The sequence below is a fragment of the Zingiber officinale genome, chromosome 11B, assembly GCF_018446385.1.
Source record: "Zingiber officinale cultivar Zhangliang chromosome 11B, Zo_v1.1, whole genome shotgun sequence".
Lineage (NCBI taxonomy): Eukaryota > Viridiplantae > Streptophyta > Magnoliopsida > Zingiberales > Zingiberaceae > Zingiber > Zingiber officinale.
The window spans coordinates 72,742,839-72,814,927 of NC_056007.1; the positions used below are offsets into that span (position 1 = coordinate 72,742,839).

The window sequence follows — 72,089 nt, forward strand, 5'->3', positions numbered from 1 at the left end:
AAAGGATGATGAGTTTCGACCACCAGCCAATCTCCAAGGGATGCTAGGAAACAATGCCTCCTTTCTCTTCTTCTTCTCCAAGAAAAATCCGGCCACCAAAGTCTCTCCAAGAAGTTGATGCGGCTGGCCACAAAGAAGAAGAATAGGGGAAGAGGAAGGGCCAGACACAAGGAATAAGAGGGGAGGAATAGAAGATTAACTCTTATTATGAGGCACCCCCACCCTCTCTTTTATATTCCTTGGTCATGGTAAAAAAAAAAGTTTTAAACATAATTAAAACTTCCTTATTTTCCTTGCTCATGTCTAAAAAGGAAAGTTTTAAAACAAAAATTAAAACTTCCTTTTAATGAAGCCTTGGCCGGCCACAATCATGTGCCCCAAACAAGGAAAGTTTTAAACATAAAATTAAAATTTCCTTATTTATTTCCAAAAATTTTTAAAATAAAAATTTCTCTATTTAAATCCCTTCGTGGTTGGTTATAAAAGGAAAATTTTAGAAATTAAAATCTCTCTTTTAAAACATGTGGATGGTTACAAAAAAGGAAAGTTTTATAAAAAATTAAAATCTTTCTTTTAACTACAAATAAGGAAAGATATCAAACCTTTCTCTTAATCCTTTGTAGAAAGCTATAAAAGAAAAGATTTAAAATTTTAAAAACTCTCTTTTAAAATCATGGCTTCCACATAAGGAAAGATTTAAAATTTAAAACTCCTTTTAATCTTAATGTGACTGGCCACCTAGCTTGGGCTCCAAGCTTAGGCCGGCCACAACTTGGCTTCCATCTTGGCTTGGTTTGGTTTAGCCGACCCTAGCTTGGGCTCCAAGCTTGGCTTGGCCGACCACCATAAGATGGGTAAGAAGTTGGGCCCTAAGTGGATATAAGACTTTATAAATAAGAGGCTACAATAGGGACCGAGAGGAGGAATTGATTTTGGTCTCCCGATGAGCTTGAGCTTCCCGTGTTCGCCCCGAACATCCAACTCAAGTTCATCAATAATAACTCATACCACTAAAGAGTTATTATTGCACTATCGCACCAATCCCATATTACAATATGGGCTTATTCTTATTATGAGCGCATTAGTTTTCCTGTGTTTAAGATATTGAATGTCCACTAATTAAATGAGTTACTAACAACTCACTTAATTAATATCTAGCTCTAAGAGTAGTACCACTCAACCTTATTATCATGTCAGACTAAGTCTACCTGCAGGGTTTACATGACAATCCTTATGAGCTCCTCAAGGGGGCATCATCAACCTAGATTACTAGGACACAGTTTCATTCTATAATCAATAATACACCATATAAATAATATCATTTCTCAACTTATCGGGTCTATTGATTTAACAAACTAAATCGCACCCTTTGACAAATTAAGAAATAAATATTAAGTATACATGCTTGTTATTATATTATGATTAAGAGTACACACTTCCATAATAACAGAGGTTTTGTTCTTTTATGTAGTCAGTATAAAAAAAACTACCTCAAATGGTCCTGCTCAATACACTCATAGTGTACTAGTGTAATTTTATAGTCAAGATGAACTAATACCAAATTACACTACAACCACTCCAATGATTTATCCTATTCCATCTTGGTTATGAGCTACTATTTATAATTTATAAGGAACTGATAACATGATCTTCTGTGCGTCTCCTCGCACCATGTTATGTACAATATAAATTAAATGAACAACTACACTTAGCATAAATGTAGACATTTGACCAATGTAATTCTTATTTCAAAATAATTATTTACAAAAGCTAGACTTTTAGTATACACTCTAACATGAAGTTCCATTGAATTTATGAAAGGGATCTATTGAACTTAATTTCTAATTATGAAACTCAAAGAACAAGAATAAAAAAATTAGTCTAAAGTTTGGAATTTTTAAGCAGGGTGTGTGTAAACTACTGGAGGATAAGTGCTTTTGAAATGTGGATCAAAGGAAGATAACATAAGGAAATTACCGAAGGAAAAAATTTGACAGACAAGGTTTCTGAAAATGATACAATGCCCACTTATAGTGTTGATATTTAAATATTTCACTTGTTTAGTGCCAAAACTTGATGTTGTTTCTAACCAGCAACAACATGTAACTAGTCTCCTATCACTACAGTATTAAATGAGACATTTTTCTGATTACAACTTTTTATGAATTAAGCTGAAATTCCCTTGAACTCCAAATCTTGAAACTGAAATATGGGAATCAGAATTTCAGAAATCAATTTCATCTTGGATTTTTCTTTTGGTATGATTTCTGAATCTAGTGTTGAATCTATGAATTGCAGAGGTTAATAGTGATGTTGGCTTCCTCCTCTCTGAGTATGGATGACAACAATATGAAGTATAGAATTTCATCTTTGTCCAAGATGTACAAAGTTTAAGTGTGGGGGAAGGAGTGTTAGCTTGACAAGTCCATGTAGAGAAATTTTTGTTCAATAGCTGATGGAAGGCAAAAGAAAAAAACAATTTGGTTCTATAGTGACAAATAATAAGTATCAAGTAGAGAATATAGTGTACCAAGATTCTTTGGTGATTATAAAATTGAATGAGAGTTGGGCTTGATCTTTTGTGTTGGTATTGACAAATGGTATTCATTTCTTTCCACCACAAATTTATCAACTCATCAAGTTTATTCTTCCAATTCTCTCATTTTATCACTCTTTTATTTTCTTATTTCCTTCATTGATTTTTTTTCTTCTCCCTTTTGTTTGCTTCACTTAGTATCTTTTTGACTTCATTGTAATTCATAATAAATCCTTTTGATTCATGTATACTATGCTTTATGGTGGTGGAGAATTAGAAAATAAGTAAGCTTATGGTAGTAAAATGTTATGACTTGCATTGAGTTGAGCTCCACTTATACATATGTTTGAGTGTGAGAGTTAGAATAGGTGAATACCTTGTGAGATTGCATCTTACTTAATTTTTTAATTGGATTGAAATCAACATGCTTACTGATTGGATTGAATTCATGATTGTTTTGATCTTTAGATGGTCTTAGTTAATTTTTTTTTATTATCTTCTAGGTATCGCTAGAGAATTATTGTAGAGATGGTTTTCAGTTGTTTCTTTGTTTTATTTGCTTGCCCGGGACATGCAAGAATAAGTGTAGGGGGATTTGATGACCATTAATTGGTCATGATATTTTAATTCATATAAGCATACCATTTGATCTTCTCATGTGTTAATTCCATGTTTATATCACATTTCATGAGTTATGTTCATTTGTGAACTTAATTGTAAATTATCTTATATTTGCAATATTTGATGCTAATATTTAGTTATATTCTTTGTAGGAATCAAGGGATCATGGATCCAAGGTTGATCAAACTAGATTGCACTCAAATCCGAGCTTAAATGAGAAGATCAAGCTTTGGAGTCACCTGAACTGTTCATTCAAGATCTGGAGCGATCTTAGCTATACATCTAAGATCTACTTCATCCAAGTCAAGGGGAAGTAGATCATAGCCATTGATCAAGATTTGAAGCTTTTGATCTAGATCTGAAGTGATCCAGTCGTTAGATGCGATCTGAAACATTCTCAGCCATCCATTCAGATTTGATCTAATTTAAATGAGAAGCTATAGTGCTAGCTTCATTCGTCAATTTCTTTCGCGTCAAAACAGAGGAGCGCGAGCTTGCTCCGGCGATCCCGATCCACTCCACCACCGGCAACTAAGTGAGGTCAAGGGCACTTCCCTTCCTTCAGTGATCATCCATCTTCGAGCAGGCGACGCCACTTCAACCATCTGATTTCCATTTCCCGCCGCGATTCTGAGAGGAAGAATAAGAATGGAGAAGAGGAGCGATCTGGTTTTTTGAGCCGATTTCTCTCCCTCCTTCTAGTCGATGATCTTCTTTTGTCGAAGCTCCGATCACGTCCAAGATCTGAGAGTGTTTCCTACTGTGCATTTTCTGTTTTGCTGCTGTTGATTGATTCCGGATTTTTGCTGTGTTCACTGAATTGATCATCTGAATTTATTGATTCTTGACTGATTTGAGAGTGCTCGGGATTCTCCAGCTCGCATTGGTTTATCACTTCTCCCAGATTTCATTTCTGCAATCTTGTGTTTCTTTCCAATTCCAGCTCAGTTCTTGTTTTCTTGGTTGTTCAGTTTCGTAGATTTGAAATAGTTAGGGTTAGATGAAGTTTAGATCTATTTTCCTTGTCCCCAACTCATCTGAATGTTTGCTAGCTCCTTAAGTGGAGATCTGAATTTGAGTTTGCTTGGTTCATGAGCTCTTTCTAGTTGTTGTGCAATTGGTTCTGTTCTTGGCATCAATTGAATCTGATCTATTTGCTTCTATTAGTCCTTGCTCTATTTAGTACTATTCCTCTTCATGGATCTGAATAGATCTCCTTCCATGTGACGAATGGTTGGTTGATCTCTTACGCAACGAATCTTTGTAGTTTGGTTGTTCTTGTTTTGCTCTTATTTAGTTTCCAATATATTTAGATTTGTTAATGGTGAAACCTATAGCGTAAAGTAACAATGCGTTGTGGATTAATTGTTGGCACTTAGTTAGATTTCATTCCAGTTTTAGATTAGTTTCCTACTTGTTTTGCTATTTCATTCCTTAGGTTAAGAACTCAACAAATCCAAAACCCTGATTTCTTATAAAAAATCCAAAAACAATAACAAATCAATCCTAAGATATAATGCACTAGTCACATTCATTGGGAGACGACCCGAGTCATCTCTATGCTACATTAGTGTAGAATGAATTCGATTACTTAATTCTTTTAATACCCATTTCAAGACAAAATTTGGGTTTATCAGAGCTCTACTTTGGATGACTGAGATCATCCAAGCGAGCGAAGCCGGAGCGGAAGACTCAAACCAAGGCGAGCGGAACTGGAACGAAAGATCGGGAGATTGTAATCATACTCACATATATGCAGTAATCATACTCACATCTCCTATATCTATTTTGAATTATATATGAATCAAAATATTCGTACCATTACTTAGGAGATTGTTTTAATCCATAGAGTGATTTCTTCAACTTGCAAACTAACCACTTTTGTCCGGGTTGACTAAATCCTCAGGTTGTAACATAAAAATCGGCTCCTCCAAATTTTTATAAAGAAATATCATCTTCACATCCATTTACTCTAGCTGTAAATCGTGATGTGCCACCAAAGTCGATACAACTCTAATTGATATATGTCTTACTACTAGAGAGAAAAATTTTCACAGCCAATCTCCTTTCTTTATGAATACCCCTTTGTTACCAACCGAGCCTTGAACTTCACTTCATTTCCCTCTAGCATTGTTTCTTTCTTCTTGAATATCTACTTGCATCCTATAATTTTCTTTCCTTTAGGAAGTTCCACTAGATCCCATGTTTGGTTCTTTACCAAGTCTTCAAATCCATATATGATGGGTGGTTTTACAACTCATCTCGTTCTGCCACCAGCTATAGTACGATGTTCGCTCTAAGCTAGAATAATCGAAGTCATGAGTCTTTAGCTCTACATGCACAACATCTTTGTCCATATTACTTTGTGGTGTTTCTTTTCTTTCTTCTTGAGTACGTTATAGCATAGCCTTCTCGTCAAATACCACATCTATGCTGATCACCACCTTGTTTTCATTAAGATCTCAAAGCTTAAAGCATTTAACTCTTTTCTGATACCCTAGAAAAATATACTACTTTGACTTCGCATTCAACTTTAATCTTTCCTCACTAGATATATGCATATAGATTGGATATCCAAAAACTCGAAGATGAGAGTAATCTACTTGATTCCCTGTCCATACTTCGTTTGATACTTTGCCTTCAAGTATTGTCCTTAGCGATATATTAATGAGATAACATGTCATGTTAACTGCTTCCGCCTAGAAATTCTTTGCTAGCCCTGCATTCAGCCTGAGACATCTTGCCTTCTCAATGATTGTACTGTTCAACTTTTCCTCCATCTCGTTCTACTGAGGTGTCCTACAAACCGAGAAATGCCTCATTATCCCATGTTGCTTACAAAATTCTTGAAACTTTGAATCTATGTACTCAATTCCATGTCTGACCTAAAGCATCTTATCTTCCTTCCAGTCTAGTTCTCCACTTCAGTTTTCCACAGTTTAAACTTTGTAAAATTTCTGACTTGTGAAGCATAAAGTATGCCTAGACCTTTCATGAGTAATCATCAGTAAAACTTACAAAATACAAGTTCTCTCCACGTGATGCTACATTGGCTGGTTCCCAAAGATACATATGTACATAGTCCAAAATCTCCTCTGTCTTATTTGTTGCCATATTGAATTGCACTTTGCTCTATTTCCCAAGAACACCGAATTTACAGAATTCAAGTTTGCACATCTTGATACCCTTCAACAAATCTCTCTTATGAAGTTCTAGCATCCCATGTTTGTTAGGACCCTTGGCGGCCGGCTAAAGGGGGGTGAATAGCCCCTACAAAAAAACAAAACAAAACGAACCTTTCTCAGACTTATAACTTAATTAAAATACGTGAATAAACGTAGAAATAATAATAAACTAAAAGGACGAGGCTCAAAAGATTTACTTGGTTACAACCGAGAAGGTTGTTAATCCAATGCAAATGAAAAAGTGCACTAAAAATCTCCTCTAAGCGGAGAAGCCTCTTACAGTATTCAAAGCTCACAAAACAAAGCTAAAATCAGACAAACTCAAGCACAAGTGTACTTTGTAATTCTTGTTCTTCATAGCTTCTGGGAGCAGGGCCATTTATATAGCCCTGCTCGGGGCGCCTGGAAGCGTTCTAGGCACCTAAAAGCGTTTCAGGCGCCTGGAATGGGATATAATTCTATCCCCGACATAACGGTACATGCCACACCAACTTTGGATTAAAATTGGGTTCCAGGCGCCCCAACCTGGTCCGGGTGCCCCGGATCGATCCGAGCGCCCCGAGCACCAAAAATAAGCTTTTGCTAATTTTTGGTCCTGGTCTCCTGCTCCGGTTCTACTAGCATCAGTCCAGGTTTTCTACTTCGGCTTCACTCGCTTGGGTGATTCCGGCCATCCAGAATATGGCTCACCCGAACCTAACTTCCGGCCTTCTCCTCGAGCAAGATTCCGCTTCGGCTTCTCGTCCCTCGGAATCACTGCTTGCTTCCTTCTCGTCCAATAGCGTACTCTTCCACAGCTTTTCGTCCCTCGGACAACTGCGTCTTTTGCTCCTCGAGCAATCTTCCGCTTCAGTTTCTCATCCCTCAGAAATACTGCAGCACCCTTCTTGTTCGCCGGTGTACTCTTTCGCAGCACCTTATCCCTCAGACGCATCGAGCCTGTCATCTCTCTCCCGTGTCGTCCTTCTCTCTAGCCGCGTCTTTCGCTCAACTTCCTGTGCTCCTAAGTTCCTGCAAACATAGACATAGGGTAAACACAACAGGATCTAACTTAACTTGTTTGATCACATCAAAATTACCTTGGGGTACTAACAATCTCCCCCTTTTTTATGTGAGCAACTCAAGTTAAGTTAGGGTAAACCAACATAAAGTAAAAGAAATAAATTTTGTAATAAAGTGCAAAAGTTGAAAAAAGTTAAGTTTCCTCCCCTAGACTTAATCTTTCCTTTTCCCCCTTTGATCACATCAAAAATGGGGTACCTCAAAAAAATCTAAGGGTAACTTTTCAAAAATAAGAAAGTTTTTAGTTAAAAAAAACTCTGATTTTCCAACATTTTGAAAAACTTATCAAGTTTTTGAAAACTTTGAAAGTAATTTTGATATCACTTAAAAAAAAATTTACAGTAATTTTAGAAATTTTAAATTTTGTAAAAAAAAAATTCTAAGTAAAATTTTTTTTTGAGTAACTAATTAAATCATTACTTATAATTAAATGCTTTATCAGTTAGTCAATTAAACATTTTATTTTATTAATTAGCTTCCAGGTTGTGGCGAGCTACTAGGTCTTCTTAGTTATTAGAGCAACAACCACTTTCTAGACAAAGCCTCTTAATGAAATTAAACATTTAATCTACTTTCTGAAAACTCTAAGTTTAATTAAATTTTAATTTAGACAAGATTTTGAAACCCAATATAGGTTCCAGCCTACTGGATTAATTAAAAAAATTTTAGATATGTTTTCTTTAAAATTTTCTTAATTTCTCCCTTATGGTGTTTAACATATTAGTTCAAATTATTATATCTTTTATTGTTTTGATTAAACGAATATGCATGATTTTTCAAGTATGCTATTTCTGTTTGTAAATTATCATTTTTCAATTTTATTTTGTCAAATTCTTCAAATGGACAAGATTTGGCTAGGATTAATTTTAACTCTTGATTTTCTTTTTTTAGTTTATAGAAATCCTTTGACAATAATTTAACAAACTTGAATAATTTATTGGGAGGAAGAGATCGTACCTAACTTATCTTGTTGATCTCATCATCCGTAGCTCCCCATGAACTGCTACTTTCATCCGATGTAGCTCCCCCTTCATCGATGCTCTCAATGCTCATTTTGAATGAGCTTGCTTCGTGTTCACTTTCTTGATGGCTTGTCATTAACATAAGTCCAGAGAAAGCCTCAATCTCTGATTCAAATGAGGTTTCATTCCACGTAGCCTTTAGCGTCTTGTACTTGTTAGATTGGACAGGCTTCTTATTCTTGCCCTTGTCTTTGTTCTTCAATTTAGGACAGTTGTCTTTTACGTATCCTTCTTCATCACAGTGGTGGCATCTGATTCTTCTTCATTTTCTACCTTGCAAATGATTAGATTTTCTAGATTTAAGTAATTTTTTAAATCGCCTTACCATCATTGTCGTTCTGTCGTCGTCGAGAGAGGATTCTGAATCTTGTTCATCCATCTTTACCTTAAAGGCAACGTTGTGCTTCGACTCCTTCTTCGAATCTACACATATTGTTTCATGGATTTCAAAAGTTGAAAATAACTCTTCTAAGGTAACAAATTCTAAATCCTTAGAGATATAGTAGGCATCTACTAATGATGCCCATTTTGTATTTCTAGGGAATGCATTAAGAGCATACCTTAGCGAATCCCGATTGCTTACATTTTCTCCGAGATTTGAAAGTTCGGTGATGAGCTCCTTGATCCTCGAGTGAAGATGTGCTATAGTTTCCTCTTATTCGAATCGGAGGTTGCTAATCTGGTTGCGAAGTAAGTCTTGTCTCGCAAGTTTCACCTCCGAGGTTTCTTCGTGAAGTTCCAGGAATTTTTCCGAGAGTTCCATGGCGGACTCGTAAGCTCTGATCCGGTTGACTTCTTACGGCGGTAGGACTCTCAGCAGATGAAACTCTGCCTTGCCGTTTGCCACGAAGTCAGCTTGTTCCTTCTTCGTCCATTGATACTTTTCCTTGCCCTCGGGTGCTTCAAAACCAAATTCCATTGTTAATAATAAATTGAAATCTATTTTAAAAAATACCTCTATTCTCTTTTTCCAGATCGCGAACTCCCTCTCAAACTTTAGTGGATAGATGCTTGGTTCGTTCATCTCGTGTGCTTCGATCGGTGATTAGTCCGCTTGAAGCGTCCTTGCTCTGATACCACTTACTAGGACCCTTGGTGACCAGCTAGAGGGGGGTGAATAGCCCCTGCACAAAAATAAAACAAAATGAACCTTTCTCGGACTTATAACTTAATTAAAACACTTGCATAAACATAGAAATATAATAAACTAAGGTGTTGTTTGGTTTAGATGTTTGGGAATGAGGGAATGAATTCATTCCTAAACCTTGTGTTTGGTTGATGGGAATCGAATCAAGATTTTGGAATGAAATCCAAAAACTTGGGTATGGATGAAACCCACCCCTTCCCTTGGGTTTTGATGGAATGAGAATAAGAATTTAGTTTTGGATGAAAATACCCTTAGTATATTTGTTTAATTTTTCTTTCATTTAACTCATACACTCGGAATGGGATAGGATTCTATCCCCGACGTAACGGTACACGCCACGTCAACTTTGGATGAAAACTGGGTTTCGAGCACCCCGGAATGGTCAGAGCGCCCCGACCTGGTCAGGGTGCCCCGAGTACCAGAAATTAGCTTTTGCTGATTTTTGGTCCTGACCTCCTGCTCCAGTTTCGCTCGCATTGGTTTGGGTCTTCCACTCTGGCTCCACTCGCTTAAGTGATTTCGACTATCCGAAATAGGGCTCACCCGAACCCAACTTCCGGTCTTCTCCTCGAGCAAGCTTCCGCTCTTGTTTCTCGTCCCTCGGAATCGCTGCTTGCTTCCTTCTTGTCCGCCAACGTACTCTTCCACAGCTTTTCGTCCCTCAAACAATTGCGTCTTTTTCTCCTCAAGCAATCTTCCTCTCCAACTTCTCGTCCCTCGGAAACACCACAACACCCTTCTTGTCCGTCGGTGTACTCTTCCCCAGCATCTCATCCCTCAGACGCACCGAGCCCGTCGGCTCTCTCTAGTGCCATCCTTCTCGCTAGTTGTGTCCTTCGCTCGACATCCCGTGCTCCTAAGTTTCTGCACATTTAGACACAGAATTAAACACAACAGGACCTATCTTAACTTGTTTGATCACATCAAAACTATCTTGGAGTACCAATAATGTTTACCCATATGTCTTAGCCGCATATGCCATAAGACAGTACTATCTGATTCAGACTTCATCAAGGCGATTACACCTACAACTCTAGTCCCTATCAACTTATATATGTTCCCTACTAACTTTTATCCTTTTATTACCGTCAGATCTCCCTTGCTGACTTTTATCACTCTGCTCACTGATTTGTAACTACAACCAATACCATCTAGTGTGTCTAGCGAGATCTAGTTCTTCCTTAGCACTTGTATATATTTGACATCACATAGGGTTCTGATCACATCATCAAATATCTTGATTCTGACGTTTCTTATACTAATAACTTTGCATAACGCATCGTTTCCCATTAATACTGAACTAGAATCTACTACCCTATAGGTGTCAAATCACTCCTTGTTTGGAGTCATGTTTATATGAACATGTAGAGTCTAAAATTCATGTATCCATCAGTTGCTCCGAACTTGACATAACTAATAGCATATCTCCATCACCGCTTTCTTAATTTTTTTTTCAACTATGTTTGCAGACTTTCTCGAACTACCTTTATTCTTTGCAGTATATTTCTTTATCTTTAGACAATCTCTCTTGATATGATATTTGCCTCCACATTTATAGCACGTGATTACCTTCTTCCTTCTCGACTTAGAACAAATCTTGTTGTTGTCACCAGATCTGTCGAGATTTGCTCATACTATGCTCTTGGTTGCTATTACCACAAGTCATTCTCCCTTAGAAACTTCATCGATTGTCTTTCTTCCTTTGGTGAAAACCTAGCAATGCATCTGTGATCTCCTCCAATTTAAGAGTTTTCTTACCCCACATCAAAGTAATAACTAAATTCTCATACGTAGGAAGTGAAGGTAGAGAATTCAACAACATCAGCGCCTTGTCTTCATCTTTGATCTTCACATCAATCGACCTTAGATCACTCACAATCTGGTTGAATACGTTGATGTGTTGGCTCAAATTGGTTCCCTCTGTCATCTTCAGCCTGAATAATTTCTACTTAAGATATAATTTATTTGTTAATGACTTTGATATGTACCAGCTTTCCAACTTTTGCTAAACTGTCACTGATGACTTCTCGTCCATGACATGATACCTCATATCATTCGTAAGATAAAGCCTAATTGTTGTCATTACCTTCGCCTGAAGTTCTTCCCAATTTGATATCTCGATGTTTTTTGGTTTCCTTTCTCTTTGCGTCTTTACCATGCCTTGTTACAACAATAAGTCCTTGACCTTTCTCTGCTATAATTCGAAGTTTCCGGTTCTGTCAAATTTTACCATATCAAACTTCGTAGAAGTTGTCCCCGACATGTTGAAGAAATCCCCCAAAACCTCGCTTTGATACCAATTATTGTGCAAAGAGGGGCAACACCTCTCAACCTCTAATGCAAAAAAAGAGGAAAGAGAAGGAGAGATCGCGCGGAGCAACAAGACAAAGACGCACAAAAGGAGCAAACACGAGGAAGGAGAAGAAGAAGAAGAAGAAGAAGAAGAAGAGTTACTGTGGTTTGACGGTTTTCCTATTCCATAAAAACAGTCAGAGCTTTATTAGAATTCTCTTTACACAAGAGAATCACTTTCAATGATTCTCATTATCCAATAGATTTATAATGATTCCTATAAATAGTGCCTAAACCTAGATCCGAAAAAATTCTAACAGAATTCTGTTATGAAAAACTACAATAAAATTCTGTTATGAAAAATTGTAATAGAATTCTGTCATAAAAAATCATAATAAAATTCTATTATGAAAAATCTTAACATATTTTTTTCCATAACATCTCTTGCATTGACCTTCATTCAAATGAGTCACTCGTCAATAAAAAGAACATCTCATCTTATTATTCAGTCATGTATAATTATTCAACTATTCTTTAGTATTATTTAGTACTGATATTTTTCGTCTAAATTTTTCATTTAATTTTTAATTGGTATGATTTTATCATCGTTATAACATGAATGTTAGACTAACCGATGGAATCTTTATTATAATAGATAATTCATAGTGGTTACAATGTAAATTTCTATAAATATTGCTCAATCAAGTGAAGATTTAGGCAGAGATAATCGGAATTAAAGGATAGAGCGCATTTTTAATAAAAACATCAAAGTTACTACCCTTAAAAATTTATTTGAAGGAAAAAAAAAACGCCCTTTTACTTTGCCCAAACTAAAATTAAACTTTGACCGTGTCCAACTGGATCCAGACCCAATCATTTGACTTATCCTCCAACTTGATAAGAACACCTTCACAATTATTACTTGATTGCTCACTAATTGCATGGCTTATATCTTGCGCACATGGTCGTTATCGGCTCCGGATCTGGCAATGCCGGACCTAAAATGCCACCGATATACCGATAGCTCCCACGCTGGCCTTTCAAACCCCACCTTCTTAGCGGATGTTATTTTAGGCATAACCATGAGCGATCCGGTAACTCCGATCCAGTTGCTGCTCAACGCCCCCACCATCGTCACGACGCGCCACCGTGGCCGCCACCACCACTTCCTCTTCTTCTCGCCTCAACTCCGACCATCTCCCAGCTCAGATCTTGAATCGGCCAACATCAAATGGTAAATCGTGCCTAGATCGGACTGAAGAAGGAGGCGCCGCAGTGGTTCTTGCTCGGATCGACATGGAGCGGTTGCCGTCGGTGTCGCTGCGACGGGACCCTTCTGGGAGACTTCCGAGCGCGGACCCGATGGCTATGCGGCCGTGGGTGTTGGCCTTTTGCGTCATCCGCTTCGACCTGGAGCAGGGGCAGGTGGTGGAGGAATGTTTTCCCCCGGATGCGCTCCCTCAAAACCAACTCCTCCTCGTCGCCTTCTCCTCCTTTCCGGATTCGATGTCTCATCACCACCTTAACCCTAACCCTAACCCCGCCCGCCGGACCTCTTCATCGTCCATCCACGATTCCATCTTCTCCTTTCGCTTCCCCGCCGCAGCCGCCGGGGAGTTTATCTACGGGTACGTCTTTAACCGGAGGCGCCAAGACGAGCGGCTCCGCCGAGGAGGCGAGCAGAAATCTGTTGTCATCCTCTCCGGCTGCCCTTACTCATCCCTATTCCGGCCCCTGCTCCAGATCCTTGGCCCCCTGTGCTTCGACATCGGCCCCTCCGCCCTCGGTCTCGTCGCCTCTCACGTAGCCGCCTGGCCGCCCCCCGTTCCCGGTACCCTCATGGACCTCCCTATTGGAAGCGCCGCTCTCCGGGTACATCTACCACCGAAGCCCAACGATCCGGCCGCTCCTTTCCCTCCTACCAACCCCACCGTGCCCCACGGTCTCTTCCACGACGCCGACCTCTTCGGAAGCTTCCGCAGCCTCCTCCTCCACCTCTGGACTCTGTGGGAACTGATGCTCGCTGGAGAGCCCATCCTTGTTTTCGCCCCCACTCCGCCGCAGTGCTCTGAGGCCGTCGCCGCCCTAGTAAGCCTGGTTGCGCCGCTTCCTTTTGCGGTTGACTTTCGGCCTTACTTCACCATCCATGATCCCGACTTCGCCCTGCTCAATTCTCTCGGCGAAGGAGAGGCGTTCCCTCCAATGGTCCTTGGAGTTACCAACCTCTTCTTCCTAAAGACCCTTCGAAACATTCCTCATGTCGTTTCTGTGGGAAGCACCGGCGCTAATGCCACACGGAATCTTTCTGCTGGAGGCCGTTTTGCTTCAACCGGGGGCATCGGGAACAACTTTGGACCGGGAAAGCTCAACCTTGACCAGCTCTCCCTGAAGAAGTTTTCCCCTTCTGGCTTCCTGAATGCGATGAAACTGAGAAGAGAAGGTCCACTATGCCTGATGACGGAGCACAAGGAAGCTGTTTGGAGCCCCCACGCAGCCACAACGAAGCCAGACACTGCAGTTCTTAATAGGCTGATTGACTCTCCCAGGGTTGAGGAGTCTATGTCAGTGGCAAATAATGAGATATTGCGGCGTCATTTTCTAGAGCTCACGACAAACTTCCTTGCTCCTTTCGGTCCTTATTTGAGGGCAACCACCCCTTTAGAAGGAGCTTCTCCTTTTATGGAGCCACCACCTTTGCCTCCGTTTGATGCTCATGAATTTCTCAATGGGTTGGCCACTCGAGGGCCAGGGAAGTTCTTGTCAAAAAGGATGAGGTCGAATTGGCTGGAGCTGTACAGGTGACAATGCTGATTGTTAATGGGCTTCATCACACTTTAACATGCTAGTAATGGTTTTTGTCTTGTTTCTGATTCTTTCTTCTTCATCAGACGGTTTTTGGAAGGAAAAAATTTTATGCCCTGGTTCCAAAAGAGGCGGGCAGTTGCAGAACAAGAACAACACAGGTTATGGAAGCAGGCTCGGTTGAACACTGACATAAATAAGCTTATATCTACTATGTCTGAAGTGGAGATTGTTGATTCTTTCAATGCTATTGAGAGACATTTGCTCGCAGAGATACAGGTATCTTCTTTTATCTGATGATAGAAAAACTGTTGTAAAAAATTAAAACTGCTACTGAGTTTGTTATGGCCACCAATTAAAGTTAAGAAACAAATATCTTATGAATTTCATATTACAATAACACAACTGGCATTTTATTTAAACAATTTTTTTGTGGTATAAATTCTCATCCTTCTTCGTCTTATAATTAAAATAAAAATTTATCTGCGTCTTTTTGTTTTATTGCCATCTGATCTTTCATCATTTCCTATTTGCTTGTGTTGCAAAATATTTCTACTTGTATATATGATATTACCTTTGGTGCAGTACAAAATGTATTTCATTATATCTGTCCATAATTTAACAGCAATGGGATTTTTTTCATAATAGTTGAGGAACTGTTTTGCGCACTTTGTTTACCTTGCAATGCCATTCACCTCTGGTGGATCTTCCTTTATGTCTTCCATATTACTTTCCTCACATAGATATAACTATCCAATTTCATACATAAATATCTGTTACATGTTCTAAATGCTCTTCTAGAAACTTGCTTATACAAAATCAAATCCAATTGGAGTTTGAAGTGTGAGGATATTACGGAGATCAGTTACAGTGGGTTTAATTCCTTTAGTTCAACATTGTAAAAGTTGTATGCAAGTGGTATGCTGTGATAGCACATAGTGGATATATGCTATGTTGATATACACATTTTTGTTGTTTACAAATTCTTTAAAATGGGTTACATTCCTCAAAGTAAATAGTGGTGGAAAACAGAAAAATTAAGAAATTGAGTGCATTGGGTTTTTCTTCACTTAAATTTGGTATTATATTGACTTAATAATGAGATCTGAATGCTAAGAATATTACTGGCACTATGTCCTACATAATAAGGGTAGATCTGGTGACCATTAAGTTTCTAGCTGTCAAAACCTAATGAGATTTTCTATCTATCCCCTTTTTGTCTACAGCAAAAAGTACCCTATGAGCTCGATTGGTGGTAGGGGAAAATCGTTTATTATTGTGCTTTATTGGAAGGAATCAATATGATCTTTAGATTCTTAAGTAAGGTTAGGTGACGCTTGAGCACCTGTATCGTGATATGTCTCAATTAAATGTTCTATGTAGGTGCTGGACATTAGAGTATGAAATTCATGTTTTAAATCCTAGTCTTTAGGATGTTGGTGCTAAAGTTTAGTTTCTTTATTCTAATACCTCTTTCTTAAGAATGAATATATAGATCAGAGAAGCTTTTTTTAATGTTATGTTGGTTGTATGTTAGCCTTTGCCAATCAAAAAAATCCTGATATAGTTAATTGCTTTATTTCTAACATAGATTCTAGTATCGGTCTAGGGAAAATATATAATTCAGTTTATTCTGCTGCTCGAACTGTTCAAAATCACTTAAATTTTAAGTGTAATTGACTTTGTATGGTTTATGATTGCTCCCCATCGCCTTCAACCCTAACAGAGGTGTCACCCTGTTGGAACATAGGCGCTATTGCCTCTTACCAACCCTGATCAAGATAAACTTTGAAGCTAGACCTCTTTGTTCCTGGGCTCAGAATCCATGTAGCACATGAATCAAAGGTCATGACTCCTCCCAACTATCAGCCCTCGATTAACTCTTAAATTTTTATCTTTGGGAGTTCTAATGGCTCCCATATATGATCATGGTGGAACCAGGAAGAATTTGAGGACTTGTCTTATTCATTTTATTTGTCTTAAATGTTTTAAGCGTTAGCACCCTATGATTGAACTTTTAGCTTCTTTGTACTGGTTATCTTGGCAATGACTGTTCTCTGGTAAAATTAATGAAGGAAAGAATATGATATTCTTCGATTTTCATTTTCTCCTAGTTCAGGCTTAATTTATTACCTGACAAACAAATTAGAGTTGAAGGTCATGATTTCTTAGTTTCCAAAATATGGCCTTATCATTGTTGGCTTTGCCATTTAAGTGACTTCTATCCATTTTTCTTGATTTTGCCTCTTTTCGACTTCTTTTACAAATAGTTGTCATTGGTCTTTTACAAATAGTTGCCATTTAAGTGACTTCTTTTAGCTTCTTGATTTTGCCTCTTTTCGACTTCTTTTACAAATTAGAGTTGAAGTTCTCTTGAGGACTCTTTGTCCATTTTCATGATTTCCTCCGAGCAGATGGATTGGTAATTCAGTCCCTTCAACATCATAATAAACTTATTACATTTTTACTGATTTATTTACTATAGGCAATCACTTCTGCTCTTTTTTGCATGGCATTGACAGTATCACTGTTACAAAGGTGTTCTGCTCAACAAGATATTTGTTGGTTGGATCTTTGACATTCCATCTGTTCAATTTTCTATAGTTGCATAGGTGTATAACTTATTGCTTCTTTCACCACCGAGCACAAATGCAAACATCAAATTAATATGTATAATCTAGAACCTTAATCACTTAACAGCAGCACTGCTCATATGCCTCCGTTAAGCATCGTCCTGCGGTTAATATCTCTTGCATGTTCCTATGCAGCAACAGGGATCCGCTACTGAAAACTCTGCAACAACATGCGAGAAGCTGAAAGGAGACCTTCGAGTTGTATTTAATATGCTTCCAAAAGACATGCAACAGCTCATGCTTTCAAATCCTAAAAGGGCTGCTCTCCTAAAGGCCAGCATAGAGCCAGTGAAAACTCCTAAGCATTCTGCTATGCGGTGGATCAGTAGCTGAGGTGAAGATGTCATTCCTATCATTGGTATCATAGAATACCTTCCATCTTGCTTGGCCGGTGAATCTGAATGATCCAATTGCAGTCTTGAACGAGCTTGATCCCTTTGTTATGTTCATGGAGGAACTAGATGTCAAAGGGCAAAAGGTTCAAAAATGAAAGCACAGGAGAGAAAACAGAGAGGCAAGTGAGGAGAAAGAATCAGGAGCAGGCCAAAATTACCCACATTACTTGAGCTGAGTCTTCTCTGTACGTTATAATGAATGTGTAATTCGATTCTTTGGATCAAGTTTTTGGAGCAACAGCTACACGAAAATGAGTCACTCATGATTGGGATTTATTTTGTCTTTGATTAAGCTGCTTGGGTCCTCATCTTATTGTATTATCCTACTCATTTGGGGTCCAATGAGATTGACTAATTGTAGCATGCCTCTATTATTCATCTTGTTGCGCTTGTAATGATCCTTCTTGTTGCCCATTAAGTGTAGGTTAGATATGCTTCTTTTTACCTATTGCAGTTAGAACAATGATCCCATGAAAAAAAAATAAAAAATCCTACAACAATTTTATTAAAAATTCCTTGGACTCTATAGAAGTTTGTAAAAATGAAGTTGATAGTTTTTCTGTAAATTAATGAAAAATGAAGAACAAAACAAACAGATCCACAGAATAAAATATATGGATACACTTTGAACTTTCTTGTTTTTCTTTATAAATTATTTTATCTGCATGAAATTGCACAATTACGAACTGACATGCATCATTTTGCGTGTATTAAATATTACCATTACTTCTCTTCAATCCAAATCATGATCATGCGTCACTGAGCTCTTAATTAGGTTCTTAGGCCTTTTAATTCCTTTACAGCTTCTATTATTCACCTGCAGATAATGAATCTTCTGTTCCTCTGTGCCAATTTTTCAATTTTTATTTTAATAATTGTTTAATTTTAAAAGTAGATCTCTTACAAGAGCCATAAGGCAATCCTCGATAATTGTTATTTAATTCATGAAAAAGATCGGTTGACTTTGCATCCCTAAATCATTCATCCATGCATTAACTTCAGATGAGTTGACTTTGTATGATTATGATATGTTTACTTGCTTCAGGAGAGATGCCCATGGGAATCGGGATTGATATATACCTGTATCGATATTTTTATCAATAGTACAAAGTTAACATGAAATACACTCAGTGTCGAAAAGAGATTATGTAAAATTAAAAAAAAAATCAAACAATTTAGAAGATTAAAAAAAAACTCTAAATTGCCATTTTCGCCAAGTTATTCTCCTTCAGTTCTATATATAGTCGAGTAAAACTGTTCTGAATGTCACAGTTGAGAGATGTTCAAGTCAATGCCAAGGTTCATGCCATTGTATGCAATGGGAGCGTACATCCACAAGTCATCAGAGCTCAACAGCTGCACAAGTTAAATTATATAACTTCAGATACTGAAAACAGATTAGAGCAAGCAGAATTAGTAATCTAATTAAGTATAACCTTAATTTGGAGCTGCAAGAACTTGACATACTGAACTGCTTCTTCAAGCATTGTGCTAATGTCTACCTGTTACAGTCAATAAATAATCTGTCAGCTCTTCTATTAACCCAGCAGCTGAGGCTGAAGAAGCAGAATTCTGATCGAGATGCTTACTTTTGTCCCATTTGGAACCAAGTTTTGCAAGGTTTTCAGCCTCTCATTGATCCTTTCTCTCCTCTTCTGTATTTTGGAAAAGAAAAATTAAAGAATGAACAAAAGGCAAAGTTAAATCTATAATCTTTTAAATTACCCTTGCGTACAGGCTTTGGGGATCAGTTGCTGCTCCTCTACCAGCTCTTTTCTTTCCATTGGTTGCTCCTTTCTGCTCGTTGGAATCATCATCCTCCGAGCTGTAGCAACTGGAATTCTGTGAATTTAAGTCCTCATGCACAGTGCCGTCACTCTTCTCAATCCTCTTGGACAGTGAATTCTTCCCCTTCTTTGAAACCTAAGAAATTAACACGCACCTCCATTTTTTATCATACACAATCTGTATATTACCAATGTTTCACAATTGAAACAAGGAATGGAAATGCTCGCCTTCTTCTTAGGAACCTCGAACATAGTCGTCGTGTCCTCGTTATTCAACTTTCTCTTCATGGTTTGTGAAAGTGGAGGCAGAGGCTCCACCATTTCCGAGCTCGTATTGGTTTTGCAAAAGTAGTTATCTCCTACATAATTGGCATCTACATGAGGAAGAACGCTAGGAGAGCTGCTGCCTTGGTTCCAATCAAAAAGATCACAGTGAGAACTGTGATCAGACCAAAACATCTCCTGAGAACCGAACAACTGTGCCATGACTTGGGATTCCTCCCCCACCATTGCAGCATCAAATGAGCTCCAGCTCGAGCCCAATCCCTGAAAATCCATGTTCGCAATGAAGACTTTAATTGGATGTGGAGGAGAAAGGGCTACTGTTGGTGTTGCAACCTAATTCAGGGAGGATTTATATACACTAGCCAAAACATTGACTCTTTCATTTTAATTCAGACAATGACAATACAGCTAAGAAATTAAGCTACAATTATGCATTATAAAAACAAATGGTGGATAAAAATAGAGGAGGCAGGATTTGCTGCCGGGGAATATTTATAAATGGGAAGTTACGATCTTGCTAAAAAAAAAAAAAAAAAGAAGGGAATTCAAATGATTGAATGATGAGGAAGTGATGGTTAATATCTGGCCATGGAGGATGGAAAGGACGTGGGAAGAGGAGGAAGTAGTTAAGGCGAATTGATGCTTAGAAATTGATAAAGAAATGCAGAAGATCGAAGTCGGCAAGTCATGGCGAGAGGTCATCAAGAATTCCCGGCCCCATGAAGGACAGAGCATCGACTGTTGCTGTTCGTGTCCGACGAGGAGGACGCACACTGGCCCACTGTTTCTTGTTTGTTCTTGAGTTCTTTAACCTCACGACGACCTAACCTCATTAACTCACATTTATCTGTAAAACCAACACGTAAAACAGTTTTGTTGCATAAAAAGAAAACATAGAATATTCCTAATCAAATCTATCTTTATGGGTCTAATTACTTTGTGCGGTCGTAAGAATTTTTCAATTGAGCATCGGAGAGATTTTGCCAAGGTCAGTCTCAACGGGTGCTATACTTCGAAGCCCTAATGAGTCATCTTTCTATTTCAAATTGATCAACGATAATAATAATTTATTATTATTATTGGTGGAAGAGAACAACTGTGTCTTCTCAGTATATATATATCATATTTATCGTATATATATTTGCAAGTGAAGGCAAAAATGAATGGCTCTTGGAAGTTGGAAGAGGGCTAAGAGCCGATGTAGTTAATATTGTGCTAGAGCTGTAGCTTAGTTGGACATTATCTATGGACTCTTAGTGATCCACAATCTCTGTATCTAATTTCTGAGATTTAATCCGTTTCTTTAATTTAATGATCAAATTAAAGTCTTTTAGTGACAGTTGGAGTCTCATTTAGGCGACAAAAATCATAAAGCGTGCGGGTTTATTGCATTAAAATCGAATAAAATGGTAGAAGACATGGTTCATACAAATATCTTATCTATTCACATGTTCCATCAGTGATTAATCAAGTTCGGCTTGAGTAATAATTGAGTATATTATTTGGTAACCAAAAAAATTAAGGCTCTTGCAGGCAGAGACTCTTGTAGGCGGACGCCCTCATAAGAATTTCACGGGCCTTGCACCGGCAGAATACAATGAACCGAATTCAAGGAACAGTTTGCGTGAATAGGAATATGGATACTCATTAAATGAATTAAAATTTTTAATGCATTTTGATGCATTAATAATTTATTTATGTATAAAATTAACTAACTAAATAAAATTAAATAGTTTATATATATATATATATATAAACTAGTTCATGAATAAAATTATAAACTATTTACGAATAATATATGAAAAAAAAATTATAAAGTTGATAAATAAATAAACTTTTAAAACAAATTAATAATTTTGTATTATAAAACTTAATAATTTATTGAATAAGTTAAAAAATATAAAAATTTTATAATTGAAAGTTTGATAATATCTAAAGAAATTAAAGTTAAATTGGAACAAAACTTATACATAAAAAAATAGAAACTAAATTAAGCTTTATAATTATTTTAATAATTTAATTTATTTTAAACTTATATAACTTCATCCGATTATCTTATAAAATAAGTTCGAAGATCACAAAACTTGACTCTACTTATATTCACAGCCTTAAATGTGAACTGGCTAGCCAGGGCTTTTCTGTCATTTCACTTCTTGGGAAATCACATTATTGGTTATCGCATAGGAGAAAGTTGTTGATAGTTCTAAAGTATGAAAAATATATAAATACAGAAATTGTGAAACTCACAGTGATCTCCCATGGTAGATCTTGATCTTCGCTTTTCATACAAAACAAAAAACTCACAGTGATACTCGAAGAAGAAGATCAGAGAAGATATCGAAGAATAACTTGCCGTTGGAAGAACGATCAGAACAAATCGGAAAGCTCTTCAAGATTCCATGAGCCAAATCCCTCTCTAATGGATGTTCTCCTCTTACAATCTTGTGCACATAGACGAACCTTGCACAGAGATCTTTCACATATAGGACGAACCCGACTTTGCACAAACCTCGCACACAGCAAGCTCCAGCAAAACTCCCATTTTTTTTCTTCTTCGGCTTGGACGCATATGTATAAGAGGAAGATGACTCTTTCTCTCCCTCTATTAATAGAGGAATTAAATGAGTTAGAAGATAAAGGGGAAGGGGTGACCTTTCATCTTCTTAGCTCCAACATTTCCCACTCGTCCAAGTCAATCCATAAAAATCATCTAGTCACAAAGACCATGTAAGTCACATAAAGTATATTGTAATCAAGTCACAAAGATCAAAGGAAAACACTAGTTAGTCACAAAGATCAAGTAAGAATATCCAATCCATACTTTAGGGAAAATGGTTCGTCCGACAGCAAGCACACTAAGCAATTATTGCTAAGAAGATTACTGCACCTTACGTAGCTGCTCTAAAGAACGAATTAGAGACATTCTCATAATGTCACATAACTCCTCTCTTGGCGGTATATATCTATTATCCAGGAAGCATACAATCTCCAGTGGCACACAACCATTATCTTGGAGATATTCATATCTTGCTATTTACCTAGATTAAATAATCTTTATTTACATCAATATAAACATCTCTAATCTCTCATAATGACTATTATGTCAAGAGCATGTTCCATATTCAATATTCACAATCATTTCTATACATAACAGAAATGGGTCAACTAGTGAATAACATCAAAAGATGCAAATTTATTTAATCTTTCTTTTTAGCAAGAATCTATTCATTTTAATCAGTCACTTTCCTAGTTATGCTCCATAGACCGAATCATCCATAGTCAATAGGAAACATGCTAAAGTAACAGACACTGATTATAACTTCAAGTAGATAGCTAAATAGTCACTGAGGGTAAAATTGAGATTAACTTATAATCTCAAGGGTCTCACATAGTAGAGAAGCAGGGATTCATTCTCCTACTACTCTTCTTGTCGCCATAGCACATGTGGTATGAATCACATACTACGATGTTATTCTCTTTACTAAAAAAAAGCACGTGTTTTTCTTAAATTTTAACATCATACAGATTTTGATCTAAACATACCTAATGTCTAATCTTGAATTCAACATATGAATTCCAATCTAGCTTTAAATAGATTCAATAAATGGTGGGTACATTTACTCCGATCGTTACATAAATGATCTCATCTTGATACAATTATCAAGACAACCTTAACTTATAAGTATGTCTTTATTCACAGCTACATAAGCTGTCACATAAGTAACAGTCTTACCTCTATTTATACTTAACGAATAGAGATGATTGCCCATATGAGTGGACCAATCTCAATCTGTCAACATGCTAATCGAGATTTTAATTCAAAATGTAACAATATATACACTGAATAGATCATCACATTTTATAATGTGTTATATTTTACGAAGTCACAAAGACTTCCCATATCCTTGAAATGACTCTTTAGTCAATGACTTAGTAAAAGGATCTGTAAGTATAGTACGTGTAGGGATATATTCAAGAATTATCATATTCTTGTCTACAATATCTCTTACAAAATTATGCTTAATTCTATATGCTTGCCTTTACTATGACATTTGGGATCCTCAGCTTGACTATTATAGTACACCGTAATAGGACTCCCGCTATCTTCAGCAATCTTCAAATGTTCCAGGAACCTTTTCAACTAGACAGATTGTTGCACAACTAATGTGCAAGCCACACAACTTCCATTGTCGACAAGGCTACACAAGCCTAGCCATATAGCTTCTATTGTCGACAAGGCTACACAAGCCAAGCCACAGAGCTTCCATTGTCGACAAGGCTACATAAGCCTGCTTCTTATGAGACGGTACCACCATTTAACAAGAAGGTAGAGCCAGATGTGGATTTTCTATCATCAAGGTCCCTCGCCCAATTTGCATCTGTATAGCCACTCAGACTCATCTTAGATCCTTGAAAATAAATACATAATATATTGTCCTTTTGAGGTATTTAAATATCTTCTTCATCGCTTTCCAGTGTCTCAATTTTAGGTTTAACTGGAAATGACTAACTAAGTCAATACCATAGTTTATATCAAGATAAGTACACAATATAGTGTGTAACACCCCACCCTCCTCACTACTAGTCTGTGAGGGCGGGGCGCTACTGGACTACTAACTTATCTTAACTAACATTGTACACATGTTGATAGTAATTCCTAAAACTCTCGGAGAACTCAAAGCATACAATTAACTAGCAACGGAAGGCTAAATGACTCATCTAATACATTCTTAATAAATGACAATCTTAATAAATTCTTATGCTAGGTCCCAAGGCTTCTATAGTCCAAGCATCACACATCCATCCGCACCTCCTTGTCGCCTTCCTTTGCTATAACTTTTCCTTTTCTTTATCTGTAGTAAGAGGAAATGCAACTATAAGCAAAATTGCTTAGTAAGCGCTATCTAACTCACAAAAACTCGAATATGCATGTAAACATACTGAAATCCAAGAACTGAAAACTCTAAAGAAAATACTACACATGCTCATCTAATAGCAAAAGAATAATGCATGCTGGAATGCTAAACATGTAAAGCTAATTAGAATAACATGCTAGCATAAGGAAAACTAAAACTTGTTGAATTATAAACACTTTCTGAATCTTATTTCACTTACTTATAAACTTATTCTTTTATTTCACTTGTTTAAAACTTATACTTTTATACTTATTTGAAACTTATTTTACTTGTTCAAAAGCTTATACTTATAATACTTCAAAATAGTAATCAACTTCTCTTGGGCCCAAGCGTAGTACCATCTTATGCGCGTTCCCTAATAGGTTGGGGTAGCGAGCCACCAATCATAAAAGAGCAGACCATGGTCTACCAGGGCCAAGACCTTGGAATTGGACATCTGGATTTGTTTAACGACAACCTTGGAAGTCGGGTACTAGCCTCTTCAAAGTAAAATATTTTATTATCTTAATTATTTCTTCTTTAAATGCCTTGGCATTTTAACGAGCACCTTGTGTGTCAAAATCCCTAAAGTCTTGACTTTGGGATCTACTTAAGGCCTTGACCTTTTTCTTTCTTTTCTTTATCTTTCTTATACTTGTTAATACCTCTAATAAAAGAATGCTTCTTTAAAAACTGAAATGTTTAAACAAATTCTAACTTTGAAATACATAAACAAAAATCTGCATACTATGCTAATCAAAATTCTGCATACTATACTAATCAAGATTCTGCATTCTATGCTACACTATTTCTGCATACTATGCAAACATAAATTCTGCACTATAATACTTAACCAAACTGCACTATAATCTTTTTCTTTAAAAACTGCACTATAAGTTCCACCAAAAATCTACACTACAAGTTCCACCAAAAATCTGCACTATAAATTCCACCAAAAATCTGCACTACAAGTTCCACCAAAAATCTGCACTATAAACTTTAAAGAAATCTGCACCATAAGCTCTTAAGAAATCTGCACTACAAGCTCTAAAGAAATCTGCTCTAAAGAAATCTGCATTTTAAGCTCTAAGAAATCTGCACTACAAGCTTAATTAAAATCTGCACTATAAGCTTACATAAAAATCTGCACTATAAGCTTAATTAAAATTTGCACTATAGGCTTAATTAAAATCTGCACTATAAGCTTAAATAAAAATCTGCACTATAAGCTTAATTAAAAATCTGCACTATAAGCTTAATTAAAATCTGCACTATAGGCTTAATTAAAATCTGCACTATAAGCGCTGCTCATGCTTCGAATTCAAGAAGAACAAAGGTCCGAAACTACTCCTACTGCAAGTGAGAAGCACTTACCTTACTTCTTGGACTCACAACCGAATAAGAAGGGCTTCTAGGACCTTGGCCGGCCGCCGAAGACGATGCCCTAACTCCCTTTTGTTTTCTGCCCAAGCTCCGCCGTCGCATGCAGAAGAGAAGGAGAGAATGGTTTAGGTCACGGGAATAAAACCCTCTCCTAACTTATCCCTTTTATAACCTAGTATTTCTGTTAACTCCTTAAATAAATTTTTCTCTTTTTTTCCTAAATAGAACCGCCGTTTGGATTCTTGGTCAGCCAAATCTTTGACCTGGTCAGAGTTCGCAGGTTCGATCCCTCCGCCGAACCCTTTTTCTCCTGTTTATTTCCTATTTATTAACTACTGCTTAAATAAATTTGTTCCTTCCTTTAATCAACAACGCTCGTTGGAACACTTGGTCAGCCGCGATTTGCTAAATCTTGAGGTCGCGGGTTCGATTCCTCAGCCGCCCCTTTATTTCCATTTATTTTTCGTTTCCTATTAACTATTACTTAAATAAATTTCATTACCCTTTTTAATCAACAATGTTCGCTGGGACACTTGGTCAGCCGCGCTTTGCTAAATCTTGAGGTCGCGGGTTTGATTCCTCAGTTGCCCCTTTTATTCCTATTTATTTTCTGTTTCCTATTAACTATCACTTAAATATATTTCATTCCCCTTTTTAATTGGCAACGATCGTTGGGACACTTGGTCAGCCGTGTTTTGCTTAAGGCTTGGCTCGTGGGTTCAAATCTCGGCTGCAACCCTTTTCTTCCTATTATTTCATGTTATTAACTTCTACTACTTAAATACATTTCATGCTTTTGTTAATCAGCAACGCCTGCTTGGGCTCTTGGTCAGCCGGATTCGCTTAAGAGTTGGCTCGGCCGGAGGTCTCCGGTTTGAATCTCGGCTTGGACATTATTTTTGTCGAAACTTCTTTCGTTTAGTAAAAATATCAAACGATCTCCAAAAATTATGTAAAAATACTCTAAAAATTTCTAAAACCCTCTAGAATTTTTCTAACGTATTTCTAAATATTTTTACGTACTATTAGGACTCGTAATGAGGAATTTTGGGTCATTACAATTCCCCATATCTTATAAAAAGTTCATCCTCGAACTTAGAATAATTCCGGATATTTCCGTCTCATACTGTCCTCACGCTCCCAAGTAACTTCCTCGCACTTCTGGTTTTGCCAGATGACCTTCACTAGTGGTACTTCTTTGTTCCTTAGTCTCTTAACTTTCCCATCCACTATCACCCATAACTTCTCTGTCCTTTTTGTTCTCCTGTACTCGGTCCTCAGTACAAGCGGTACGAGGATGTCCTCTTCTTGACATCTAGTTATGTAGAAAGAAATTAAGCAGAATTCTTAACTTTATAAGCACTTCTAAACATCTCCCTATTCTGTACATATAATCTAATACTTCTAAAGATTTCTCTTTACTGAAAAGAATAAAGAAAAGCATACTAAAAAATTAAATACTTTCTTACTTGAAGACGGCAAGGTTGGTGCTGATGTGTGATGCTGGAGAATAGGAACTCCCACCCTCCTCACTACTAGTCTGTGAGGGCTGGGCGCTACTGGACTACTAACTTATCTTAACTAACATTGCACACATGTTGATAGTAATTCCTAAAACTCTCGGAGAACTCAAAACATACAATTAACTAGCAGCGGAAGACTAAATGACTCATCTAATACATTCTTAATAAATGACAATCTTAATAAATTCTTATGCTAGGTCCCAAGGCTTCTATAGTCCAGGCATCACACATCCATCCGCACCTCCTTGTCGCCTTCCTTTACTATAACTTTTCCTTTCCTTTATCTGCAGTAAGAGGAAATGCAACTATAAGCAAAATTGCTTAGTAAGCGCTATCTAACTCACAAAAACTCGAATATGCATGTAAACATACTGAAATCCAAGAACTGAAAACTCTAAAGAAAATACTACACATGCTCATCTAATAGCAAAAGAATAATGCATACTGGAATGCTAAACATGTAAAGCTAATCAGAATAACATGCTAGCATAAGGAAAACTAAAACTTGCTGAATTATAAACACTTTCTGAATCTTATTTCACTTGCTTAAAAACTTATTCTTTTATTTCACTTGTTTAAAACTTATACTTTAATACTTTTATACTTATGTGAAACTTATTTTACTTGTTCAAAAGCTTATACTTATAATACTTCAAAATAGTAATCAACTTCTCTTAGGCCCAGGCGTAGTACCATCTTATGCGCATTCCCTAATAGGTTGGAATAGCGAGCCACCAATCCTAAAAGAGCAGACCTTGGTCTACCAGGGCCAAGACCTTGGAATTGGACACCTGGATTTGTTTAACGACAACCTTGGAAGTCGGGTACTAGCCTCTTCAAAGTAAAATATCTTATTATCTTAATTATTTCTTCTTTAAATGCCTTGGCATTTTAACGAGCACCTTGTGTGTCAAAATCCTTAAAGTCTTGACTTTGGGATCTACTTAAGGCCTTGACCTTTTTCTTTCTTTTCTTTATCTTTCTTATACTTGTTAATACCTCTAATAAAAGAATGCTTCTTTAAAAACTGAAATGTTTAAACAAATTCTAACTTTGAAATACATAAACAAAAATCTGCATACTATGCTAATCAAAATTCTGCATACTATACTAATCAAGATTCTGCATTCTGTGCTACACTATTTCTGCATACTATGCAAACATAAATTCTGCACTATAATACTTAACCAAACTGCATTATAATCTTTTTCTTTAAAAACTGCACTATAAATTCCACCAAAAATCTACACTACAAGTTCCACCCAAAATCTGCACTATAAATTTCACCAAAAATCTGCACTACAAGTTCCACCCAAAATCTGCACTATAAACTTTAAAGAAATCTGCACCATAAGCTCTTAAGAAATCTGCACTACAAGCTCTAAAGAAATCTGCTCTAAAGAAATCTGCATTTTAAGCTCTAAGAAATCTTCACTACAAGTTTAATAAAAATCTGCACTATAAACTTACATAAAAATCTGCACTATAAGCTTAATTAAAATCTGCACTATAGGCTTAATTAAAATCTGCATTATAAGCTTAAATAAAAATCTGTACTATAAGTTTAATTAAAAATCTGTACTATAAGCTTAATTAAAATCTGCACTATAGGCTTAATTAAAATATGCACTATAAGCGCTTCTCATGCTTCGAATTCAAGAAGAACAAAGGTCCAAAACTACTCCTACTGTAGGTGAGAAGCACTTACCTTGCTTCTTGGACTCACAATCGAACAAGAAGAGCCTCTAGAACTTTGACCGGCCTCCGAAGACGATGTCCTAATTTCTTTTTGTTTTTCACTATACTGATTGATTGATTGATTGATTGATTGATTTACATAAATTTCACCAGTTAAGGGTGTACTTAAATCAACCAATAAATTGTCAATATCCTGATCCGTAAGGATCCTGCCTGGAAATCATCATGAACGTCATTAGCACACCATGACCACCACTCCCACTATCTCCTTCAATCTCTTATTTTTTTTCCAAATTACACAGCGGACAAATTGAGATGCATGACTAGCAGTTGCACACTACATTTCGATTAAATCTTATTGGATTATATTTAAAAAATAATAATATTTAATCGGGTCCACCGCGTAAAAGTTAAAACAAGATTCGCAACGTCGTCATGTTGAGCCAGTCCAGGGCATCGTATGTGCAGTGCCACACTACAAGCTCCACGTATGCACAGTGGCCATGACTTAACCGTTGACGTTCTTTTTCCACGTCCAAATCTCTCCTATATATATACCCACCCGCCCACGTAACGACCACCTCTGAACCGCCGACCGATTGGCTGCCAGGATGAGCTCCATCCTTCCCCTCGGCTACCGCTTCTACCCCACCGAGGAAGAGCTGATCGACTTCTTCCTCCAAAACAAGCTCGAGAATCGCCGGCGAGACATGGAGCTGGCCATCCCCGTCGTCGACGTCTACTGCTTCGATCCTTGGCAGCTCCCTGGTAATAATGCTATTATATTGGATGATGGCTTCAAGCTAGCTAGCTAGCTAGTTAGGGTTGATATATAAAAAAAAAAAAATAGTACGATGCATAAAACTTTCACTATGCGAGGTCTTAGGAAAGATCCATTATATGCTGTCTTATCTTATTTTTTACAAGAGATTATTTTCAAGATTCAAATCCGTAATTTTTTTATTACAAAATAACAATTTTACCGTTGCATCATGGCTACCCTTCCTAAAATTGATATATGTCATACCACTAAAGGGTTATTATTGAACTACTGCACCAATCCCATATTACAATATGAGTTCCTTCTCATCATGAGTGTGTTAATCTCCCTGTATTTAAGATATCGTATGTCCGTTAATTAATTGAGTTACTGACAACCCAATTAATTAACATCTGATTCCAAGAGTAGTACCACTCAACTTTATTATCATGTCGGACTAAGTCCACCTGCAGTGTTTACATGATAATCCTTATGAGCTCCTCAAGGGAACATCATCAACCTAAATAATTAGGACGTAGATTCCTTCTATAATCAACAACACACCATATAAATAGTACCATTTCCCAACTCATCGAGCTTATTGATTTAACGAATAAATCTCACCCATTGATAAGTTAAAGAAATAAATACTAAGTATACATGCTTATTATTATATAGGGATTAAAAGGATGCACATCCATAATAACAGAGGTTCTGTTCTTTTATATAGTCAGTACAAATCAAACAACCTCAAATGGTCCTGCTCAATACACACATATTGTACTAGTGTAATTTTATAGTCAAGACAGACTAATACCAAATTACACTACAACCGTTCTAATGGTTTGTCCCAATCCATCTTGATTGTGAGCTACTATTTATAATTTATAAGGAACCGATAACATGATCTTCTGTGTGGCACCACACACCATGTTATCTACAATATAAATTAAATGGATAACTGCATTGATATATAAAATGTAAATATTTGACCAAAGTGATTCTTATTTCAAAATATTTCAAAACAGATGTTCATACAAAAGCTAGGCTTATAGTATACATCCCAACAATCTCTCACTTATACTAAAAGACTATGCTGCCATAAATGCTACCATACATCTGATTCTCATCCCCTCAACATGTCTATCAAAAGCTCTTGCCGGAAGGACCTTAGTGAAAGGATCTGCCAGGTTATCTACTGATGTAATCTTGGCGACAACAACCTGATCTCCTCATTTTACGATGTCTCTTAACAGGTGGTAGTTGCACTCAATGTGTTTACTTGCCTTATGGGTTCATGGTTCCTTCGAGTTTGCTACTGCACCACTGTTGTCACAATAAATTGTGAAAACTTTGGGCAAACCAGGAATCACATCTGTTGGATCGAGAAGCGCTAGAGGGGGGAGGGTGAATAGCGCTCGTGGCTTTCACTTGTTTCAGATTCGTAAAACAGCGAGTAATAAGCAGCGGAAATAATAAAAGAAATAAGAAATCACACAAAAGACCCCAAGGGTTTACTTAGTTCAGAGCCTAGGGTGACTCCTACTCCAAGGCCCGCGATCGTTGATCGCTTACGGTGGGCAACAACTATATAACGCAAAAGTGTACAAGAGTATTACAATTTTAACAGTATTAAAAACTTATACCGACAACAAGAAATCTTAAAACTGAAGCTCCAGGTCATTGGTGGTTTGTCGTAGCTTGGTAGGGGCGTCTCGTTAGCAGCTAGTTGAAGACAGATGGCTTTTCAGATTCTATGTTTGGCTGCTGGTCGAAGTCCTCTTAAATAGCTCGTTGAGGGCTCCTCCAATGCCCCATGGAGGCCCCTCAAATACAAGGTTTTATCCTGACTTCATCGCTGCTGATAAGCCTCTACTGCTGCAACTTATCCACTTGAGGGCGCCTCCAATGCCCCATGGAGGCGCCTCCAAGAAGCAGTCCAAGGCGCCTCCACTGTCCTCTAAGGCGCCTCTAAGCTCACTGCGCAGACAACTCCAGCCTTGCACCCGAGGCGCCTCCAAGCTCCATGGAGGCGCCTCAGACACTGTTCATCCGAGGTTTAAGGGTGCTCCTTTGTACCTGCAAGATATGTTAGTCCAAGAGATACCCTGTGACACAAAGTTAGCACATAATATCATAAATATAAATTCTAACGGTCATCGGAATGTCCGGGTCTGACTTCGGATTTTCGACCGGAAACCCTAGGTTGACCTGACGTCTACTGTTCCCTCTTCCGGGGAGCCTCCTCACCTACTCCCCTCAGGAGAGATTACCTAATGTTAGTTTGGTCCTCCAGACCAACTGGACTTTCCGCCTAGGGTTACCACCCCCTAGGACCTAGGGTTACCGCCCCCTATGATTTTTCTCCACCTAGGGTTATCATCCCCTAGGACCTAAGGTTACCCCCCCCCCCTTAGGATTTTCCTCCACCTAGGGTTATCGCCCCCTAGGACCTAAGGTTACCGCCCCTTAGGGTTTTCCTTCACCTAGGATTACCACCCCCTAGGACCTAGGGTTACCACCCCCTAGGGTTTTCACCTGCCTAACCGCAGTTAGGACTTTCCTAAAACCTCATTTAAGCACGTTGGATAACAAGGAATCTTAACTTTGAATCCCTTTGTCATTATCAAAACCTAGGTTCGATATTCGGATGCTTCCTGCACTAACAACATCTAAATCCATCAAGAAGTTTCTGAGCTATACAGCTTCTTTGGCTGTCTCAGAGGCTGCCACATATTTAGCTTCCATGGTGGAGTCTGAAACGCATTTCTACTTAACACTCCTCCATGCTATGACTCCACCTCCCAAAGTAAGTGCATACCCCGAGGTTGATTTACTACAGCCCTTATCTGATTAGAAGTTCGAATATGTGTAACCAACAGGGAGCAAATCATCTGTCTGGTAAACCAACATATAATCTATAGTCCTTTTCAGGTACTTTAATATATGCTTTACGACAGTCCAATGTCCCAGTCCTGGGTTACTTTGATATCTGTTAACCATGCCCACGACAAAACAGATATCCGATCTCGTACATAGCATCGCATACATTAGGCTTCCTACAGCCAAAGCATAAGGAAATGCATACATCTCCTCTATCTCCTTTGATGTCTTAGGAAACAACTCTTTCGATAAAAGGTACTCCATGCAGAAAAGCTAGAAAATCTTTCTTGGAGTTTTACATGCTAAAACGAGCTAGGATAATATCGATGTATGAAGCTTGGGATAAGCACAACATCCTTTTCTTGCGATTTCTTATTACTTTGATCCCAAGAATGTGTCTACATTCTCCCAAGTCCTTCATATCAAATTGATTGGACATTCATACCCTTACGTCTGACAACACTTTGACATTGTTGCCAATGAGCAAAATGTCATCTACGTATAGTACAAGAAATACCACCACATTTCTGTCACTTTTCTTGTATACACAAGACTCATATGGACACTGAATGAATCCATGAGATTGGATCACTTCATTAAACAGGATGTTCCAAGATCTTGAAGCTTGCTTCAGTCCGTAAATAGACCGATTGAACTTACATACAAGATGCTCTTTACCCTTCGTAATGAATCCCTCTGGTTGCTTCATATAGATATTTTCTTCAAGACTTCTGTTAAGAAAAGCTGTCTTGACATCCATTTTCCAAATCTCATAATCCATATGAGTAGTAAAGATAAAAGAATCTAGATAGACTTAAGCATGACTACCGGCGAAAAAGTTTCCTCAAAATCGATTCCCTCTTTCTGAGTATACCCCTTCGCAACAAGCCTCGCTTTAAAGGTTTCCACCTTCCCATCTGTTCCTCTTTTTCTTTTGTAGACCCATTTATATTCAATGACTTTTACATCATTTGGTGGTTCTACAAACTCCCAGACCTGATTAGAATGCATAGATTATATTTCAGAGTTCATTGCACTTTGCCAAGATGTTGCATCTTTATCTTGGAGTGCTTCATCATATATCCAGGGATCAGCTTCATGTTCACCAGGGATCAAGTCCGAAGACTCTCCCAAAAATATGAATCTATCAGGTTGTCTAATAAGTCTCCCACTACGATGAGGCACTACCTGTAATTGTGCATCATTTATGACACGTGTTGCAGTTACTTGTGATATCTTATCTTGTACCGTTGGTACTAAAGTAGAAGTGCCCTCTCTTATTTCCTCAAGAATAATTTTACTCATGGGCTTGTGATTCATTACATAGTCCTCTTCTAAAAATCGGGCATTGGTGCTAACAATGACCTTCTGATATTTAGGACTATAAAACAAACTACATTTCGTTCCTCTAGGACATCCCACGAACAAATGAACTTCTATACGTGATTCCAACTTATCAGCGTCTCCCTTCAGCACATGTGCTGGACTATCCCAAATCCGAATGTGTTTCAAACTAGGCTTACGCCCATTCCATAATTCTGTGGGAGTGGAGGGTACTGACTTAGAAGGTACCAAGTTCAGAATGTACGCTGTCGTTTCCAGAGTATATCCCCAAAATGAATTTGGTAATTTTGAATAACTCATCATTGATCTAACCATTTCCATAAGAGTCATATTCTTTCGTTCTGTCACATCATTCTGTTGGGGTGTACCAGGTGCAGACAATTGGGATTGAATCCCGGCCTCTGATAAGTAACTCCTAAACTCTCCTAAGAGGTACTCTCCACCACGATCAGATCGTAGTGTCTTGATACTTTTACCATGACGCTTCTCCACATCAGCCTTGTACTCTTTGAACTTATCAAAGCACTCAGACTTGTGGTGCATCAAGTAAATGTACTCATATCTCGAATAGTCATTTATAAAAGAGATAAAATATTCGAAATCACCTCTTGCCTAGATAGTCATAGGCTCATACAAATCAGAATGAACCAATTCCAACACTTCTTTGGCTCTATACCCCTTTACCTTAAAAGGCCTCTAAGTCATTTTTACTTCCAAGCAAGACTCGCAGGTCGAAAAGTTTTCCACTACCAATGAACACAAAGGTCCATCGGCTATTAACCTTTGAATCCTACTCAAGTTAATATGACCCAACCTTAGATGCCAAAGATATGTTTGGTTCATTTCCGAAAGTTACTTTCTCTTATTAGAATTAGAAGATGTGTTATTAATTTCCATTTGTTGTATCGTGGGAGTTATTGGATTAAGAGTATACAAATTGCCAACCAACGTACCAGAATAGATAATCACCTTATTTTTCTTGACAACCACTTTATCATCAAAAGAAACAGAATATTCATTCATAAATAATTTAGAAACTGAAATCAAGTTCTTTCTAAAACATGGTGCGTAAAGATAATTTTTTAAAATCAAAGTTTTATTCCTATTAAAAGATAAATAAAGATCTCCCACTGCAACAGTCGCCACTCTCGTAGCATTGCCCATGTAGATGATGATCTCCCTTTCATGTAGTCGTCTGGTTTCCTGGAACCCCTACAATAAATTGTAGGCATGATCAGTGGCTCCCATATCTACACACCAGGTACCTGAAGATAACACCGCTAAACATGTTTCAACAACTAATGAATAGGATATACCTTTATTGTTCTCCTTTCTGCGAGGGCAATCCACCTTCTAATGTCTAGATTGCTTGCATGTGAAACACTTGCCTTTCGGCTTCTTCACACCTGCCTGCCACCTAGTCCCTTGAGGTCGAATCACTTTCTTTACCGAACCAACTTGTTTCTTCTTCTTCTTTCCGCCTTTCATCTTAGAGGCAGAAATGTTTTCAGCAATGTGAACTTGAGAACTTTGACAAAATAGCCCTTCTGCCACTTGGAGTTCTGTCAGAAGTTCTGCCAACGAATAAACCCTTTTATTCATGTTGTAGTTCAGGCGGAACTGCTCAAAACACTTGGGTAGCATTTGTAGAATGATATCGACCCGGGTTTCCCCATGTATTTCATCTCCAAGGACTTCCATCTCATTCAAATGAGTCATCATCTTGAGGATATGATCCCTTACGGGTGTCCCCTGAGTCATGGTGGTCGTCATTAAGTTTCTCATGGCCTCCTACCTAGCAGCCCGATTCTGGTGTCTGAAGAGTTCCTTAAGATTGAGCATCATGTCATAGGTAGTGGGTAGGGTCTGATGCTGATGTTGCAGCACATTTGACATAGAAGCCAAAATGTAACACCGCGCTATCTCATCTGCCTTGACCCATTTCCTATGTCTCTCTATCTCCTCTTCACTAGAATCCTTATCAAGCACGCTAGGACAGACCTCAAGAAGTACGGACTTGTATTCTTCAGCAGTTAAGACAATGTCCAAGTTTCATTTCCAATCAATATAATTTGGACCAGTAAGTTTATTTTCTTTTAAAATAACAGCAAGAGGATTGAAAGTCATTTTGAAATCCTGAGAATCACAAAAAAAAATATTTGGTCAAAACTTTAGAATTTAAAATAATATTTGATTCCTCAAACAATATAATTTAAATTCACCGACACCTCAAAACACTGTAAATTTCGTATGTCATGATAGTGTGGACGTATACTAATTCAAACATTTGTAAGAGGAGGTTTTACCTATTAATTTTATTATCTTGTCAACCTAACTTTATGACAAATAAAATTAATAGTTGGTTCATCTTCGGCCACACAAATAATAGCAGTGACTCCGATGGAGAGGATACTATTAAATGCGCCTAAGTATATACTATTACTTGATACTTAGTCCACTAATTAGGATTGTGGCCCTTCAGATGGAGAAGATCACACATACCTAAATAATTTCCTATAATCATTCATAGAGGAAGTTTGATCTAGTGATCCGCAAATAAACACATTCGATATGGAGGAAGGCACTTAAAGCCAACGCGCAAGTTTGAATACATCACTTACAAACAGTAATGGAGACCATGGAATTTATTTAAATAATCCCTCTCCTACTTAGTTATTTAATTTGAGGAATTTTAACATGCACACACATCACAGCACACAAAAACAACATATAAAGGCAATAAATATAAAAATAAAATTTTCAACTATTATGACATCATCCATCGATGTCCTCCAATATGTCGCCAATGGATCAAGCCATCACGTCTATCTTGCTTCCTTCTTCGCAGCGCCTCTGGTCCTCAAAATAGCACCACGCATATCAAGGATACAAGCTGCAACAAAAGAAATAAAAATTTACATTTATCGATCCTATATTCCACAAAGAAATTTATATGTAATCTAGATCGAACAAAATGTAAAAAATAATACAGCAACCGGTCGTATTTAATTATTACAATCATGCACACACAAAACAACCACGACATGCCCGAGGGTTCAAATCATACACAAACACACAAAGCCATAATAGTTGGACCTAGGATGTCTGCAACCACAGAGTTAATCTTTCTAGCACATCCTACTATTATCTTGCCTAAACTTATATATGATCAGTGCATAATTTAACTGAAAATCAATCACACAGAGCCAGAAAACTCGCTCTGATACCACTTGAAGGCGCTAGAATTCCGTTCTGTTTAAATTTTCCTGTACAAAAATTGTATAAGTACAGAACTTTTCCTAGTAACCCGCATGTTCGATCACACATGTGTTTGATCAATCAAGCAAGTTCTTGATGGATCAAGGCACACCTTGATCGAAATACAAGATCGTTGGCCTCTTGTGTTAGTATTCAAAATCGATATAAAGAAAACTAAACTAATTACAGCGTAGAATTAAAGAACTAGTTGTACCTTTCCTTTGTAGCTAAAGACCTCTTGATTTTCTGCTGTATTCCTCTCCTCTTCTTGGATGTCGTGTGGGCGACGATCTACCAAGATAGAAAACACCCTTCCCTTCTTTTCTTCCAAACCGCTGGCCACTAAGGAGAGCAAGAGTCGCCGACCCCTTGCAAGGAGAAGATGCGCCAGCCCCTAGAAAGGAGAAGATGCGCCGCCTACTCCCTCTTTCAACCCTTGCCGCCAACCCTAGCAAGGAAGAGAAGTCGTCGACCCTTAGCAAGGAGAAGAGGACCGCCGGCCCTAAGCATGAAGAAGATGCACCGCCTACTCCCTCTTTCAACCCTTGTCGCTGGCCCTAGGAAAGCAAAGAGGCGCCAAAACACACAACAACTAATTGGATGGGTGAATGCGAGACTTTATATAGAGGCTACAACAGGGACCTAAAGGAGGAATTGGTTTAGGCCTCCTAATGGTCTTGGGCTTCCTGTGTTCGGCCCGAACACTCAACTCAAGTCCATCAATAATAATCCATACCACTAAAGGGTTATTATTGAACTACCGCACCAATCCCATATTACAATATGGGCTCCTTCTCATCATGAGTGCGTTAATCTCCCTGTGTTTAAGATATCGTATGTCCGTTAATTAATTAATTTACTGACAACCTAATTAATTAATATATGATTTCAAGAGTAGTACCACTCAACTTTATTATCATGTCAGATTAAGCCCACCTGTAGGGTTTACATGATAATCCTTATGAGCTCCTCAAGGGAACATCATCAGCCTAAATAATTAGGACATATATTCCTTCTATAATCAATAACATACCATATAAATAGTATCATTTCCCAACTTATCGAGCTTATTGATTTAACGAATAAATCTCACCCATTGATAAGTTAAAGAAATAAATACTAAGTATACATTCTTGTTATTATATAGGGATTAAGAGGATGCACATCCATAATAATAGAGATTCTGTTCTTTTATATAGTCAGTATAAATCAAGCAACCTCAAATGGTCCTGCTCAATACACACATATTGTACTAGTGTAATTTTATAGTCAAGACAGACTAATACCAAATTACACTACAACCGTTCTAATGGTTTGTCCTAATCCATCTTAATTGTGAGCTACTATTTATAATTTATAAGGAATCGATAACATGATCTTCTGTGTGGCACCACACACCATGTTATCTACAATATAAATTAAAATGGACAACTGCATTGATATATAAAATGTAAACATTTGACCAAAGTGATTCTCATTTTAAAATATTTCAAAACAGATATTCATACAAAAGCTAGGCATATAATATACATCCCAACACCTTCTTGTTAGGATCCTTCGTACGGCTAGAGAGGGGGGGTGTGAATAGCCGACCCCAAATCGATCGCGTTTCTTCCTACAATTCGTTAGCGCAGCGGAAAAACAAACAAGGAAACGAAAACAAGAAGATCAAACCTCAACGCGTCGATGTAACGAGGTTCGGAGATGATACTCCTACTCCTCGGCGTGTCCGTAAGGTGGACGAAGCCTCTCAATCCGTCGGTGGATGAGTCCCCGGAGAACCGGCTAATAATATACTCCTTGTGGGTGGAGAAACCTCACCACAATCTTTTGCAACAGCAAACAAAGGAGTACAACAATAGAGACAACAAACAAGAACAATAGAAATTGTAAAACACTTGCTTGCCTCTTGTTGTCGACTGGAACCTTGATGAAGCAGCAGCTTCTCAGCTAGAACACCAGCAGGAAACTCACGCGAGCTTCAGCATCAGAGAGCTTAGCAAAGCTCAAGAGCACACCAGCTCGGTAGTCAAGAGCGAAGCTCAAGAAGAAAGGTGGTAAACGCCTGTAGAAGCCCTCGGCCCCTTTATACCGCGAAGGAGAAACAATGAAGAAACTAGCGTTGCGATCGCAACGGCTAGAACTCGATCGGTTCACGGACCGATCGGACTGGCCGATCGGTCCCGGACCGATCCGCCAAGACACGTAGCCCATCAGCGATCGATCGGCCTGTGGACCGATCAGACACACCGGATCGGTCCACAGATCGATCCCAACTCCCAGCGCGCTTAATCCTGATCGGTCCAGGGAAGATCTGATCGGCCTGCGGACCGATCACTGCCGTTCCTGTGTTGCCTGGATCGGTCACCGACCGATCAAGAATCGAACAGAGAGCTTTTTCCGATCGGTCACCGGACCGATCGAGCAACACAGGGATCGGTCGGTGACCGATCCGAGCTTGGATTTTGCCCAAACCAAGTCCCAAGACTTCCAAACCAATATCCGGTCAACCTTGACCTATTGGTACTTCATCCCTAGCATCCGGTCACTCCCTTGCTAAGACTCTCCGCCAAGTGTCCGGTCAATCTTTTGACCTACTTGGACTTTCCAACACCAGTCCGATCATCCCCGATCCATCTGGATTTTCCCTTGCCCGGCTTCACTCACGGACTTTCACCTGGTTTCACTCACCAGATTTCCACGCCTAACATCCGTTAGGACTTTCACCTGCCTGCTTCACTCACCAGGACTTTCCCACTGCCTGGCTTCACTCACCAGGACTTTCCCCACTGCCTAACATCCCAGTTAGGCCTTTCCCATTCACCTCGCTTCACTCACTAGGTTTTTCACCTGGCTTCACTCGCCAGGATTTTCCCGAATGTCGGCTTCACTCACCGGGACTTTCACCTTCACCTAGCTTCACTCACTAGGATTTTCACCTGGATTCACTCACCAGATTTCCCACCGCCTGGCTTCACTCACCGGGACTTTTCCCCGTGCCAAACTCCCTGTTTGGACTTTCCCCGTGCCAAGTCTCCATACTTGGACTTTTCACGTGCCAAGCTCCCTGCTTGGACTTTTCCAGTGCCAAGTCTCCATACTTGGACTTTTCCAGAATCAGGTCAACCAGGTCAACCTTGACCTACGGTTGCACCAATAATCTCCCAAACATCTATTCTTGTCCCACATCAAGAATAGAACTCTCTCACGAGTGTCAAACATCAACATGCAACACAACTAGGTCAACCTTGACCTAAGGTTGCACCGACAATCTTCCCAAGTCAAACATCAAAATACAACTCGAGTCACGTCAACTCGAGTCGGGTCAACCAGGTCAACCTTGACCTAAGGTTGCACCAACAATCTCCCCCTTTTTGATGTTTGACAAAACCATAATCAAGTTAGGTTAACCCAATAACCTAACTTAGGTTTTCAATCATCTTCCAATGTCCAATGTTCTTTCCTTGAACATTCTCTGGACATTCTCCCCTTAGGTTAACCTGATAACCTAACTTGGGTTCTCCAATAATTCTCCCCCTTTTTGACATACATCAAAAAGAATTCCAATGTTCTTCCTTGAACATTCCTTGACATTCTTTCCCTAGCTTAGGTTAACCCGATAACCTAACTTGGGTTCTCCAATAATTCTCCAATGAACACTCTCCCCTTTTTGACACACATCAAAAAGAAAAAGGAGAGTATCAAGGTCTTAAGGAGTACACTTGGAGAACATTCTCCAAGTCCCATACCTTTCATTGAAACTCTCAATTTCCCCCTTGATACTAAACTCAACAATCAATTTAGTGATAATCCCATATCACTAATCCTCAAAAGTCTTAATGAGTACAAACTCCCCCCAAAAGTCAACTCCTCTTGACAATTAGGTAAAACTTCCCCTAAAGGTCAACTCCCCCTTGACCATTGCACCAACAATGTCTTGGAGAGTTCCAAACCTTTAGAAATCCAAAAACACCACTTCCATAACTGAAATTTCAGACAACAGCTGAAGAAATCAGAAATTCGGCACGCCCTGATCGGTCCCCAGATCCCCAGACCGATCCACGCTTCACTGATCGCACTGGATCGTCACTGATCGGTCACCAGACCGATCAGAACTTCCCTGGATCGGTCCGGTGACCGATCCACACTCTGAAATCAGAGATTTCTGATTTCCCTTCCCGGAAATTCAGAAACTCCTAATAAATTCCAGAAAATTTCAAAAATCGTAAAATTTTGAGGATACACTCCTCATACCATATACTATCACGGAAAAATAATTTTCTATGAAAATAGTTTCCATTTTTCAATCTTGATACAAAGTTCAAGAACTTTGAAATAGTTCAAGTTTAAGTCAACTTTGTATCACAATGTTCAATGATGAATGCAATCACTAAGATGACTTCATCAAGGTTTTCCAAATCAATTTCAAAATGATTTTAAAACCATTTGAATTTAGGACCATAATCTTAGGGCTAGATGTACATGACTTGTACACAAGCTTTCCCTATGATCCCCCATTTCTTGAATTAGGCTTATCTAGGTACAAAAACTATGCACCTTGATCCTAATTCATGATCCTAATATCTCACATACATCTAAAGTGTATCAAACACATCCAAGTCAATGTTGATGTGAGATGTGGGTTTAGGTATCTTAGACTAAGGTCTCATGCATTTTCTAAACACAAATTTGATCTCAATATCAAAATGTGTTTTTCATACTTAAATCAATTTCATTGATTATTAATGCAAGAGATGATGACATGGCATAAAGTTTGAAAACTTAAATAAACATGACATATAGATAACCTAAGCATTATCATGACATTTCAAATGATAATAAAATAAATATGATGTCATGACATGGCATATTGCAAACAACCATGGTAAGTTAACACAAATAAAATACCTAGATTACCTATCTAAGTATCCTTAATCACTTAGCTAACTTAAATTCTAATCCTAGATTGCCCAAAGTGCTCCAAGAAAATGTCAAAACCCAAGTTGGCATTTCTTGATCTCTTGTTTGATTTATACCATTTAAAAATTCTACAAGAGTAGCACTTCTAAGTTAAGGCCCAGATTGCCTTGATTACCTAAGAGAATATCAAAATCCCAATTTGATATTTCTCTAGATTTTTCCAAATTGTGTCAAATTAAAGTAAGATTAATATATTCTCACTTTGGCACAACTTACTCTTCCAAGGAGTGAATGACAAAGATTATTCCATTTCATTTTCAAAGGTTCCCAAAAACCTTGAAAATGCTCCTTGAGTGTCAATTTCCTCAAAGTTGGGTTAACTACCCTTCTTATTTGAGTTGACACTCTCTAACCCATCTATGGGGTAGAGAAGATGCTCCTAGGAACCCAATACCTATTAGAGCTCATTGGGTTCACTAAATATTCACTAGGGATAACTTCCCTAGCAACCCTCCTAATGACCCTCTTAGGCTTTAAAGCCTTGGTCATTTGGGTCTCATCAAGGTCAACTATAGGGGTGACTCCCCTTGTGACCTTGGTAATGGTCTTTCTAGCCCTAGGTTTTGTTCCATAATCAAATGGAACATTGTGGTAAGTGGGCTTGACCATTTGGGACTTAGGTTTGTGACCCAAACCCTTCTTGTCCTTGAACTTGGGTTTTTGACTCTTAAACCCTAGAGGTGACTTCTCCATGTTTTTAAGAGCCTTTTCTAAATTATCAAGTCTTGACCTCAAGACTTGATTCTCCTTCTCTAATACCTCAAGTTTTGATTTGTCATTCTTTCTTGAGGTGTTCCTAGGCATGTGTCTAGTTGATTTAGGGTTTCTTCCTAGGTTTTCCTTAACCTTAGAGGTGTTAATCCTAGGGTTAGCATTCCTAGTAGTATCCCTAGCTAGGTTGACATGTTTAGCACCTAAGCACATGTATTGATTTCTAGTGTTAACATGCTTATCATTATTGACTAATGCAATAAAATTACTAGCATGTATCCTACTAGAATTGCACGAATGAGCCTTAAAAGATACCTTAGGGTTTGCCTTAGCTCCCCCTATCGATGTGCATCCCTTGTCCTTGTGAGGTTTCCTCCTCTTCGGACATTGGCTCCTATAGTGTCCCCGTTGCTTGCATTGAAAGCACACCATGTGCTTCTTGCCTTTGCGTGTTGGGACTCCGGCTTCCTTGACCTTTGGTGCCGGTGGAGTCTTCCTAACTCTCTTTGGACATTTGCTCTTGTAATGTCCACACTCCCTACACTCAAAGCATATTATATGTAACTTATTTGAAATTGAGATGCTTGAGTTACCTAGGTTTGGGGATGGGTGTGAGCTTTCTTCTTCAACCCTTCCGGAGGTGGAAACTTCTTCTTCTTGCTCCGAACTTGAACAAGAGGAACTCTCCTCCTCTTCTTCCTTGGATGTTGAGTAGCCCTCAACTTCCAATTCGCTCCCACCATGATGTGAGCTACTTGGCTCACTAGGCTCCTCTTCATGGCTTGAGGTGGAGCTCTCCTCATGGTACTTGGCCAAGTTATCCCACAACTCCTTGGCATTGTTGTATTTACCTATCTTACACAATATATTAGTAGGTAATGAAAATTCAATTGTTTTAGTTACCTCATTGTTGATCTCGGATTTGTGAATTTGTTCTCTTGTCCACTCCTTCTTCTCAAGGGGTTTTCCTTCCTTATCCACCGGAGGAGTAAAACCTTCTTGTACACAAAACCAGTTCATTATGTTAGTCATAAGAAAATACTTCATCCTTACCTTCCAATACGCGAAGTCGCCGCATTCGTAGAAGGGTGGAATGGTGACATCTTCTCCGAATTGATCCATCTCTAGCTTTTGCTCCCACGGGTGTGAATCCGATGAAGAGCGACCTCGCTCTGATACCACTTGTTAGGATCCTTCGTACGGCTAGAGAGGGGGGGTGTGAATAGCCGACCCCAAATCGATCGCGTTTCTTCCTACAATTCGTTAGCGCAGCGGAAAAACAAACAAGGAAACGAAAACAAGAAGATCAAACCTCAACGCGTCGATGTAACGAGGTTCGGAGATGATACTCCTACTCCTCGGCGTGTCCGTAAGGTGGACGAAGCCTCTCAATCCGTCGGTGGATGAGTCCCCGGAGAACCGGCTAATAATATACTCCTTGTGGGTGGAGAAACCTCACCACAATCTTTTGCAACAGCAAACAAAGGAGTACAACAATAGAGACAACAAACAAGAACAATAGAAATTGTAAAACACTTGCTTGCCTCTTGTTGTCGGAACCTTGATGAAGCTTCTCGGATCCAAAGAATAGAACACCGCAGAAACTCACGCAGCTTCAAGATGAGAGCTCAAGAAAGCTCAAGAGCACACCAGAAGAGTCAAGAGCAAGCTCAAGAAGAAAGGTGGTAAACGCCTGAGAAGCCCTCACCCCTTTATACTGCGAAGGAGAAACAAGAAACTAGCCGTTAGAACTCGATCGGTCTACGGACCGATCAGACTGGCCGATCGGTCCCGCATCGATCACCGCTGTACGTAGCTATCGCATTCGACGGCCTCGGACCGATCAGACACCGGATCGGTCCACGCATCGATCCCAACTCGGCCGTGCTTCCACGACATCGTCTCGATCGGTCCCTGCATCGATCAGATGGCCCGACGTGGACCGATCACCGCTTTCTTCGCCTGCTGGCGACGGCCACCGATCAAGAATCGAACAGAGCTTTTGATATCCGATCGGTCACCGGACCGATCGAGCAAACAGACATCCGATCGGTCGGTGACCGATCCGAGCTTGGTTTTTGCCCAAACCAAGTCCCAAGACTTCAAACCAATATCCGGTCAACCTTGACCTATTGGTACTTCATCCCTAACATCGGTCACTCCCGACCTGCTAGAACTCCTCGCCAAGTGTCCGGTCAATCTTTTGACCTACTTGGACTTTCCAACACCGGGGATCATCCTCGATCCATCTGGATTTTCCTTGCTCGGCTTCACTCACGGGACTTTCACCGTTTCACTCACCAGATTTCCAACCGCCTAACATCCTCACTAGGTCACCGCCTCGCTTCACTCACGGGACTTTCCCATTGCCTGGCTTCACTCACCAGGACTTTCCACACTGCCTAACATCCCAGTTAGGACTTTCCCATTCACCTAGCTTCACTCACTAGGATTTTCACCTGGCTTCACTCACCAGGATTTTCCCGAATGCCTGGCTTCACTCACCAGGACTTTCACCTTCACATAGCTTCACTCACTAGGATTTTCACCTGGATTCACTCACCAGGATTTCCCGACTGCCTGGCTTCACTCACCAGGACTTTTTCCCGTGCCAAACTCCCTGTTTGGACTTTCCCCGTGCCAAGTTTCCATACTTGGACTTTTCACGTGCCAAGCTCCCTGCTTGGACTTTTCCAGTTGCCAAGTCTCCATACTTGGACTTTTCCAGAATCAGGTCAACCAGGTCAACCTTGACCTAAGGTTGCACCAATAATCTCCCAAACATCTATTCTTGTCCCACATCAAGAATAGAACTCTCTCACGAGTGTCAAACATCAACATGCAACACAACTAGGTCAACCTTGACCTAAGGTTGCACCGACAATCTTCCCAAGTCAAACATCAAAATACAACTCGAGTCACGTCAACTCGAGTCGGGTCAACCAGGTCAACCTTGACCTAAGGTTGCACCAACACTTCTTTGTCCAAAGGTACTCTTCTTTTTCTTCCCCTTTTTGATTTTTTAGAGCTACAAAATCGTATTTGATTATTAATAAAACCTTAAAGTCGGTTTTAAAAAGATACCTCTATTCACTTTTTCCATAGGGCGAACTTTCCCTCGAACTTTAGCGGATAGATACTTGGTCTGGTTATCATCTTGTTTGCTTTGGTCGGCGGTTAGTCCTTCTGAAGCTCCCTTGCTCTGATCCAATTGTTGGTCCTGGTGAGGTAGGCAAGAGGGGGTGAATTACCTGTAGAAATAAAAACAACTACTTTCTCGTGCTTTGGACTTTGATTAGTAAGCATAATTAATTTTAGTAAAAATAAACTGAATAACTAAAATAAAGAAGAGTCGAGGAACTACTTGGTTACAATCTAAGTGGTTCTTAATCCAAGACTTTGAAAGTACTCCACTAGAAAAACTCCTTAGTTGAAGGCAAAATAGCCTCTTACAGACGTTGACAGCTCACAAGAAAGACTAGGAAGTGATTACAAGACTTGTAGTTCAGTTATTGAATAATTGCTAGCTCCAAGGGCTGTTTATAACTTCCTAGGATTAGTTACCGTTGGTCGGAGGCGCCTCTAAGAGATTCCAAGGCACCTCTAAGTGGATAAACATTTATCCTCAACTCAACGGTTGCTGCTAACATATATGCTTGATTGGAGGTGCCTTCAATGAGCTTGAAGGTACCTTCCCACTGTTCTTGTGAGGCGCCTCCCAAGCCATTGGAGGCATCTTCCATGAAGCAGATTAGCCTTCTAGATGAAGGCACGAGGGCATCTCCAAGCCTCTTGGAGGCGCCTTCCATGAAGCATATCAGCCTCCAAACTGATCTTGTTCGCGTAGGTGATGTTTTAGTTAACTGGAGTTGAGCTCACCTAAACCCAACTCTGACCTTCTCCTCGAGCAGACTTCATCCATGACTTCTTGTCCCTCGAACATCACACTCATCCATATCGTCTACCTGTGTATTCTTTCATAGCACCTCATCCCTCGGATGCACCGAGCCTGTCGACTCCCTTTTCGTGCAATCCTTCTCATCTGTTGCATCTTCTGCTTGACTTCTTATGCTCCTAAGCTCCTGTACACTTAGATACAAGGCATTAAACACAAATATGACATAACTTAACTTGGTTGATCACATCAAAACTACCATAGAATACTTACAGTTGTGCCCTATGAGTTTGCTACCTTAGAGGAGCTCCTGATCTTATGTCAATACTACAAGAGGCGCTGGTCAGCTACACCAACACAACAAGTTTCTATCGAGCCACTGGCCCCACATCCTTCATCTAAGTGAGGAGAGAGTTCCCAATCCCTCCCTCCTGTGCTCAGCACTGATCATCCCACACCTACTTTGTGGGATATTGCTAAGAATGAAATGAGCTCTTACAAAAGAGAGAGATAAAGGACATGACCTGGTGGTATAGCTTGAGAGGCTCTAGAAACAATTGCAAACTTCCAAGTCCCACCTCCAGTTGGTGACTACTTGGAAATTAAGAGCCATATCTGACTTGGATCTGAAAAATGTTGAAGCCCAAGCTCTCGCCAAGAAACTAAAGGAGATAGGGGCCAGTCTTATCTCTGAGCGGGCCGAAAAAGAGGTCGAATTCATTGTCTAGGACCTCCAACTTCAAGAGAAACAACAAGCACTAGATTCAAGGGATGCCGAGTAAGAGGCTTTGAAGGCCGAGCTGGAGGCATCAAAGGCCGAGCTGGTAAATTATAAGGCAGGAGAGCCCGAGCGGCTGGGTGCATTCAGAGTTAATTACTTGTGCTCTTGGGACTTTAACGTAATCCTGGCCAATCAAATCTCTAAGATGTTCAGTTATGGCATGGAGGGGGCCATAAAGTTACTTAGGGAGGCGGGCCACTTGATCGTGGGCATCCCTAAGAATTTTATCCATAACTAGAAAATTTTAGAGGACATTCTGAACGACGCCTTCCCAGATTTCGCTTAAAGATTCTGTATTTGGGGTTCAACATTGACTCTATAAAGAAAACTTAGAAACTTATGTTATCTGAATATGTATATTCTTCTAATGCTTCTTTCCCTGGAAGTGTTTACTTAGCATTGTGTCATGCATTTTTTTCTCTTAGAGTGGTGTCAATTTTTCTGTTTCCATTAGTGCAAGTGGCATTTGGATAGTTTACCACCCACCTAAGTATTGTAAGTACCCCAGATTGATTTTGATGTGATCAACCAAGTTAAGTTGAGTCTTGTTTATTTTTGATGTCTTGTGTCTAAGTTTACAAGAGCTTTGAACACTAGAAGTCGAGCGAAAGACGTAGTGGATGAGAAGGATGACATAGGAAGTGAGTTGATGGGATCAGTGCATCTGAGGAACAAGAAGCTATGGAAGAGTACACTAGTGGAGTGAGAAGGACGCATGCAACAGTCTGAGGGACGAGAAGCCAGGGAGGAAGCCTGCTCGAGGAGAAGGCCGGAGTTGAGTTCGATCGGGTGAGGTCAACTTCGGACGGTCAGAAGCATCACCCATAGGAGCAAAAGTCCAGAAAAGGTCAACTTGGAGGTTGACCTTGGAATGAAGGGTTCTGTCTTGAAGACCCAAGGCACCTCGGTGGACTGAAGGCGCCTCGGGTGATCTGGTTTGCTTCTGCCACAAAAAGGCGCGGATAGAGGCGGAGAGGCGCCTTGATAGAATGGAGGCACCTCCATGCAAAACTCAGTCATAGTAATGACTACTCACTGGAGGCGCCTTAGATGTAATGGAGGCACCTCCATGCATCTAGAGTTGTTGGACAGATCAGCCTTAATCAGATAAGTTTTGCTAATCTAGAGGCACCTCCAATGTCATGTCAGCCAATGATTAAAAGTGTTCTGAGCACTATAAAATGAGGGGATGTTCTCTAGCTCAGACACAACACTTGTATTCGATCTCCAAGTCTGTTTTGTTAGTTTCTGAGCTGTAAACTGTTGTACTAGGCTTCTCTACCTTTGACCTTGTTGAAGAAGGAGATTTTTGCGAGTGCTTACTTTTACCTTAGATTAGCAATCTCCCCGGTTGTAAACTAAGTAAATTGATAGTATCATATTTCTTTTTATGCATTTGTTTTATCTTAATTTATAAGTGTGTGCTAACTAAAGTCCAAAGATTGAGAAAGGTGTAACTTTTTATTGCAGGCAATTCACTCCCTCTTGCCAATCAATGAAGATCCAACAATTAGTATTAGAGTCTTACCGCTCTAAAAGGATTAACTATCTTCTAAAGCAAGAAGACAATGGCCGGATCTAGCATCTACTTGTCAAAGTTTGAGAGGGAGTTTGCACTCTGAAAGTAAAAAATGAAGATATTCTTCAAAACCAATTTCAATATTCCACTTTCTATTAAATATGGTTTTACAGTCCTTAAAGATGAGAATGAAGAAGACAAAGAAGAACACCAATGGAATAAGAAATAGCAGACTGAGTTCATGACAAATGGTAAGGCTGAATTCCAACTCTTAAACGTGCTACCACCTCAAGAAGTCAACCAAATCGGCACTTACGGCTTTGCTAAGGAACTCTAGGAGAAATTCCTAAAACTTCACGAAGGGACCCCTAAAGCCAAGCTCGCATGACAGGACTTTCTCTTAAATCAACTGAAGAACCTCTAGCTAAAAGAAGGAGAGTCAGTAGCTCAACTGTATGCTAAACTGAAGGACCTGATCACCGGACTCATAAATCTCAGAGAAATGGTAACGAACAGAAACTCCCTAAGGTATGCTCTTAATTATTTTCTGAGGACCCCGGATTGGACATCATAATCAACTTCTACTACATCTCTAAGGATCTAGAGGTAAGTACGTTAGAGAGCTTATTTTCTATATTAGAAATTCATGAATCTAGATGTGCAGGACTAAGAACGGACCCGAGTCAGAACATCACCCTAAAATCAAAAAGGGATGAATCAAACTCTGAAGCTTCTCTTAACGAAGATGAAAAAGCTTTTCTGGTAAGAAAGTTTTCAAAATTTTTAAAATCTAACAATTTTGACAAGAAACAGGCAACAAAATCTTTTTGGAGTAAAAGGAAGATCTAGTGCTACAACTGCCAAAAAAAGATATAAAAAATAACCGCTCGAAGCTGAAAAGCAAAGGAAAGGACAAAGGACCAAGCATATCTAAGAACAAAAACCTAAAATAAACGTGAGACAAGTCCTCATCTAAGTCCGAGATAAAAGAATATACTGGTCTAACAATGATATCGGATTACCAAGAAGATATCGAAAGCTCGTCTGAAATGAGCATCGATGAAGGGGGAGATGTTGGGGATCTTGTGGCTGGTTAGAAGGGGGGTTGAATAGACATTGCCCCCAATTCAATCTCTTCCTACGTATTTGTTAGTTTGCGGAGTGGAAATACAAACTAATATAAATACAAAAGCTAATCTAAAGATAAGAAGAAAAATGCCAACCACTACACGTTGTTTAACGTGGTTCGGAGATTAGAGCTCCTACTCCACGGCTATCCATAAGGTGGGCGATCTCTATCCGTCGGTGGTTAGCCCCCGGCAAACTTCGACTACTCAAGCAACTTCTTGTGGGTAGAGAAACCTCACCACAATACCAACCAAGAACACTTGGGCATAAAGGAAACCTTGAGCACTTAGTGACTACTAATTAGGCTTTAATCAAGTCTAATTTCATCACCTTGGCTAGTCATCCCAAGCTCCATCTTATAGAGCTTAGGAAGAAATAGCAAGGTTGTTTATTGTTACCAGTCGACAGGTCCTTGCACCAGTCGACTGGTGCCTGGCCAGCGGTTCTCTCAATGGTTCTTTACCAGTCGACTGGTTCTTGCACCAGTCGACTGGTCCTTGCACCAGTCGACTGGTCCTTGCACCAGTCGACTGGTCCTTACCGTTCGGCCATAGAAACTCTCTATGCTCACCTCCAGCCGACTAGTCCCAGTACCAATTGACTGGCACAACCCTAAACCTAGGGTTTCCCTTCTTGAGTGCATTTCTCTCACACTCGGACCCTGATGACTCACTTGACTCTTCTTCGTAGCTTTGACCTCTTACCTTCAAGCCTACTTCCTTTGTCTCTCGTCCCTCGGATGCATTCAAGCCCATGGATAATCCACAATGTCATCCTTCACATATGCCTCGAAGTCGCTTCCCTTGACCCTTGTCCTTGCTGCCTTGTCCACGGTCCCTCAGACGCTCCATCCTTCACCGGACCCGAAGCGATCAAGATAAGTCATATGTGTATCCTACAAACCTACACACTCACATACACATATTATATACAAGGGTGAACCTAACTTAAACCCTTTTCCCAAACATCAAAACACATGGTTGCATGGACCATTGGGATTGCTCCAACAAGAGATACGTCAGAAGAAAGTAACAATGAAGGGGAAGTGCCAGATTATGAGAACAACATGGTAAGTTAAGTACGTTCCTTACCTCCAGAAAAATAGTTTGATTTCATAAAATTACTTTCTAGAAGTTTGTACAAAATAAAAATAAAACATGCGCTATTAAAAAGAGAAAATACTGATTTAAAGGTTACATTAGCAAAACATATTTATTAGAAGATTATGATAAATTGAAAATTAAGAATGATAAATTAATGGATGAAATAAAAATATTAGAAAAGAATTATGCAAGTTTAGATATTTAGAATTTTAGAAATTTTCAAGAGCTTAATTGGTATTTTAGATTTCATAAGGGTCATGATACAGGTTATAGCGAATGAATCTTGAGGATGACGTGGTGGTAAAAGTCAGGGTAAGGTGGGGATCAAAGTCAAAATGAAGGAGCGCTTCTCATATGACTCTGTCGATCGCCCCACGATAAAACTCTAAGGTCCTAACCAAATGGTTACAAAGTAGGATGCTCGAATAAAGTCGACCGACTATAAATCCAGTCAGATATAAGGGCTCTAGTGTTTTACTCTAAAAAACATAAAATAATATACTTGAGTAGTCAAGTAGCCGATCAAATGTAAGTGAGCTTGACCAAGTAAAAATATGACCGAGCTCTAAGCGTTTAAACTTTCTGAAAACCCCCTTAGCATAAAACTAGCTGGATAGAGATCAATTGAACATAAGGCTTTATCTGTATGCCTGGTCGGGTAAAGCCCGGACGGGTTTCAGGACACATGGCCTTATAAAACTCTTAGTATAAGATCGGTCGGACGAAGGTCGATTGAACATAAAGCTCTCCATGTATGCCTGACCGGGTAAAGCCCCGACATACTTGCACGTGCCTTATAAATCTCTTAGTATAAGATCGACCGGACAAATACCGATCGAACATAAGACTCTCCATGTACGCCCACCCGAGTAATGCCCAGACGGGTTTCAGGACACTTGGCCTTATAAATATCTTAGTATAAGATCGACTGAACAAAGGTTGATTGAACATAAGACTCTCCATGTACGCCTGCCTGGGTAAAGCTCGGACGGGTTACAGGACACAGACCTTATAAATCTCTTAGTATAAGATTGGTCGGACAAAGGCCGATCGAATATAAGACTCTCTATATACGCCCACCTAGGTAAAGCCCAGACGGGTTTCAAGACACATGACCTTATAAAACTCTTGGTATAATATCAATCAGACGAAGACTGATCGAACACAAGGCTTCCCTTCTACGCTCGGGTAAAGACTGGGCGGGCTTAAAGGCATTTATCCTAAGGCCACATTGTCCCTGGGATAAAATTATAACATACATGATCTATCATATGATTTCTTGAATAAAGTTTTGGTAAATTGTGAGCACTATATTATTCTCTTTACAATTACAGATCTCTACAATATTTAATATATGATAGAGCAGATTGATATCATGGTAAGCAATAAGGTCAGCCTTATAAGCCAGTTGAGATATATTCAGCAGACCAACAGAAGACAACATTATGACAACCTATCAGAACTTGTCGGGGAATATTCCTTTAGGATTTTCTTCGAAGGCTATTATGTTTCTCATATTAATTGTAGCAGTATATTCTCTTAACCGCCTAAAAAGGGCGTGATGCATAAACGACAAAAGAGGTAAATCTGTGGGTAGGAAAAAGATTCTTTGGACTATATGAAACATCCAGGTTATACTTTATTTCATCTTCTAATAAAATATGATGTATCGAGGGCCACTTAACGATCACGGAGGTTACGTAAGGTGATATAAAAATGAAGTCCTCTCCGTTGGCAAGGTACGCAAGTATATACATCTGAACCCTATCTTCTTGTAAGCATTTTCCTTACTGTTCTTCATCTACCTTCTGGAGATCAAACTAACTTGAGCGTTGGAGGGCCTAGTCAGGGATTCTCACCCTGATCCTAGGTCACTAATGCTTTGTTGGATCGTCTGATTGTGCGCAGGATTGTTGAGGAGCTTCATCACAGATCAAGAAGTCAACTATTCATCAACCAACCTTCCATTTGAGTCAACGCGTTATCTCCTCAGCCTTCAGACAAGATCAGACCAAATTAGAAAAGTGATACAAAAATATATTCCAAAAAATAATCTTGTTAATCCTGTAGGCAGAAACTTATATTGGGTTCAAATCATGCTTAGTATGATTAAAGTTAAATTTTATAAATGCTTCAAATTTAATTTGCTTTAATTTTTAGCATTGCTTACAAAATTAATTAGTTTGTTGATCCTGTCCGAATGCTGAATCAACGGACGTTGGGCACGTGGCGCTCTCCGGGTTGCTGATGTAGATCTCCGGCTAGTCTCACGAAACTCCGGCGAACCTGCACAGAAGTCGGGCCGGGAAGGGGTTCCCGGCGCCGACCCTCCGACGCTCAAGTCAGGTAAGCAAGTGGTGGAAAAAGTAGCTCCAAAGCTTGTAGAACGCGTACCTCCGGCGAAGTCTGCGGCTCTTTATATAGAGCGGTGAAAGAGCTTTTACACGCCCACCGAGGCGCGTACGTGTCCGCAGCCCATACCTCGGTATGGGTTTGTCAGAAAGCTTACCTGACACCATACTGCAACAGTCCCATCGCGCCTTCGATGGGACAACAGGACACCCCGTTGTCAGACTAGGAGTATGGCCTAGCCATACGACTTGACGGCTGTCAGCAGATGTTCCTGTCCCTATTTACCCACCGCCGGCCAGGACGTCCGTCCGGCCGGCTAGACGAAGAGCGCCGTCCGGACGGCCCTAATTCCCTGCGCCGGCCGGGCGGCGCACCCATTACGTCCTGCCTTCTCTTAGGCCTTCCGCTCGGTCATTATTTACTGTTTCATTGAGCGTCGGAACCCCGATCCCTGTCAGGGCGCCTTTTACTATCAGATGTTTACTGGCAGACCGATCGGCTTGCCCTTTTCTCATGAGTCCGGTCGGCTCACCCTTCTTCGACGGACCACCTGGCCCTTTAACCTCCACGGGGCGTTGACCCCTCCTTTGACCTCCACGGGGCGTTGACCCCTCATTAGGGGGTCCCGGGCTCTTACCGCCGGATCACTTGCCTTCCCCTCGAGTCTAGTCGAAGGAGGCGAAGTCCGACTAACTAGACTGCCGATCTGACTGAGCAATGATCACTGCGTTAGGCCGCTCGGCCAGGTATAGGGATACTCATCCGTTCGGCAGTATCTTGTTCGTGCCTTGTGTTCTCTTGGAATCCATGTCCGATGCTTTCCCCTACTACCCATCACGTGCGCTTCGCACGGTAAGGGGAGCTCATTAAATGCGGCCAGTATCCTGCTGACACGTGGCGATCGTGCGTTTGTCAGCGTATGGCGGTGGCGTCACTTCCGATGGGACAACCGCCGTTTGAAATGAGTGGCTAGATGACGACCTCGATATCGGCGACCTGGATCGGACGGCTGAAATTAATAGTGGCTGCCCTTATAAAGATCCGACTTCCGCTTTCCGCCGCATTTCGGCCTCATCTCCTCCCGACGTTTCGCTGCTCCTTTCTTCTCCGGCGACCTTGCGTTCCGGCTCTCCGGCGACCCTACAGCTTCTTCCGATCATCTCCCTTGCCCGTAAGGCTTCCTTTTCCTTGCTGCCTCTCCTTTCTTCTCTCTATTAGCTATTTCTTTTATCATCCCGCACTCTTTCCTAGCTTTATTTCTCCTTTCTTCCATCACGCGTCCATCCCTGGCCTTATACCATGACCAGTACCTCACAGCCGACCGGCGGTGCTCCTGGTCTTTGGTATTCGACCATGGAAAGTCGGTTCGACGAGGAGGACGCCTTGCGCCTCACTCGAACCTATGATATTCCTCCTGACCATCACATAGTGTTAGCCACACCGGTCGATCGGCCACATGAACCGCCTCCCAGCACCGTTCTTTTCTTCCGAGACCAATTTTTGGCCGGGCTGCGTTTTCCACCTCACAAGTTCTTCTTACAAGTCTGCAATTATTTTCGCATTCCGCTCGGCCAGGTAGTCCCTAACTCCATTAGGCTGCTGAGCGGAGTGATAGTCCTTTTTAAACTGAGCAACATTCTCCTCGACCCTAAGATTTTTCACTACTTTTTTTATCCCAAGCAAGCCGAGTGGGGCACCTTTGTTTTCCAGTATAGGATATGTTTCGTCTTCTTCGATAACATGCCGAGCTCCAACAAACATTGGAAGGAGCACTTTTTCTATGTGTGTTTTCCCGAGCTGCCAACTTTTCGTACCAAGTGGCAGACGGCGATGCCGGCGCAACCGGAGCTCGGCAAATTTAGAGGCGACGCGGCATACCTTCATGCAGCCGAACGGCTGGTCGGTCAACGCTATCATATTGACAAGCTGCTCCTCCCGGGAGTAATGCACATATTCGACCTGTCTTCTACCCCAGCCGATCTGCCCTGCAGCATGAGTAAGCGATTCTCATCCCTCCTTTTTCTTTTGTTCTAATTGATTTAATCTTTGTTTCTGCAGCTGAAGTTATGTGGCGTGCTAAGGCGACCGAGAAGCTCAAATTGAAAGCCGCTCAGATTGAGGTGGTGAAGAACAAGGAGGTCGCCGAGCGGGGCCTTGATCCAGCCGATCCGACCGGCGAATTAGGCGAGGGGACTCAGGATGCCCCTGAAGCCTTAGCAGCTACTACCTCTCACGACGAGGCAGCGGGCGACACAGAACCTTCTACCCCAGCCGAGGTGGAGGGTCGTTCGGCCGATGATGTTCCGCTACTCACTCGGAAGCGCCGACGACCGGAATCCGCATCTGCCTCAACTCCACTTGATGAGCCACAGCCCGAGCGGGGCGCGGATGCTCCGGTGTTGTCCGGGACGGTTTCCCTAGAGAGTACCCCGACCCCACATGGCTCTCCGAGGGCAAGCTCTGAGGTGCCGCCGTCCAGCCCTTCAAGAACTCTACGTCGTATCAGGCGTTTGGGCGAGCTTCCTGCCTCGTCCACCGGTGGGCCATCCGGTAAGGCCGATGCTTCTCAGAGCGAGCCGAGCGGCCCGAATTTAATTAAAATCGTCCTGCGCCTCCCCTCAGAGGAATACATGGCTGCTACTGATCGGCCAGTGGTCCCCGAGCAGCAGATCACCTTGACGGGTCCTCTTGCAAAAGCTTGGGAAGACGCTCGGCGCCGAATAAAAGCGATGACTCCCGGGCAGCTCGGCGACAGCAACCTTCAACAGGCCACCGAGGTATGCTCTTTTTCTCTGTTCGTGTATTTGAATTAAGTTTTTAACCTGTTCACTTTTGCTCGTAGAACTGGGTGGAGCAGATTGTCGTTAGAAATCGGTTGGCCGAGCTGGAGGATGAATTGAAAAAACTCAAGGCCACGGGAGACAGCCGACAGTCGACGGCCGCTCTGGAGAAGGCCAAAAAATTACTGGAAGCCGAACGGAAACGAGCTTCCGATCTGGCGAGCAAGGTCGTTCGGCTCGAAGCGATGGTCAAACAACGAGATAAGGAGATCAAGACGACGACCACTCGGAAGCGCCAGGCCATCGATGACATGGACCGAATGAAGGTGGAGATCAGAGGGCTGGAGCAACGCATCAAGGATCTGGATGCTCTTCTGACCACCGAGAAGGAGAGCCGCTCAGCTGATTTGCTCAAATTCGAAGGGGATTTAAAGGATCTCCAGGCTGCCAATGATGCTGCCCAGGCCACGCTTAAAGAGTATCAGGACGGGGAGTCGGCTCGTTCTGACGAAGTGAGGAAGGCGTTTGTCCGCTCGGAAGAATTCGGAGAGAAATTTACCGACAAAATTTCCCTCACTTTCGAAGAGGCGATTAAGGCGGTTGTGGATTACTTGAAGACCAAAGACCACCTTCCCACCGAGCTGACCATCCCATCAGAGGACCTGGCAACCGTGATGGGCGTCATTCCTGATGCTCTTTTTGAATTTGATGCGTGAGGAGGGTTTTTTACCAACTTCTTTTTTTTTTTTTTTTTTTGTATCTTCGCCGCTCGGCCAAACTTATTTTTTGCTGTAACTTTTTTCGTTTGCCCAGTGCTTGGCGTAAATAGATCATCTTCCCTTCCTTGCAATTTTTGTTTTGGCAAGACCTTTTTCTTTCTCCATGCGATTGCGTAGCCGCTCGGCGCGCGAATGTCACTCGTTCACGTGCTCACGTCTTTAATTCTAATTAACCATCTTTTGCTTTACGCCTTACCTCAAAGGGGTTTTCCACAGATTTTGCTATGCGAGCCGCTCGGCTGCTCAGGGGTCTTAAAGAACGAGCTTTGTCGTCGATCGACTTCTTACCGCCAGAATATATTACATGGATGGCTCTTCCGCTCGGACGTTTATAGACGCCGGCTCGTCTCTCGATATTTAACGTCGGAGCTCGACGGCCTTCCGCTCGGACGTTTATAGACGCCGGCTCGTCTCTCGATATTTAACGTCGGAGCTCGACGGCCTTCCGCTCGGACGTTTATAGACGCCGGCTCGTCTCTCGATATTTAACGTCGGAGCTCGACGGCCTTCCGCTCGGACGCTTATAGACGCCGGCTCGTCTCTCGATATTTAACATCGGAGCTCGACGGTCTTCCGCTCGGAGGGTTTATAGACGTCGGCTCGTCTCTCGATATTTAACGTCGGAGCTCGACGGCCTTCCGCTCGGACGTTTATAGACGCCGGCTCGTCTCTCGATATTTAACGTCGGAGCTCGACGGTCTTCCGCTCGGACGTTTATAGACGCCGGCTCGTCTCTCGATATTTAACGTCGGAGCTCGACGGTCTTCCGCTCGGACGTTTATAGACGCCGCTCGTCTCGATATTTAACATCGAGCTCGACGGTCTTCCGCCGGACGTTTATAAACGCCGCTCGTCTCGATATTTAACGTCGGCTCGACGGCCTTCCGCCGACGCTTATAGACGCCGCTCTGTCTCGATATTTAACGCCGGAGCTCGGCGCCTCCGCCGGACGTTTATAGACGCCGCTCGCCTCGATATTTAACGCCGAGCTCGGCGCCTTCCGCCGGACGTTTATAGACGCCGCTCGCCTCGATATTTAACGTCGGAGCTCGACGGCCTTCCGCTCGGACGTTTATAGACGCCGGCTCGTCTCTCGATATTTAACGTCGGAGCTCGACGGCCTTCCGCTCGGACGTTTATAGACACCGGCTTGTCTCTCGATATTTAACGTCGGAGCTCGACGGTCTTTACGGCTAACTTCGATACTGCCGATCGGCGGAACCCTTGGCCATCCTTTGAATTAATTTCGCTTCCTGCATTACAAGGACACGGGCGACTATCATATACACAAAAATGAGTTGCATTCGTGCACCTTTCATCCAGCTCGATAAGGCTGGAGATGATTTGCACTCCACGGTCGATCCAGCTGTCGCCCGTCTTCATCCTCCAAATAATATGCACCCGAGCGGAGCTTTTTAATCACCTTAAAGGGGCCCGCCCACGGTGCCTCCAGTTTGCCGACGTCGCCGACCGGCTTGACTTTCTTCCAGACAAGATCGCCGACCTGGAATGATCTGGGGATTACGCGGCAGTTGTAATTTTGCTTCATCCGTTGCCGGTACGCCATCAACCGGACGGATGCCTTGGCTCTTTCTTCTTCGACTAGATCCAGCTCAATGTTCCTCCGCTCGGCGTTGCCCTCATCATAGCTTTGGATCCGAGCGGATTCGACTCCAACTTCAACAGGAATGACCGCTTCACCTCCATACACCAGGTGGAAAGGCGTGACGCCCGTCCCTTCCTTTGGAGCCGTTCGAATGGCCCATAAGACGCCCGGCACTTCATCTACCCAACTCCCTCCCAAATGGTCGAGCCGAGTGCGTAGAATGCGAAGAATTTCCCGATTGGCTACTTCGGCTTGACCGTTGCTCTGGGGATAAGCCACGGACGTGAAGTGTTGCTCGATGCCGTAGCTTTTGCACCAATCCTCTAGCATCTTCCCTGTGAACTGCCGCCCGTTGTCGGAAACCAATCGGCGAGGGATGCCGAACCGACAGATGATGTGTTGCCAGATAAATTTTTTGACCATCTGTTCGGTGATCTTGGCTAGCGGCTCGGCCTCCACCCACTTGGAAAAATAATCAACCACCACTAGCAAAAATTTCCGCTGCCCGGTCGCCATCGGAAATGGACCAACAATATCCATTCTCCATTGATCGAACGGACATGAAACTGTTGATGCCTTCATTTCCTCTGCCGGTCGGTGGTTGAAGTTATGGTACTTCTGGCATGAAAGGCACGTCGACACGGTCCGAGCGGCGTCTGCTTGTAAAGTCGGCCAAAAGTATCCAGCTAGCAGGATCTTCTTAGCTAGTGCTCGTCCGCCCGGATGTCCTCCGCACGATCCTTGATGTACTTCTTGGAGGATGTAAGCCGAGTCCTCCGAGCTCACGCATTTCAACAACGGGCGTGAGAAAGCCTTTTTGTAAAGCTAATCGCCGATGAGTGTGAACCGACCGGCTCTCCTCCTTAGCAGTTGGGCTTCATACTCCTTGGATGGTGTGGCGCCCGAGCAGAGGAACTCTATGATGGGTGTCCGCCAATCGCTTGGAAATGTGAGGCCTTCCATCCGGTCGACGTGCGCCACCAACAGTACTTTTTCAATTGGCTGCAGAATGGCGACCGGCGTTATTGAGCTCGCGAGTTTGGCTAACTCATCAGCTGCTTGATTTTCTGCTCTGGGTATCTTCTGGACAATAACTTCTCTAAAATCGGCTTTGAGCTTCTCGAAGGCTTCAGCGTAGAGCTTGAGCCGAGCACTATTGATTTCGAAGGTACCAGAGAGCTGCTGAGCGGCCAGCTGCGAATCCGAGTGGAGCGTTACCCGATCGGCTCCCACATGCCGGGTAGCCTGCAAGCCAGCTATGAGGGCCTCATACTCTGCTTCATTGTTGGTAGCTTTATAATCCAGCCGGACAGATAAGTGCATCTTTTCTTCTTGAGGGGAGAGCAACAATATTCCAATCCCGCTTCCGAGCCGAGTGGACGACCAATCCACATATATTCTCCACATAGCTTCCGGCTCCGCCCTTTGCACCTCAGTCACAAAATCGGCCAAGGATTGCGCTTTGATCGCCGAGCGGGGATGGTATTGGATGTCGAATTCACTTAACTCTGTCGTCCACTTGATGAGCCGCCCGGACGCTTCTGGGTTTAGTAACACACGACCGAGTGGGCTATTTGTTTTGACAATGATGGTATGCGCCAGGAAGTATGGACGAAGGCGCCGAGCTGCAAGGACCAGAGCGAAAGCCAGCTTCTCGAGCCCAGTGTAGCGAGATTCAACATCTTTTAAAATGTGACTAAGGAAATACATAGGCTCTTCTCCGCTCGCCCTCACTAAAGCCGAGCCGATTGCATGCTCAGTTGAAGACAAGTACATATAAAGTGGCTCACCCGCAGTCGGCTTGGCCAATACCGGGAGAGAGTTCAGATATACCTTCAAGTCTTCGAACGCCCGATCGCATTCTTCATCCCAGTGAAACTTAGTGGCCTTGCGCAAGATTTTGAAGAAAGGGAGGCTCCGGTCAGCAGTTTTGGAGATGAATCTGGACAAAGCAGTTATCCGACCGGTCAAACGCTGCACTTCCCTTGTATTTCTTGGAGGCGGCATGTCTTGGAGAGCTTTCACCTTGCTGGGATTTGCTTCGATTCCCCGCTCGGTCACTATGTACCCCAGAGAACACCCTCCTTTCGCTCCGAACAAGCACTTCTGGGGATTTAGCTTGACTCCATATTTGCGCAGTGTTCGGAAGGTTTCCTCCATGTCTTTGAAGAGATTGGCCGCTCGGACGGATTTGATGAGAATGTCGTCCACATACACTTCCAAATTTCGCCCAATCTGCTCTCTGAATACTTTATTCATCAAGCGCTGATATGTGGCCCCCGCATTCTTCAATCTGAATGGCATCACATTATAGCAATAGGTGCCATCGGCCGTGACGAAGCTGACTTTTTCTTGATCTTCACGGGCGAGCGGCACTTGATGATAGCCTTGGTAAGCGTCGAGCATACATATTAATTCGCAGCCGGCCGTAGAGTCCACCAACTCAGCAGGGGATAAAAGTCTTTCGGCAAGCTTTGTTGAGATCCCCAAATCTATGCATACTCTCCATTTGTTGTCCGCTTGAGACTAATACTACGCTCACACCACGGAATTGCACTGATATGGCCGGCCTGAAGCTTCTCCACCTCCCGGATAATGGCATTCGCTCTGAAATCTCTTTTCTCCTTATCGGCCGAGTCCGGCCGGACATGCAACTCGTGTTGCGCTATTTGGCGAAATTCTCGGCAGCTCATGTGTCGACCAGAAGACATCATGATTTCTTCTGAGGCATTGGATCAGCTCTTTCTGCTTCTCCTCTAGATCGGACGCAATAAAAGTCGTAGCCTCCGATCGTGGGTGAATCTGCACTTCCTCTTTTCTTCATAAATTAAAGAGGGTGGCTTTTCGGTGATGGCTTTTACCTCGATCCGGGCGCCTTCCGGGCGGCTTCTCGGACCATCTCGATGTAGCATCGCCGAGTTGCTAGCTGATCTCCCGCATTTCTCCCACTTTGTCCTCCACGGGAACTTGATCTCGATGGGAGGTTGAGACGACCGCTCGGAATTCGCTAAGCGCCGGTCATCCCAAAATGTTGTAGGACAAGGAGAGTCGACCACCACGAAGTTTATTGTCCTTGTCCTCCCGAGCGGCTCTTCTCCGTTGAGGTAGCCAATGGACCGTCCGATCGTGAACTTCTACACCGTAAACCCGTAGAGCGGAGTTGTCATGGGTAACATCGGCTCGATCAATTTGCAGCTGATCGAACGGCTTCTTGAATATGATGTTGACCGAGCTCCCTGTGTCAACAAACACGCGGTGAATAGTGTAATTGGCTATTACCGCTTTGATGAGCGGAGCATCGTCGTGGGGTACTTCAACTCCTTCCAGTCCCCGGCCCAAACTAATTTCGGTCCTTCCACTCGCTCGCCACACCGATCGCATGAATCTGAGTCGCTGACGCCGCTTTCTAGCTCGGTTGGAGTCTCCTCCGGTCGGCCCGCCAGCAATCTCGCCTCGGGAAGTATTGCTTCTATTTTCCTCTTCCCGAGCGGACGGTCGGGACCGTTCTCTGGACGCTCGGCGATTCTCCTGCCTTGGAGAACGATGCCGATCGGGAGTCTGTTGCTGCTGTGGCCTATCAGCTCGCGTCCGATCGGCTTCATGAGTTCTCTGTCGCCTGTCGACTGAGGGAGACCGTTGTCCGGCATTCCGGGGCACATGATGAGTCACGAAGGGAAGACTTCGACAATCCCTTGTGTTGTGCGTATCCGTCCGGTGGAAGGAGCAGAACATCGGGGTCCATCTCTTCTTTGGCTTGGGTCGGGCGGCAGCTACCTCTTGCACATGGGACCTGGCGTGGGGGGATCGGATTGCTTTGGCCCTTGGTCCTCTAGGCGGCTGATGAGCGGCGTGCTGTTTCCGCTCGGCAGGGGGAGCCCACTCGGTTGGAGTTTCTTTTTTCCTGGTCGCTTGCGCTTCTTCCACGTTGATGTATTCGTTAGCCCGGTGTAGCATGTGATCGTAATCTCGGGGCGGCTTTCGGATGAGTAATCAGAAAAAATCCCCATCCACTAGGCCTTGTGTGAAGGCGTTCATCATGGTTTCCGAAGTGGTCGTTGGAATATCCATTGCCACTTTGTTGAACCGCTGGATGTAAGCTCGGAGCGATTCACGGGCTTCTTGCTTGATGGCGAACAGGCTCACGCCGCTCGTAGCGCCTACCGCTTGCAAATGGTGGAGGAAGGTCGCTCAAGTCCTTGAAGCTTGTGATGGATCCGTCCGGCAACCTCCGAAACCACCGTTGAGCCGATCCCGAGAGAGTGGTAAGAAAAACTCGGCACTTTACTCCATCTGTGTATTGATGGAGAGTAGCTGTGTTATCGAACTTACCCAGATGATCATCTGGGTCGGTTGTCCCATTATACTCGCCGATCGTCGGAGGCATGTAGTGCTTCGGCAGAGGATCTCGCAGAATAGCCTCTAAAAATTGGCGATTAATCCTCTCGGGTGATGCGTCCGCTCGGGGGGCTTTCCCCTTTCTGTCATGTCGTCTAGGCATTTCATCCGAAGAAGATCCCCTATCTCTATGAGCTGGTACGACTTCAGGGGTGCGGAATAGGGCTCGATGAAATGCAACGGTGGCCGGTGGTGCTTCCGCTCGACCACCAGACACTGATGTTGCTTGCTGCTCCGGCCGCTCGGCTGTGGCTTTCTGTTTTTGCTCCACGAGCTTGGCGGCCCTTATCTCGATCAGAGCGTCGAGTTCCTCGTTCGAAAGCGTCACCATGTGTTGTCGTCCAGCCTCGTCCATTGTTTCCGATCGGATGCAGGAGCGTTCCCACAGACGGCGCCAAATTGATCCTGTCCGAATGCTGAATCAACGGACGCTGGGCACGTGGCGCTCTCCGGGTTGCTGATGTAGATCTCCGGCTAGTCTCACGAAACGCCGGCGAACCTGCACAGAAGTCGGGCCGGGAAGGGGTTCCCGGCGCCGACCCTCCGACGCTCAAGTCAGGTAAGCAAGTGGTGGAAAAAGTAGCTCCAAAGCTTGTAGAACGCGTACCTCCGGCGAAGTCTGCGGCTCTTTATATAGAGCGGTGAAAGAGCTTCTACACGCCCACCGAGGCGCGTACGTGTCCGCAGCCCATACCTCGGTATGGGTTTGTCAGAAAGCTTACCTGACGCCATACTGCAACAGTCTCATCGCGCCTTCGATGGGACAACAGGACACCCCGTTGTCAAACTAGGAGTATGGCCTAGTCATACGACTTGACGGCTGTCAGCAGATGTTCCTGTCCCTATTTACCCACCGCCGGCCGGGACGTCCGTCCGGCCGGCTAGACGAAGAGCGCCGTCCGGACGACCCTAATTCCCTGCGCCGGCCGGGCGGCGCACCCATTACGTCCTGCCTTCTCTTAGGCCTTCCGCTCGGTCATTATTTACTGTTTCATTGAGCGTCGAAACCCCGATCCCTGTCAGGGCGCCTTTTACTATTAGATGTTTAGTGGCAGACCGATCGGCTTGCCCTTTTCTCATGAGTCCGGTCGGCTCACCCTTCTTCGACGGAGCACCTGGCCTTTTGACCTCCACGGGGCGTTGACCCCTCCTTTGACCTCCACGAGACGTTGACCCCTCGTTAGGGGGTCCCGGGCTCTTACCACCGGATCATTTGTATACTTACCATTTATTTTTTTTGTTGAAATCTTTTTTCGTGATACACAAATGGATTAACTATCAGTATAAAAAATTTTGGAATTGTTTGACGAATATATAATATTTTATGAATTTTTTTATCAAAAAATTTAATTTTAAATATTTTAGAGATTAATTTTGAAAAATATAATTTTTTAGATAATTACCATTATATTTTTAATGAGTAGAAAAATTAGACATATTTTTAGGGCTAGAAAACTCTTTTAAAATATTATCTTAAAAAATAACCTTAACTTTTCAAAATATTTATTATGGTTAAAATAACAATATTTTGTATATAAAATTTTTTACCCTACTTTGATTAATTATTATTGTTCTTGAAAAAAAATATTCAGGATATTTTGAAATATTAAAATAATTTTTAAATTAATTTCCAAATAAGTGGATTAATCGATTAAAAAATTATTTCTTGAAAATTTATTTTTGTCTTTTTCTCACCATTAGAATTTTTTTTTTAGAATTTTTCACTAATTACTCCTATTTTTTTATTTAATCAAAGGAAGAGAGTAGTAGTTATTCAATTAGTTATTTAATCTAGGGGGAGTAATTAAAAGTGAATATTACTTACATTATTTTATACTTAAATGCAATATTCATATTATAACTATTTTTTAATTTTTTTCTTTAAAATTAGTTTATTTATTTAATCCTAATTTTAACTTTAACTTGAGTTGATGTACATCAAAAAAGGAAGGGATTATAAGTACCCCGAGTTAATTTTGATGTGATCAGCCAAGTTATGTTGGGTCCTGTTTGTTTTTGATGTCTTATGTCTAAGTGTGCAAGAGCTTAAGTGTTAGTGCAATCGACCTCGATGGTTTTAATGTCAGACAAATATGTTTAAGTATGTTTAAGTATGGAGCTTAATCAAAAGAAGTCCTAGTTGTAGGCTAGGCAAGGAGAGAAATCTCGGTATGTCGTGAAAGCAGGTGGATAGGTCTGGAGGACCTGATCCCTGGGTAGCCGAATACTGAGTCCTAGTTGTAGGTTAGGCAAGGGGAGAAATCTCGGTATATCGTGGAAGCCAGGTGGATAGGTCTGGAGGACTTGATCCCTGGGTAGCCGAATACTGAGTCCTGGTGAGTGAAGCCAGATTGAGAAAATCCTAGGGGATGATAACCTTATGTACGAAAAGTCCTGGAGGAGTGAACTCCAAGCAAGGTTGATCGGATGGTTTCCGGTCGACCGCGCGCGATCGACCGGACCAGCGGATCTCGGTAAATCTAGGTTTAGATTTATCATTGTATTTTGTATTACTATTATTACTGTTGGCTAATGTAGTATTGCAGGAAAAGTCTTAGTAGATCGGGCAATCAGACACTGAGCAGGCAAAAGTCCAAACAGGTCTGGAGGACTATGTTTGGTAGGTAAGTTGAGGTAAGCAACTGGAGGAGCGACAGTGAGGTCGAGTTCCCGAAGGGAACAACCTAAGGTCGCTGATCCAACTGAAAAAACCGGGAAGGTTTCCAAGTTGAGATCAAGACAGTTCTACTGTCTAATATTACTCATGCATAATATATTATTACTGTTCTAACCTTTTTTTGTAGGAATATTGTTTAACTCTGTTTTGCAAGTTTGGCCTGATCAGTCGACCGAACAGGAGGATCGATCGACCGAACCATCTTGACTCAGACCAGAGATCAGTTCAGATCAGGCAAAACAGAGTTCAGTCCGATCAAAGCTTGATCGGTCTACCGAACCATGGAGACTCAGCACTGGACAGATCATCAGCATCGATCAACAGCAAAGGAAATAAGTTGATCGGTCAACCGAACCTGGGGATCGGTCGACCGATTCAATCAACATTTATTCAGCATTAAATGATGATCTCGGCAGAATCACGACGAATAGGGAAGGAGGCTGTTTGGTCGACCGAAAGGCATGATCGGTCGACCGAACCATTAAAGACCAGTAAATGCAAAAGATCGAGTCAGCTTCGAACTTCAGCCAGGAAGGAAGGGAGCGGGTTCGGTCAACCGAACAGTGGGATCGGTCGACCGAACCTCCAGTACATCTATAAAAACAGGCTCGAAGACAGAGGCAGTAGAAGACTTTCTGATCAACTCAAGTTCTATTCTGCAAGCTGTTCGTGCTTCATCAACTCTGCAAGTCATTCTGATAGTGCCGACCGAGCTTCGACTTTCAAATCTATTGTCGGTATCTTTTATTTTGTATTGCACTTAAATTCATTTAAGATAGTAGGAGTGTTACTATCTTAAACATTTTTGTATCTGTATAATCTACTTCTTTCTGAGGGTTTCGGAAACAAGGGTTACAGTGCTTTGCCTATCGGTGCGGTCAAGGACCGCGGGCCTTCGAGTAGGAGTCGAGCTAGGCTCCGAACGAAGTAAATAACCTTGTCTCGTTTATTATTTCCGTTGCACGATTCTGATTTAAAAGTAAAAGAAAAGTTTTAAAAGAGTACGATATTCACCCCCCCCTCTATCGTACTCATCCGATCTATCATTAAGAACATAAAAGTCGAGCGAAAGATGTAGTGGATGAGAAGGATGATATAAGAAGTGAGTCGACGAGCTCGGTACATCCGAGGGACGAGAAGCTGCGGAAGAGTACACTAGTGGAGCGAGAAGGACGCGCATGACGGTCCGAGGGACAAGAAGCCAGGGAGGAAATCTGTTTGAGGAGAATATCAAAATTGGGTTCGAGTGAGCTCAACTCCGAACGGTCGGAATCATCACCCAAAGGAGCAAAAGTCCTGAAAAAGTCAACTTGGAGGTTGACCTTGGAATGAAGTGTTCTGCCTTGAAAACCTGAGGTGCCTCAGTGGATTGAAGGTGCCTCGGGTGATCTGGTTTACCTTTGTCACAGAAAGGCATAGAGGTGCCTTTGCGGATTGGAGATGCCTCAACTGAAAAGATGGGGAGGCACCTCCCCACAAAACTCAGATATAATAACGACTACCCACTGGAGGCACCTCAGATCGAACAAAGGTGCCCCATGCATCCAAAGCCGTTGGGCAGATCAACCTTGATCAAAAAAGTTTTAGTGATCTGGAGGTGCCTCGAGCTCAATTGAGGTGTCTCTAGTGTTACATCAGTCAACAGTAAAAAGTGTTATAAGCACTATAAAAAGAAGGGATGTCCTCTAGCTCAAACACAACACTTGTATTCAATCTCCAAGTTTATTTTGCTAGTTTTTGAGCTATAAACCATTGTATAAGTCTTTTTCGCCTCTGACCTTGTTGAAGAAAGATATTCTTTCTAGTGTTTATTTCTGCCTTGGATTAGCAATCTCCTCAGTTGTAAACTAAGTAAATTAGTAGTCTTATATTTATTTTTATGCATTTGTTTTATCGTAATTTACAAGTGTGTGCTAACTAAAGTCGAAAATCAAGAAAGGTACAACTTTCTATTACAAGCAATTCACCCTGTTTTATCAACCAACGAAGATACAACAAATATCACTTCAACCATTTGTAAAGTTTTGAACACATGACTAGACGGTCTGAGAACATGGGAAAGATCATGTATAACATAATGCTAAGGCGAGAGTGCTCGAGACATGGGCACGAGAGCAAGCTCATTTATAACTTGGTCAATTAGCACGAGAGTCAGGAACATAGGTGCGAGAGCATGTTGCTTATAACTCGGTCGATCAACACGAGAGTCTGGAACATAGGCCCGAGAGCATGCTCACTTATAACTTGGCTAAATGACACGAGAGTCTGGAACATAAGCACGAGAATACACTCGCTTATAACTTGGTCAAACGACATGAGAGTTTGGAACATAGGCGCAAAATCACGCTAGCTTATAACTTAGTTGAATGGTCCGAGAGTCTAGGAATGAGAGCAAGCTCACTTATAACTCGACCGAATGACACGAGAGTCTGGAACATAGGCACGAGAACACGCTCACTTATAACTTGGTCGAACGACACGAGAGTTTGGAACATAAGCGCAAGAGCACGCTAGCTTATAACTTAGTTGAATGGTCCGAGAGTTTGGGAATGAGAGCAAGCTCACTTATAACTCGGCCGATCGACATGAGAGTCTGGAACATAGGCACGAGAGTACACTCGCTTATAACTCGATCGATCAACATGAGAGTCTAAAACATAGGCGCAAGATCACACTCGCTTATAACTCGATAGATCGACATGAGCGTCTGGAACATAGGTGCGAGAGCACGCTCACTGATAAGTTAGTCGAACAACACGAGAATCTAAAACATAGGCACAAGAGTACGCTCGCTTATAACTCAGCTGAACAACACGAGAGTCTAGAACATAAGCGCGATAGCACGCTCGTATATAACTTGATTAAATGATCTGAGAGTCTGGGTCATAGGTTCAAGAGCACGCTCGCTTATAACTTGACTGAACGGTCAGAGAGTCTGGGACTTAGGAACGAGAGCAAACTTGCTTACAACACAACCAATCAGCATGAGAATTTGAGATTTAGGCATGAGATCAAGTTTTCTTATAACTTGGCCAAACAGTCTGAGAGTCTTGAACTAGGGCGCGAGAGCAAGCTCGGTTATAACTCAGCCAAACTATCCGAGAGTCTGGAATATAGTTATGAGAGCATGATTACTTATAACTTAGATAAATGACATGAGATTCTGGAATATAGGTACGAGAGCACTCTCGCTTATAACTCGGTCGAACAATTCGAGAGTCTGGGACTTAGGCGTGAGAGCAAGCTTGCTTATAACTCGGTTGAACAGTCCAAGAGTCTGGGACTTAGGTGCGAGAGCAAGCTCACTTATAACTCAGTCGATCCGCACAAGAGTTTGGGACTTAGTGTAGGTCCCATGCGGCCAGCGAGAGGGGGGTGAATTATCGTGAAAAGAAAGCAATACCTTTTCCGAAACTTTCGACTTTCACTTTAAAAATAGAGACTAAAATGCATAAAATAAGTACAAGATAAAAGAAATGATTTACTTGGTTTGTAACCGAGGAGGTTACTAATCCAAGGCAAATGAAGTTCAACTAATCAACTCCGTCTTTGACACAAGTCAGAGGCGAAAAAGTCTCATACAGAACATTGAACACAGAGACAAATGAAGAAAAGAGTGGAAAAACTCGAATACAGAAAGTGTTGCTCAAATGAAGAAGACCATGACTCTATTTATAGTCCACTGATCGAATCTGACCGCTTCCTGATGTGGCACGATCTGGGCGCCCGAACCCTATCCGGGTGCCCCCAGCATGGTAAACTCTATCTACACACAACGACCTTTGCAATGGTACGAAGATAACTTTTTATCCACCCTCGGGTGCCCAGACCACTGCTGACGTAGACCCAAAGTCAATCCACTGCATTGAGGCGCCTTCTCAACACCAAAATGGTCCGGGTACTCAAATCAGTTAGCCTTGTGTTGACTGTCTGGCGCCTTCTCCGATCGCTTAGGTGATTTCAGCCATCCAGATTTGGGTTCACTCGAACCCATCTTCAGCCTTCTCCTCGAGCAATCTTTTGCTCCAACTTCTCATCCCTAAGAAAGGTTGTGTGCTTACTTCTCATCCATCAGCATACTCTTTCACAACACCTCATCCCTTGGATGCACTAAGCCCGTTGACTCTTTCCCATGTCATCTTTCTCGCTAGCTGCGTCTTTCGCACGACTTCTTGTGCTTCTAAGTTCTACACCAGGATCAAACACAACAGGACCTAATTTGACTTAGTTGATCACACCAAAATTATCATGAGATACTTACAATCTCTTTATTTTTTTATGTGAGCAACCCAAATTAAGTTAGGGAAAAACAAACATAATAAATTAAATTTAAGAATTAAATATGCAAATTAAAACAATTAATATGCTAAATGTTACCTCCCCTAGACTTAATTTATAAATCTCTCCCTTTGATCATATTAAAAATAGGGGTAAAAATTCTAAGGGCTACACAAAAAAATAGTGACTAATACTTAGAAAAAAATCTGGGAATTAGTTTTTTGAAAAACTAAATTAATTCTAAAATTTTTTTAATGATTAATATATTTATCCAAAATAGTGATAAAATTTCTATAAATAAATAAAATTAAAATAAGTAGTAATTAATTATTCTATTTAGAGAGATATATTTTTTTAAAAATATTTAAAAAATAGGTTTTGAGCTTGAAAATGATTGTAAAATTTTTTGAGTATGTAAAATAAGAATTATATATGCAGAAAAAATAAATTTTCAAAAATTGAATGTTTAAGAATTTTTAATATTAAAAATTATCATTTTGATAACAAATTTGTAAAAAATTAAATAATAATCAAAAAATTTCAAAAATATTTACTTTGACATGATATTTCATCACAGAAAATAAAATTTAAAAAAATAACTTTGTGAAATAATTTTAATTTTAAAGATATTAATTTATGTTAAAATATTTATAAAAATAATATAGCAGTAAAAAAAATTTAAAATTTTTCCTACAAATTATTTTTCATAAAAAATAATTAAGATTTAATTAATTTTATATAAAAAGGATACAAAATAATTTATTTGAAAATTTTAACAAATTTAAACATGCAATAAAAATATTATAGCAAATAAAAATTAGAGCATGCATAAAAATTTTAACCTAAGCATGATTTTAAAATCCAATATAGATTTCTACCTACTGTATTAATCAGAAATTTTTTTAATATATATTTTCTTGTTACTTTTCTGATTTGATGTTATAGAATCTATAATACCAATTTAACCTTTGATAACCTCTTAAATTTGAAGTAGCAAAATTCGAACATATAGAATTCTTTAAATTTTCTATTTGTTCTTTCAATTTTTCATTTTCAATTTTTATCTTGTTGAAATCTTCTAATCGACAAAATTTAACTAAAGTTCCTTTTAATTCTATGTTTTCCTTTAATATTTTTTTTTTATTTTCTAATTGACAAGAATTCTTACACAACATTTTAATAAACTTGTATAACTTGTTAGGAGGTAGAAATTATACCCGACTTACCTTGTCGATCTCATTATTTGATGCTCCCCCTATAGTGTCGCTTCCCTTTGATGTTGCTCCCCCTTCATCAAGTCTCTCAATGTTCATTTCAAATGAGTTTGCTTCGTCATCTTCTTGGTGACTTGCCATCAGCGCAAGTCTAGCGTAGGATTCAATCTCCGACTCTGATAGCGACGTTTCGTCTCACGTCGCCTTTAGGTTCTTATGTTTTTTCTGGATCAATCTTTTGTCCTTGTTCTTCAATTTTGGGAAGTTGTCTTTGAGGTTTCCTTCTTCGTTGCAGTGATATCATGGCCTACACTTCATTGAATTTATTGGATCTAAAAATTTTCTTAAATTTTCTAACCATAAATGTTGTTTCGTCATCA

At 41.1% G+C, this 72,089-nt stretch overlaps 2 protein-coding genes across 3 annotated transcripts; one reads left to right on the top strand and one right to left on the bottom strand.

Annotated features, from left to right (window-relative positions):
* The first annotated feature begins 12,853 nt into the window (after positions 1-12,853).
* On the top strand, positions 12,854-18,090 carry LOC122034250 (protein DENND6B-like). Of its 2 annotated transcripts, none has more exons than XM_042593417.1 (3): positions 12,854-14,663; positions 14,754-14,946; positions 16,394-17,418. In XM_042593417.1, the coding sequence occupies exons 1-3, from the start codon at positions 13,162-13,164 to the stop codon at positions 16,415-16,417; spliced, it is 1,719 nt and encodes a 572-aa protein (XP_042449351.1). In that variant the 5' UTR covers positions 12,854-13,161; the 3' UTR covers positions 16,418-17,418. The 2 variants fall into 2 exon arrangements, with proteins under 2 accessions (XP_042449351.1, XP_042449350.1); XM_042593416.1 differs by lacking the exon at positions 16,394-17,418 and adding an exon at positions 17,436-18,090 and having other exon boundaries at positions 12,857-14,663.
* Positions 18,091-18,913: 823 nt separating this feature from the next.
* Positions 18,914-20,040, bottom strand: LOC122034016 (transcription factor bHLH139-like). Its single transcript, XM_042593155.1, has 5 exons — positions 19,672-20,040; positions 19,421-19,618; positions 19,285-19,350; positions 19,132-19,197; positions 18,914-19,051 (listed from the first exon to the last, which is right to left on the bottom strand). The coding sequence occupies exons 1-5, from the start codon at positions 20,038-20,040 to the stop codon at positions 18,962-18,964; spliced, it is 789 nt and encodes a 262-aa protein (XP_042449089.1). The 3' UTR covers positions 18,914-18,961.
* Positions 20,041-72,089: the final 52,049 nt, after the last annotated feature.

Excerpts from the sequence above, each read along its gene's own strand:
- LOC122034016 (XM_042593155.1), bottom strand. The coding sequence starts at position 20,040 with ATGGATTTTCAGGGATTGGGCTCGAGCTGGAGCTCATTTGATGCTGCA. Across the intron at positions 19,351-19,420 it reads CCCAAAGCCTGTACGCAAGG|AAGAGGAGAGAAAGGATCAA; the intron begins GTAATTTAAAAG and ends TCCAAAATACAG. Across the intron at positions 19,198-19,284 it reads TGGTTCCAAATGGGACAAAA|GTAGACATTAGCACAATGCT; the intron begins GTAAGCATCTCG and ends TGACTGTAACAG.
- LOC122034250 (XM_042593416.1), top strand. The coding sequence starts at position 13,162 with ATGGAGCGGTTGCCGTCGGTGTCGCTGCGACGGGACCCTTCTGGGAGA. Across the intron at positions 14,664-14,753 it reads AATTGGCTGGAGCTGTACAG|ACGGTTTTTGGAAGGAAAAA; the intron begins GTGACAATGCTG and ends CTTCTTCATCAG. Across the intron at positions 14,947-17,435 it reads ATTTGCTCGCAGAGATACAG|CAACAGGGATCCGCTACTGA; the intron begins GTATCTTCTTTT and ends GTTCCTATGCAG.